This window comes from Zingiber officinale, chromosome 6A (genome assembly GCF_018446385.1).
Source record: "Zingiber officinale cultivar Zhangliang chromosome 6A, Zo_v1.1, whole genome shotgun sequence".
NCBI classification, from domain to species: Eukaryota; Viridiplantae; Streptophyta; class Magnoliopsida; order Zingiberales; family Zingiberaceae; genus Zingiber; species Zingiber officinale.
In genome coordinates this window covers 68,514,022-68,586,110 of record NC_055997.1, presented here as the reverse complement: position 1 = coordinate 68,586,110, position 72,089 = coordinate 68,514,022, and the positions used below count along the sequence as shown (strand labels likewise).

At 38.8% G+C, this 72,089-nt stretch overlaps 2 protein-coding genes, 1 long non-coding RNA gene and 1 pseudogene across 3 annotated transcripts; 2 read left to right on the top strand and 2 right to left on the bottom strand.

Moving 5' to 3' along the window:
• Nucleotides 1-13,537: 13,537 nt before the first annotated feature.
• LOC121996493 lies at nt 13,538-17,093 on the bottom strand (annotated as a pseudogene).
• Nucleotides 17,094-28,472: 11,379 nt separating this feature from the next.
• LOC121994890 (transcription termination factor MTERF15, mitochondrial-like) lies at nt 28,473-29,633 on the top strand. Its single transcript, XM_042548777.1, has one exon. The coding sequence runs from the start codon at nt 28,473-28,475 to the stop codon at nt 29,631-29,633; it is 1,161 nt and encodes a 386-aa protein (XP_042404711.1).
• Nucleotides 29,634-42,426: 12,793 nt separating this feature from the next.
• LOC121994889 (transcription termination factor MTERF15, mitochondrial-like) lies at nt 42,427-43,602 on the top strand. The gene has a single exon (XM_042548776.1). The coding sequence runs from the start codon at nt 42,427-42,429 to the stop codon at nt 43,600-43,602; it is 1,176 nt and encodes a 391-aa protein (XP_042404710.1).
• An 11,324-nt stretch (nt 43,603-54,926) lies between these two features.
• On the bottom strand, nt 54,927-57,105 carry LOC121994034. The gene is made up of 3 exons (XR_006115551.1): nt 57,053-57,105; nt 56,418-56,918; nt 54,927-56,238 (listed from the first exon to the last, which is right to left on the bottom strand). It is a non-coding gene; the product is annotated as an uncharacterized LOC121994034 (long non-coding RNA).
• Nucleotides 57,106-72,089: the final 14,984 nt, after the last annotated feature.

Here is a 72,089-nt window from a genome sequence, read left to right as displayed (position 1 = left end):
CTAAAATAGTTTTAGATACATTATCAACGTTACGAGAACCTATTGGGTCACATACAAAGAACAAGTTGATTTGGAGATGAGTTTATATGATGGATCATTGGATTAAATCTCATCCGAATTAGACTCATTGAGTTAGACTCAATTGGATCCAATTATTGGAGTGAGTCTAATTCAAACTAGACTCATTGATTCAATTCAAATTAATGAGATGGTGAGTGATTGAATTTGAATTGTATGAAGGAAGAGGAAAAATTGACCATTCACTTAAGAAGAAAGGTGTTGATTAACTTGGCTAATCATGAATTTAAGGAGGAAGACCAACGGGTAAAAGCCCTTGGTATTCATTGGATGAATATAAAAGAATTTTTTCATTTCATTTTCTGGTATGAGACCTTTAGTCTTCTTCTTCTTCCCTCCTCTTACTTTGATCAAACCATCCTTGTGGTTGCTAGCACAACGTTAGTTGGTTTTCTTATCCACTTCTTGAGTTCGTGAGATGGACGGAAGACTTGTTCATGTGGATACCGAAAGAGGCACGAACACGTGATCGTGCTGGGATCCTAACTGTTGGGAGTTCGTGTTCACGCAACAAAGGTATAACTCTTTTTAACAAATTTAGTATATGATTTTTCCCTCGCATGGATATTCTGGAAAGGATCTAGTTAGTTTTTCCACTGCGCTTTTACGTTCACCTGAGACATTTTGTGTTCCTTTTGCCCTACAAAATATATTAGTCTAACACAAAATATCTAACCTGCAAAACAGAATTAGCACAATAAAAATAAGTTATTTAGTATTAATTAGATCCTATCCTCCAGACGCAGATCTAGTCATGGTCTTAGTTTAAGTTTTCCAAAATGGACCTAAATTGGACTTACGGCTACTGTCTCCTCAACCGGGACACGTCCTCACTGAGTCACTCTTCTCCATTGACTTACCTTCACTTACCAAATATCAAGTTACATCCTTGACATCCAATCTGCCCCATCAGGTCTTTTTGCCGGAATCACACATCTGAACTTCACTAATAGAGAATCGAACATTTCGACCTCCTACCTAAATCGCACATCCGGACTTCAACCCATCGGGAATTGAACATCCCGACCTCCTGCCAGAATCCCACATCTGGACTTTCTACCTAACATCTGGTCCTCTTAACCCGTCAAGTTAGTCAACTCTGCGCACTCAGTAACAAGGTTAGATCAACGAGACATCTAACTTTAATCCACTTATCATTCATCAAAACTCAGATTTAATTATTGGTGTCAACTACACCAACAGTAACAACTAGTCATCCTTGATCCAACGTCCATAATTTTTCTCTTAGGCAAAATTAGCAGTCATCACAAGAACAGTCTACCTTTTCCAATTTAGTCTCTTCTAGTAACTCTTAAAAGTGTCTGCTACGCCCGTTTCTTGGAAAGTGTTAGGGGTGTCGTACTTAGGGTCACACAGTTTCTTAATATCCACTTTTTCAAATTGTATATGTTTCTTGTGCATCATATATTGTTGTTTCTTATCATTTAATTCTAATTGGGTAGCCTTGGCCGCCACAATGACAGTGACAACCAAAGGCCAATGAGGCCACTGCTTCAGCCTCCACCTCTCCTACTTGGCTTTTGACAGTAGTGCATTTCATCATGTTACCTTTGCACTCAACAACCGATTGTTGCATTCTCCTTATGATGGTCTTGATGACATTGTGATTGATGATGATACTGCGTTACATATCACTCACACTAGTTTTACTATCTTAGATACTCTCTCATAATTTTAATTTAAAAATATTTTGTGATTCCCCACTATAAAGAGAAATCTTAGATTTCTCTTTCTAGATTTTCCACATCCAATAAAACTTCTATTGTATTTTTTCCCTTCTTTTTGTGTAAAGGATCTGTAGACGAGGTACCACTACTACACAAGCGAACTAGAGATGGTGCTTATAAGTGGTAGGCCTCACCAACTTCCTCTTCTTCCCTCATTACATTTTCTATTGTCAAAGATTCTCCTTCTGAGTGACATCATCATTTAGGACATCCGTTTGAATCTTTTTTTTAAGACACTTATCACATTCAATTTATATTTATTGTCCATCTTATCACATTCATTTCATTGTAACAATTGTCATTACAATAAAAATCACAAATTATCATTTTCTCAATCTTCTATTGTCTCTATTACTCCTCTGCATATTAATTTTTTCTGATTTTTGAACCTTCCCTATCTATTCTGTTGACAAAAATAGTATTTTTGTTGATCACTTCATCCACTATATCTGGCTCTATCCCCTTCACAAATGCTTCTTTCGTTTCTCCACACTTCAAAGCTCTCGTTGAAAATTATTTTAAATAGAAAATTGTGACATTTTATTCTAACAATGGGAGGAATACATAGGCTTATCCCTCTTCAAAACTCTTATTGAAAATTATTTTAAATAGAAAATTGTGACATTTTATTCTAACAATGGGAGGAATACATAGGTTTATCCCTCTTCAAAACTCTTATTGAAAATTATTTTAAATAGAAAATTGTGACATTTTATTCTAACAATGGGGGGAATGTATAGGTTTATTTTTTTTATAGATCAACATGGCATTTCACATCTCACATCACCACCTCACACTCCGGAGACTCCGGAGACTCCGGAGCATAATGATTTCTATGAGCTTCATCATCATCAAATTATTTAAACTTTTATATATATATATATATATATATATATATATATATATATATATATATATATATATATATATATAAAGAGAATCATATTATTATGAAAGGTCAAACCTCAAACCTGACCTCATACTATAATTTACAAGGATTCTAAAGATTTACTTGGATATCCAAACCAAAACAACTCATCTCCATACTTACATACTAAGATCACAAAGCAAAAAGACTTTACTTACAAACTCTTTAACAAAATAAATCCATCATACCAAAACGAATTCAGCCACTCCCTTAAATACTTGTATCTCCTCATAAAGAAAGAGCTCTCAATATGCATCCAAACTCTACATTCAAAGCACTGCCAAAACCCAGCCACCAGAAAATCCATCAGCCTCATAAAACATCATCAGGGAAAATCCTCGTGAACAAATTGGAAACCCACAAGAAAAACCCTTAATACACTTTAAACAATCACCAGCCTCAAACTCTCAAGAATATGCATCCAGACTCTACATCCAAAGCACATCATAATCTCCAAACATCGAGCAGCCAATCGGCATAAAACACCACATATCTGCATTTCTGAACACATCGCATGTCAAGAAAATAAAATCTGTCTTCATGACCAGCACCTCTACCTTGAGATTTCCTAGAAATTCCGCAATCCCCTACACGTCATAGATTTATCATCTTGGTACACTAATGCAAACAATGGATCTTAGTGAGTATAAAGATACAAATTCCACAAAAGCTCCATAATGAAAGAAAATATCAAAAAACAATATAACTCCAACATAAACTCAAAACAAACCACAACATACACATCCCCGGAAACATATAGAGCCACCACTATAATCCAACAAAAACCCTCCCCAAGCGCATACACTGTTCCATCAAATAAAAGTCCAGCTTATTTTGAATTAGACTTTGAATTCTTCATCGAGCAAGAAGAAATAAACTCTAAAAAAAGAAACAATCCTGAAGAGCCTCCAAAAACACCACTGATTTCTGGAAGAAAACCAAATCGGCTTCTTCAAAATAAAGCCACAAATCCAAACATAAATCCATGGATCATATAGCAAATGTTGTTAGGACTCCATAGTGTAACACCCATCAATCATAAAGAGTAAATAGTTATCAAGAAATAAACTCCAATTATCCCAACCTACCAAAATTCCACAGAAAACCATATAACAAACCTCCATCGGAACCCTCACATTCATCACCAAATAATGATAGGATCAAACAGAAGTAAAATCATGCAAAATCTCCTTAGCCGAAGGCTCAAACCCCTTAGAACATCCATATTTAACAATATACTACAGAAAATAACCATAACTAAAATATTTTGCGCAAAAGTCTCAAATATTGCAGACCAATTCTATCCAACTTATAGATTCCAAAAAGATGTTTGTCAATAGAATGTTTTGATATTTCTTATAAAACCTAAGCCGCATGAATTCTAAAACATAAAGAACTCACATATAGGAAATATAATAACAAGAAGATCTACTTTTATCAATTAAATATGACATAAGAAAATAAATACATAAACATAATAGACATGGAAGAAGATGCAACGGAAAGAAAGGTCTTCCAAGAGACTTAGGGGTGGCGGTGCCGAAAAACTTTAGGTCAATGAGGAACCAAAAGCACGGTCAAAAATTTCTCCTTAAACCCTTGGGGACCAATCCTATATATAGTGGACATCTATTATAAGCTCATGATAATAATAGATACGAGACTTTAAGTCCATATATATACTGAACATCTATTATCAACATATAGATAATAATAGATGCGTGACTATAGGTTCTACATATATAAGGTGTACATCCAACAACCGAAACCCAATAAGCCTAAGTTAGATCACGTTAATGCGTTCGATTTGTACTCATATGTATAACTAACAATTAAGCCCACCAATTAGAGATAATAACCAACAATCTCCCACTTGGGCTATTTGTGAGTTGTATATAAAATATAAGTAAAACTTTAGTTGATATCAAATTTTATGGGTATAGAATACTCCTGTAAATAATTTGGTCCATTAACTTCATTGGTATATGACAAAAAAGGTCATAACTACTGTATATGATCCAAACAAGCCCCAACAGTAATCACAATACCAATGTCATTAATGACATAGATCAAAATGTAAATGTGTAGAGTGAAAATTACATAAAATGTGATCAGTACATATCAATTTTCAACTGGTCTTAAGATGACTTCAAAAGAGGTCAGATCATATTTGCGAAATATTTTATGCTAAACTGCAATAGCAAATCATGATCAACTTTATGATTCCAAAAGAAATCTATATCATATTTACAAACACCAAATGTTAAACAGCAGTAGTAAATGATGATATCACAGTCAGAGTGTCAAATAAACATATAAATTCTCATTAATATTTTAAACTTTAAGTACGTACAATAATCAAAATAAAATGTTTATCTTTATTATCAAATATAGAGCAATAAAATATAAATACAGACTCTCACTAGATGAGTTCTTCTTCCATAAGAAGGACTCTCATATCCACAACATGCGCATAAAAGACCTTACGCACTAAGCCTTTGGTGAGTGGATCGTCCAATATGGAATCTGTGCTGATGTGCTCTACCATGATCTAACAACTCTGAACTCTTTGTTTAACTGCTAGAAACTTGATGTCGATTTTGTAGGATCGAAAAGAATTTAGATATCTCCATAATTGCATGATATTGTCCACTGTAGGCCTAAGCAGTCATGGTTTTTGCTCTTGGGCTCTACCCAAAAGGCTTCATGCCAATGGAAATATCTTTTCTCTTATAAACCCATGATTTTTCCCATGTGTTTTCAATGTGGGATTATGTTTGGAACCCCAACAATCCCCCCCCCCCCCCAAAAACAAAGGATCACACGCTTCCCATGTCCGATCCTTGACCCACCAGGTCTTCTTGTCCCTCGGTCCACCCGATCTACTAGTACTTCCTTATCTAGTCGCAACTAGGACTTCCTACCCGGTGTCTGGTCCTCTTGATCCAAACATAGGAGCCCCCACTTTCTTTGTTCGAGGTCAATATTGTACTCACATGGCTCAATCAGACCATAGCTCTTGTGCACAATCGGCGGTTAAACCTTCTGCCAGTCCAAGCTCTGATACCAATTGTAGGGCGATCGGAAAGAATTTAGATATCCCCACAATTACATGATATTGTCCACTTTGGGCCTAAGCCCTCATGGCTTTTGCTCTTGGACTCTACCCAAAAGGCCTCATGCCAATGGAGATATCTTTTCTCTTATAAACCCATAATTTTTCCCATGTGTTTTCAATGTGGGACTATGTTTGCAACCTTGCAACCCCAACAGATGTGTTTAGACTTCGATGAACTGCGGTTGTTCTTGGCATAAAGTTCTACGACTTTATTATCACAATAAATCCTCAATGGCCTGTCAATGTCATCAACGATCTGCAATGCTGTGATGAAGTTCCGCAGCCAAATCCCGTGATTGGATGCTTCATAGCATGCTACCAACTCTACCGCCATAGTAGAAGTGGCTATTAGCATTTGCTTGACGCTCTTCCAAGATATAGCCCCTCTAGCAAGCATGAAGATATAGCCTGAAGTTAACCTCCTACTATCCAAGCATCCAGCAAAATCAGAGTCTGAATATCCAATCACCTCTAGATGATCTAATCTTCAATACGTGAGCATTTGTCTTTTAGTTCTTTGCAAATACCACATCACTCTCTTTATCTCTTTCTAGTGTGATGGTTCTGGGTTATTTATATATTTTCCTAACATCGTCACTATAAATGCTATATCTGGTCAAGTATAAACTTGTGCATACATGAGACTTCTCGCTGCTGATGCATATGGGAATTGTTCCATCTCTTTTATCTCAAGTTCAAGCCGTGGACACTGCTGCAAGTTGAACTTGTCACATCTTAACACAAGTGTGTTATCAGGTGTACAGTTCTACATACCATACTTTATAAGCACCTTTTCAATATAGGCCTGTTGTGAAAGTCAAAGAATGTCTCTTGAATGATCACGATATATCTGTATGCCTAAAACAAAGGATACTTCACCAAGATATTTCATTTCAAAACTACTAGATAGAAATGACTTGGTTTGATGCAGCATACTCTTATTATTGCTCGCAAGTAATATATCTTCCACATACAAAACAAGTATAACAAACTTGTTCCCACTGAACTTGACATATATACATTGATCAAAGGGGTTCTCTTTAAATCCAAATGAGATAACCACTTGATCAAATTTCTGGTACCACTAACGGGATGCCTGTTTTAAACTATAAATAAACTTCTTTAATCTACATACTAGGTGCTTTGAGTCTTTAGACTCAAAGTTCTCTAGTTGCACCATATATATAGACTCATCTATGTCTCAGGAATGTAGTCTTTACGTCCATTTGATGTAGCTCCAAATCATAATGAGTCACAAGTGCCATGATTACCCTAAGGGAGTCTTTTGTCGACACAGATGAGAAAGTCTCCTTGTAATCAATGTCTTCTTTCTGAGTGAATCCCTTGGCAACAAGACGAGTCTTATACTTTTCAACATTGCCCCTTGCATCCAGCTTGGTTTTAAATATTCATTTACAACCAACAGGATTCTTTCCTTCAAGTAATTCGATAAGTTCTTAAATGTCATTGTTTTCCATAGATTTCAACTCTTCTTGCATAGCGTTAATCCACCTTTCAAGGTTAGAGCATTGTTTGACTTCTTGGAAAGATGTAGGATCACTTTCCAACCCTATGTCAAAGTCATACTCTTGGAGATAAACATAATCACGAGAATTCATGGTTCTCCGTTCCCTTGTGGATTGCCTTAAAGGCACTTATGTTCAAGGTGATTGAGGTACTTGCTCATTAATATGAGGCAATACTTCAATTTCAGTGGTAGGTTTCTCCAATTGCATTGAAGTTGTCATGGGAATATCTTGGTTCACTATGCTCACTGGATGTGTGATACCCATAATGTGTTCTATGGTAACTACACCGTTACTGATCATACTATTAGTGACCACAAGAGGATTACTAACACATTCCTCAAAAGATACTTCTTTGACCTTATCACTCCCACTATTCTTAATAAACTTGGCATTTCCCGTTTCGAATAAGGATCTATTAGAAAGATCAATAAATTTATACTCTCTTGGCTTCTCAAAGTATCCTGCAAAATTACAGCTAACTGTTCTTGAGTCCAGTTTCCTTTCATTAGGCTTATAAGGCCTAACTTCAGCTAGACAACTCCAGATGTGTAAGTGTCTAATGCTAGGCTTCTTACCCGTCCACATCTCGAATGATGTTTTAGTTACTGTCTTACTAGTACTTTATTGAGTAGGTAAACTGCAGTCTTGAGTATTTCACCCCACAAGGACTCTGGTAGAGAAGTTAAAGTCATCATACTTCTTACCATGTCTTTTAGGGTTCGATTACGATGCTCAGCTACACAATTCTGCCTGGGTGTACCAGGAATGGTATATTGAGACACAATCTCACACTCAACAAGGTAGTTTGCAAAAGGTCCAGGACGTTGTTCACCTGATCCATCATATCAACCGTAATATTTACCTCCACGGTCGGATCGGACGACTTTAATTTCTTACCTAATTGAAGTTCAACTTCGGCTTTGAAAATTTTGAACATGTCTAAATATTGTGATTTCTCATGAATAAGGTACAAATAGCCAAATATGGAATAGTCGTCTATAAAGCTAATAAAATGTGTGTGTCCATTCCAAGATGTCTTAGGGAATGATCCACAAATGTCCGTATGTATTAGCTCTAAAACGCTACTACAACGGCTAGCTCCTTGTTCCTTTTGTTAGTGGTCTTCCCCTTAACACACTCTATGCAGATATCAAAGTCTGACATGTCAAGGGAATCGAGAATTCCATGTGACATTAACCTTTCTAGGCGTTGTTTAGATATATGTCCTAAACGTCTATGCCACAATATGGAAGAACGTCGATCAATTTGTGTTTCATACCTATGCTATGCATTATTATGTTGTCAACTGTAGGAGTAAAGGTATTCAATTTATAAAGCTTATCAACTAAGGAATCATTGCCAATCAACACTGAATTAAAGAAAATATTAAAAATTCTATTTCTAAATGAACAAAAATAACCTAATTTGTCCTAATAAGAAATTGAAAATAAATTCCGTCGAAAAGACATTACAATAAATGTATTTTCTAAATTCAGAGAAACATTATTTCCTAAACAAAGCCTAAAAATACCAATCGACTTGACTTTAGCTTTCTTTTCATTTCCTGTATAGATGTATCTTTCACCATCAAGCAGAAGTCAGCTCCTGAGACAACCCTGCATAGTGACACTTATGTGAGTAGTAGTATCGGGATCTATCCACCAAGTGACATTGGGTACAATAGCTAGATTGACTTCCGAGCTAACAAAGTTGAGAAGTTTACCTTTTCTTTCCATTTTACCTCATGATTACTAATTTCGTGAGAAGTATGGTTGTCTCGACCATTTCATTTGTGGTGATTTGATTTGCCAATTGGTCTAAGAAACTCCTAGCATCTCCTCTCTCCGTTATTGAGCTATTTATTGGTGTCGATATGGAAAGCTTCATGATACTCAGATACATGCGATTTGATTTCTCCCACAGCTGAAATTCAACCCTCTGCTATATAATGCTAGCACTGGTCAGAGGTGTGGGACGATCATTCCTTAATGTATGTCTAAGTCCATGCAGCCTAAAACCACGGTAATGTATTCTTTTTATTCAGCAAAATTCAAACAAGTTAGTATTGGGATATTATTAATGCTAGCAGTTATAGATTGCACTGAAATTAAGAGAGAAATTTATTTAAGCTCATGATTGAATTAAAGCCAAGGACATATAAGTAATATAAAATTATGCAAATAAAATTTTAAATGCATATAAATGGGCTCTTTATGAGATATCAAGTACAATATAATTTGTCCTTCTTTGGACCGACATATTATTTGTTAGCGATACTTTCTAATATAACTCAAACTTTAGATGACCTCATAATGTACATTCCTTTAGGCCGACCCATTGTGCGCATAATATGATAATTTATATGAGTTATATTTTTGGTTCGTAGCTCACAACAACCTTAATCGACCACATAATATGCTTTCCTTTTGGCTGACATATCTTGTGCATGATCTGAACAAAATAATATTTTATTTTATAGTTATAAACTATCTTATGCATATATCTGACATAAAAGTAATATTCCTTTGGGTCGATTACTTTTAGTATAGATATACGTTTACTAACATAAACTGTTCTAAACCTACTTAAGATATCTTCCTTTGGACTGACACATCAATTCAACTTAGTAGCACGTTGTATAGATAGACTCAAAAAAATCCTAGGAACTTTATTCGAATGGAAATTACTTAATCAGCTTTAACAACATAAATTAGGCTTATTAATTGATTGATATCTTATGGTAATCGATTGTTATGATCCAATTGATTATCTCAATCTATCCAAAATCTTACTGTATGTACCTATGTTATTATATATATAGAACCATCCTTTAAGAAATTAAAACTTATTTTAAGATCTATAATTAAATAATATTATTTAATCCCTTAATCATTAAATAAAATTTATTTAATGCTTTTTTTAATTATTGAAATTTACTGAAACAGTGCTTTCTTTCCTGTGCATGGTCACGTAGAACAATGTATTTTTTTTACATATTGGTTCGCATCGAAACAGTATGTATATATTTAATAAAACACTGTTGATATTAACAGTGTAATCAATCATCCATTAAAAAAAACATTAATCGATTAATTACTGTTCATAATATTAATCATTAAAAATTAACATAGGTTCAAGGCCATTAATTTTTTTCAAAATTTTAGACTCAGTAATTAATTGTTCGATCAAAATAATCGATTGAACCATCATAATATTACCTAAAATTAAGTTAAATAGTGATGATTTTTATCGTTCTTCGTATTATTCATAAAAACATGAAAAAAATTGAAAAACAAGTCTATCCTAATTTTCTCTTATATGATTTTCGATTATAACAAATGTGTACTAACTAGAAAAACTTGATCTAGCATACAAACAATAAATCAACGAAAAATTTAAACTTTATTGCTAATGAAAACAATGAAATAAAACCTTGGTTCTGATACCCATTGATAGTTCTTGTAAAACCTAAGCGGCATGAATTCTAAAACATAAAGAACTCACATATAGGAAATACAATAATAAGAAGATCTAGTTTCATAAATTAAACATGATATAAGAAAATAAATACATAAACATAATAGACAAGGAAACAATATCCTTATCTTTAGTATCGTTGGTTTGATCTATGTGGAGGAAAATGTAGCGGAAAGAAAGGAAGGTCTTCCAAGGGACTTAGGGGTGATGACGCCAAAAAACTTGAGGTCAATGGGGAATCAAAAGCTCTATCAAAAAATTCTCCCTAAACACTTGGGGAACCCTATATATAATAGACATCTATTATCAGCTCATAGATAATAACAGATACGGGACTATAAGTCCATATATATAATGAACATTTATTATTAACATATAGATAATAATAGATGTACGACTATAGGTTCTACACATATACGATCTACATCGAACAACTGAAACTCAATAAACCTAAGTTAGATCACTTTAATGAGTTCAGTTTGTAATCATATGTACAACTTATAATTAAGTCCACCAATTAAAGATAATAATCAACATATTTATCTAGAATTTTATCATCATCAAAATCAAATGCTCTGTTTGCAAGATAATCCACTGTCATGTTGGCTTCTCTATAGGTAGGTGTGCATTTAACATGAAATGTCCCTAAGTCATCATCTCATAATATAGTTGGTTTAAAATTAGGGGTGTCAAAAATGAACCCCATCCGTCAACCAGACTTGAGTTGACCAAAAAATATTGGATTTGGATTAGGAGTTTTCGAGTACAGAGATTTTCTAGTCGGATTTGGATTGACTCGAATTTAGGATTTAGTGGTATTTTTTTTAGGTTAAATTAAATTTTATTTTAAAAATTAAAATGTCTTTATAAATATTAATATCAATATCAGTATGATAATGATGGAGTATTGAGATAAAAGTAAAGAATTTTAGGGAAAATAGACAAAAAAGGGTTGTTTTTAATTGAGTTATTTAGGTTGGTTGGGTTGGTTGGGTTCGGGTTTAGGGGTTTCACATTATATTCGGCTTCGGGTTGGGATTTTTTATTATTTTTTTCAACCCGACCTGAACTCAACCTAACCCACCCGAATTGACACCCCTATTGAACATGAATTTATTGCATAAACATTTAACTGATGGTTCTATTGACAGGTACAAAACTTGGTTAGTAGCCAAAGGTTTTCATCAACGACTTGGTGTTCACTATCATGATATGTTCAACCCTATTGTCAAATCAACTATAGTTCATGTTCTCTCTCTTGTTGTCTTCCATGGCTAGTCCATCCGCCGACTTGATGTTAATAACGTCTTTCTTCAAGGCACCCTGACAAAGGACGTTTATATGATACAACCACTAGGTTTTATTAATACAGATTATCCTAAGCTTGTTTGCAAATTGAGGAAGGCTATCTATTTTCTAAATAAGCTTGTCGTGCTTGGTACAATGAATTATGCAAGTTTCTCATCACTTCTGGCTTCTATAATTCCATTGCAGATATTTCTCTCCTTATCCTCAATTGTACAGGTTTCACACTATATCTTCTTGAATATGTTGAATATCTTATCATCATTGAAAATGATACAATAGTTGTTCGACACTTTATTGATCTGCTAGCCAAGTGGCTCTCTCTCGTAAGGAGCTTGGCCACTTAACTTATTTTCTTGGCGTTGAAGTAATCCCTCATCCACTGGGGTTGCTACTTTCTCAGCACCGTTACATTGCTAACCTTCTTGCTTGGACTAAAATGACAAATGCTCATCCAGTTTCCACACCACTACCTACCATGACTACCTTACACTTCACGACGACACAACCCTCTATGATCTGCCTGAGTATTGTACTATAGTAGGTAGCCTTCAGTACTTATCTTACTTGTCCTACATTGCTTATGTGGTTAACAAGATATCTCAGTTCATGCATTGTCCTATTGATGAGCATTGGAATGCTGTCAAATGCATTTTAAGATATCTATGTAGCACCATTGATCAAGGTATTCTACTTCATTGTCAATCATCTTTTGCTCTACATGCCTTCTCAGATGCAGACTGAGCTAGAAACAAAGATGACTTTACTTCCACTAGCACTTATCACTACAACAAAAACATTAAAAGACAACGGTTAAAAACCGTTGTCGTAGGCCCTTTAAAACCGTTGTAATTGGCAGTGTTGTTAAAAGTGGGGGCAACGACAACAGTTTTAAACCGTTGTCTTTGAATGAAAAGACAACAGTTTTACAACGGTTTTAAACCGTTGTCTTTGAATGAAAAGACAACGGTTTAAAACTGTTGTTGTTTAGAGCATTTTTATTAACACTGCCAGTTTACAACCGTTTTTGGGTCTACGACAACGATTTTTAACCGTTGTCTTTGAAGGTGATAGACAACAACAACAGTTTTAAATCGTTATCTTTTAAATTATTATCTTTAATACCAATATATCATATTTCAATATAAATATATAATAAAGAATCATAATCACAAAAGAAAGAATATTTTCCATATCAATGTCATTCAAAATGTTACTTATACAAGAATTACAATCACAAAAGAAGAAACATGTCTAATATTCAAATAAAATTTATCTCAATACAAATAAACGAATAAACTTCATTTACAACTAATGAACAATAGTCAAAAGATTAGAAACTTGTGATGGTGGTTCATGCCATGTAGGATTGCAAGTAATTATTGTCAACCCAAGCCTCATTACAATCTTCAACTTGTAGAATTTCATTGGACTCCTCTTTCTCACTTGTTGATTCTTCCATGTCAACCTTTTCCAACATTGTTGATCATCAATTCCATAATAAATCCAGTCTTCCCACACCAGCTCCATCAAAAAGTCCAATCTTTCCACCCCTTTGATAAGGCACCAGGAGAACTCGACTTATAAAAAATGCACATGAATACTCATTTTCGTTGGATTAGGTGTCTCCAATACGGAAGCTGAAAAATGCACATATGAAAATACTCACCCTTGTTTTATCTCGTATAACAAACAGTAGAGTAGTCTTACGAGGACTAAACCGTCTCAGTTTCACCTGTCATGAGGTAAACGAAAACAACTAAGCAAAACTCAAATTAAAAGTATATGTAAAAAAGTTATTGTAAGACTCAATTTGTTCAGGGGAACATGGTTTGGTTGAAGCAGCAATTCGCCAGCTCCTGCTCTGCAAGCAAGTACGTGCTGAATTCAAGAGTAAAGCCAACAAGTAGGAAATTAATGGGTAATTATGAAGAATATTTTACCATTTTTTACTAACTATTAGCTAGGCCACAGTCACTGCAGCTGTTCTGGTTATGGAACTCGTTGGCTGATGCCTTCATGTATTCGTCAGTTAAATTTACATGAGAATTCATAAATTTGAACCATAATGATAAAAAGATGCACTTAAGAAGGAGACTTAATTTTTTTGAGACTTACTCAAGTGGGGATTTGAAAACAAAGAAGCATGCACCAATTGCCAAGTAGCACAGCAAGGGAACAAGCCCCTTTAAGTAATGTGAAGTTTCATCCTTTAAAAGTACCATTAGTTGAGTCTTGCAAGAAGAATTTTGGTTGAATCCTAGCATTTCAAAATAACTGAAAAACAACAACAGAAGTTAGTGTAACTAACAAGCATACCCCAACGAGTTACCTGTAACGTGAATGCTATTACTAGTATTGCCATGATCAATGAGCCAGTTTCTAACAGATTAAGATTAAGATCCATCTTGATTCCCATTATCCAAGCCACCATAACACATAATGGAACCTTAAAAGGGCAAATTATCACATTGTAAGCTATTCTTTAACATATACACAACATTTCATTTCAAAGCTACATCAAACTAAATCCTTACAACAAACATGGAGATCTGGGTTGTTGAACCAAGGGAAACACCAAGAGTAATATCCTGTGCGAGTTCAACAATTAAACTTCAGTTACTCATACAATTACATAGTTAAACTATACAATGTGAGTAAAGACTCTACCAGCTTGTTCTTGAAAGCGAAGATAATGGCACCAGCATGTTCTGCTGCATTTCCAACTATTGGAAGCAAGTTGATGCTAATAAAGTTCACAGATAGTCCCCATGAATGTAAAACCGCCTAAATGGATAGTTGCAAGCCAAAATGCATCATCGATGGAGGTTTGAATGATTAAAGCTAAATGTAAACATATTACTCAATGATGTTTGAATTGAAGCTTTCAACAAAGAAAACACACTATGATTAAGGCTATTGGTTGGTCAAGTTAGGTAGGATAGGATTTATATATTTTTGAAATTAAGCAATACAGATCATGAGAGATCAAAAATATACCTCAATGGTTTCTACAACATACTCAGATAACAAGGAAATCATAATGGCCATGGCTGCCAACCAAACCATCGCGCTTGCAAATCCAATCACTGGCTTATCTTCAGTTACCACATCATCATTGACGTCGTCTTCTTTCTCCTGCATTTATTCATCGAAATTAAGAGAATAAAGTTCATCACTTTTATTTTGGACGAAATTCTACACTTGTAAAGATTGTGTTTCTAATTTAATTGTTGCATTTCCATTCACTAATTCTACTAATTCACTCTTTATTCTTTCACCTCTTGTGATTTAAAAAGTCGGCGATGGGTCTTTAGCTGGAAGAAGAGGTAAGCAAGATAGCCAAGGAGCATGATGATGATGCAAGCTCTCGATAAGGCCAAGATCATGGATATATGAAGCTGTGCTGTCCACCGTTTTGTCACCTGAGTTGATAGGATATCTGAGCAACAACATCAGGATGTGGCAAAGTGCACCGAAGAGTAGAAGACCAGTGTTCACGTCAACTTGCTTCTGCAGAATTAATGGAAAAGATTAATTCGTTATAATCATGTCCAACTAAATAGCAGCTAATTAATCTGTGATAGCTTACTCGTTCGAAGAGTTGTTCCATGCGTAGGTTGGCCAGGCCACCAAAGAAAAGAGAGGTCCCGAGGACAAATAAAAGATTGGACAAGATGGATCCAACCAAGGAACACTTGACCACCTCAATCTTCCTTTTTTGCAAGGCAAAAAGAGCTATAATAAGCTCTGTGGCATTCCCACATGTAGCATTGAATAGTCCACCGACTGTAGCATAAGAACCGCAGCTTATACAAATTCAGTGACAAACATAAAAAAAAAAAAAGGAGTAAGAAATAATTAAACAAGAAGAACTACGTGTGTGTGCTCACCAGTTGGACCAGTATAAAAGGCAATCTGTCTACCAACGCCAATCAAGAAAGAAAAGGTTATTACGGATCGAGTAAACATTATAGAACAGTTTATAATACTACAGGAAAAGATAAAGATCAGAAACGAAGCGAGAGTATACTCCGTGAGAAAGCTGACTCGCTCAGCAAGTGGAGTGAGGCCAAGCAAACTCAAAGCAAACAGCCATTCCTGTTTCTCAAACAGTCAAAATAATAATTTATCAGTGCTAAACAATAACTCCTTGACGTCTTAACAGCCACCGACCATGTCTTATTCAAACTCCAGCAGCAAAACAATTAAAAATTCCAGAGGGGAATTTCAACAAACACATGCCAAGCACATCAGCTAAAAAGGATTTATCGATCAATTAAAGAAACATACACGTCCGAAATGGAAGTAGTTGGCGGCGACGGCGAGAGGGATGGCAGGGAAGAGGATGAAGAGCTTGGTGCCGAGGAATATCTCCTGCAGGTTGGCGAGCAGGTCCCTGACCAATCCCCAGCGCACCTTCGACACCAGAGACAAGTCTGACTTTTTCCGCAGCGACGACGATGACATGTTGTGCGCCGTGCGGCACCCATGCTGCACCTCCTCCTTCTCCTTCTCCTTCTCCTTCCCCCGGCCGCCACCACCTAATTTAAAAGTATATGTAAAAAAGTTATTGTAACCCAAGATCACACCGAACCTTGGTTATTCTTTCGTTGCATACTAGTATGCTAGAAACAACTGCCGAGAAACAAAGCCACCATTTTATCCCAGTAAACGTCAAAGTTTATGCCAAAAGATGCAGATTTTAATTTATTTTTCATCGATTAGGTACCTCACATTTTAAGTACACCCTGGCCAGAAAGCACCCAAACTCCTCCACAATGATGACGAGTTCGTGTTCGGAGATCTCGACTACAACATCCTCATCAAGAAGCAGGTAAGATGAAACCCTAACGAGTAAGCAGAGGAAAGAGGCGAAGGGAGACATGAACCTGATAACACTTCCACCGGACAAAAGAGAGAGCATCGACCATGCCTTAGACACAGTCAAGCTAGCAAACAAGGTTCGGCGAGTTCCCGTCATTGGCGTGTGTTCCGGTGAACAAACTCATCACCTTCCTCCACCTCCTCTCTCCACTTAAAAATTTGTGGAGAGGGGTTCGCCGGAGAGGGGTTGAATGAAGATGCTTAGGTTTTTGGCAGCAGGAGCGTAAAGAGATCGTTTGGAGAGAGGAAAATAAAAACGGATAAGAAGGGTTCAGGAAGGCTAAGGCGGAAAACACGGCGTCAAAAATTTTTCAGAGAGAGGGAAAAACACCGAAAGAATAAAGTCAAAGACAACGGTTTATAAAACTGTTGTCGAAACCCCTAAAAAAGCGCTTAAAGACAACGGTTTTGGATAACCGTTGTAAAATGCGTTGTTGATTTAAAAAAAAAATTGCTCAACGACAACGGTTTCCACAAAACTGTTAACTTTTGTATTTTATGAAAGCTCAAAGACAATGGTTTTATCTAAAACCGCTGTCTTTTACCAAATTTACAACAGTTTCTTTTAAAATCGTTGTCTTTGTGGTGTTGTCGTTTAACATTTTTGTTGTAGTGTATATTGCCTATCTTGGATGAAACCATCTTTCCTAGAGCTCGAATAAACAATGTACTTTGCTTGATCCTCTATTGAAGTAGAATATCGCTCTATTGTGGCCACAGCTGTCGAACTAAGTTGGTTGTCTTCTCTTCTCGGTGAGCTTGGCTTCTCTCCATCCCAAAAGCCAATCATCTACTATGACAATCTAGGTGCCACTAATCTCTGCTCTAATTCAATGTTCTACTCTTGTATGAAGCATGCGGCTCTCGACTATCACATCATTCATGAATAAGTTTAGAATGGTGATTTCCAAGTTCTCATGTGTCTTTTGAGGATAAACTAGTAGATGCTTTCACCAAGCCATTACTTTGCATACACTTCCAACAGTTAATGAGCAAGATTGGTCTCTCTTCCCAAAGCTACATCTTGCGGGGGCATATTAGAGAATCATATACAAAGATCTGATTATGATTTAAATTTGAAATTGTAAATATTATAATTATGGTAATTTATATTTTATTGTAATTTAGTTTGTAAATTTCCTATTTGTGCTCTATGTATGTTTTTGTATTTCAATAAAATATATGATAGTTCTTATAAAACCTATGCCTCATGAATTCTAGATAATCAAAATAAGAATTCAAATAGAAAAAATAAGAATATGTGAGCATGAATCTTTATTTTATCAAAAACATGACATAAGAAAAAAATATATACATAAACAAATATGACAAGGAACCTAATTGAAGAGTTATCCTTATCTTTAGCATCGTCCAAAAATAATCCCCGTGGAAGAAGATGTGGCAGAAAGAAATGGAAGGTCTTTCAAGGGGCTTAGGAGTGATGGCGTCAAAAAGCTTTAGGTCAATGGACAATCAAAAGTTCTGTAAAAAATTTTCCTCTAAATCCTTGGGGACAAATCCTATATATAGTGGACATCTATTATCAGCCCATAGATAATAATAGATGCGGAACTATAAGTCCATATACATACTGAACATCTATTATCAACATATAGATAATAATAGATGTGAGACTATAGGTTCTTCATATACAAGGTCTACATCCAACAACTGAAACCCAATAAGCCTAAGTTAGATCACTTTAATGGGTTCGGTTTGTACACATATGCACAACTTACAATTAAATCCACCAACTAGATATTATAACCAACAATCTCCCACTTAGGCTATTTGTGAGTTGTATATGAAATGCAAGTAAAACTTTAGTTGATATCAAACTTTATGGGTATAGAATGCCCTTATAAACAATCTGGTCCATTAACTTCATTGGTATAGGACTAAAGAGGTCATAGTTACTGTATATGATCGTAACAAGCCCCAACAGTAATCACAATACCAATGTCATTAATGATATAGATCAAGATGTAGATGTGTCGAGTGAAAATTACATAAAATGTGATTAGTACATGTCAATCTTCTATTGGTCCTAAGATGACCTCAAAAGAGGTCAGATTATATTTGCGAAATACTTTATGCTAAACTGCAATAGCAAATCATGATCAATTTTATAATTCAAAAAGAAATTTATATCATATTTACAAACACCAAATGCTAAACAGCAGTAGTAAATGATGATATCACAGTCAAAGTGTCAAACAAACATATAAATTTCCATTAATATTTTGAATTTTAAGTACATACAATAATCAAAATAAAATATTTGTCATTATTATCGAATATAGAGCAATAAGATAATTACAAACTCCCACTAGATGAGTTCTTCTTCCATAAGGACTCCCATATCCACAACATGCACATGAAATACCTTAGGTACCAAGCCTTTAGCGAGTGGATCGGGCAACATGGAATCTGTGCTGATGTGCTCTACCATAATCTGACTACTCTGAACTTTTTTTTTAACCGCTAGAAACTTGATGTCGATGTGTTTGGGATTTGACAAACTGTCATTGTGCATGGCATAAAGTTTTACAACTTTATTATCACAGTAGATCTTTAGTGACCTGTCAATGCCATCAACGATCTGTAATGTTGTGATGAAGTTTCGCAGTTAAATCCTGTGATTAGATGCTTCGTAGCATGCTACCAATTCTGCCTCAAGTAGAAGTGGCTATTAGTGTCTGCATGATGCTCTTCCAAGATATAGCCCCTCCAGCAAGAATGAAAATATAGCCGAAAGTAGATCTCTTGCTATCCAAGTATGCAGTAAAATCGGAGTCTGAATATCCAATCACCTCAGATGATCTGATCTCCGATACGTGAGCATATGCCTTTTAGTTCTTTGCAAATATCGCAATACTCTCTTTACCACTTTCCAGTATGATGGTCCTAGGTTACTTATATATCTGCCTAGCATCCCCACTATAAATGTTATATCTGATCGAGTACATAGTTGTGCATACATGAGACTTCCCACTGCTGACGCATATGAGAATTGTTTCATCTCCTTTATTTCAAGTTCAAGCCGTGGACACTGCTGCAGGTTAAACTTGTCACCTCTTGACACAAGTGTGTCACTAGGTGTACAGTTCTGCATACCATACCTTATAAGCACCTTTTTAATATAGGTCTGTTGTGAAAGTTCAAGAATACCTGTTGAACGATCATGATAAATCTGTATGTCTAAAACAAAAGATGCTTCACCAAGATCTTTCATTTCAAAATTATCAGATCGAAATAACTTGATTTGATGCAGCAGACCCTTATTATTGCTCGCAAGCAATATATCGTTCATGTACAAGACAAGTATAATATACTTGCTTCCATTGAACTTGATATATATGCACTGATCGACGAGATTCTCTTTAAATCCAAATAAGATAACTACTTGATCAAATTTCTAGTACCACTGACAAGATGCCTGCTTTAAACCATAAATGAACTTCTTTAATTTACATACTAGGTGCTTTGAGTCCTTAGACTCAAAGTTATCTGGTTGCAGCACATATATAGACTCCTCTATGTCTCCATTGAGGAATGTAGTCTTTACGTCTATTTGGTGTAGCTCTAAATTATAATGAGCTACAAGTGTCATGACTAACCTAAGGGATTCTTTCGTCGACACAAGTGAGAAAGTCTCCTTGTAATCAATGTCTTCTTTCTGAGTGAATCCCTTGGCAACAAGATGAGTCTTATACTTTTCGACATTGGCCCTTCAATCCCGCTTGGTTTTAAATATCCATTTACAACCAATGGGCTTCAATATGAGATAATACTTGAATTTCAATGGTAGGCTCCTCCAATTGCATTGGAGATATCATGGAAATATCTTGGTTCACTATGCTCACTCGATGTATAATGCTATAATGTGAGGTATGATAACCACGCCGCTATTGATCGCACTAGTAGTGACCACAGGAGGATTGTCAATGCATTCCTCAAAAGATATTTTCCTTACCTTATCATTCCCACTGTCCTCAGTGAACTTGGCATTTCCCATTTCGAAGAATGATCTATTAGAGGGATCATAAAATTCATACTCTCTTGACTTCTCAGAATAACTAATAAAATTACAGCTAATTGTTCTTGAATCTAGTTTTCTTTCATTAGGACTGTAAGGCCTAGCTTCAGCTGGACAATCCCAAACGTATAAATGCCTAATCCTAGGCATTTTACCTGTCCACATATCGAATGGGGTTTTAGTTACTGCCTTATTAGGTACTCTATTGAGTAGGTAAACTGCAATCTTGAGTGTTTCACCCCACAAAGACTCTGGTAGAGAAGTGAAAGTTATCATACTTCTTACCATGTCTTTTTGGGTTCAATTGCGATGCTCAGCTATACCATTCTGCCTGGGTGTACTAGGCATAGTATATTGAGACACAATCTCACACTCAGCAAGGTAGTTCGCAACAGGTCCTGGACGTTGTTCACCTGATCCATCATATCGACCATAATATTTACCTCCACGGTCGGATCGGACGACTTTAATTTCTTACCTAGTTGAAGTTCAACTTCAGCTTTGAAAATTTTGAACATGTCTAAAGATTATGATTTCTCATGAATAAGGTACAAATAGCCAAATTTGGAATAGTCGTCTATGAAGCTAATAAAATATATATGTGCATTCCAAGATGCCTTAGGGAATGATCCACAAATGTCCATATGTATTAGCTCTAAAATGTTACTACAACGGCTAGCCCCTTGTTCCTTTTGTTAGTGGTCTTCCCCTTAACACACTCTATGCAGATATCAAAGTCTGACATGTCAAGGGAATCAAGAATTTCATATGACATTAACCTTTCTAGGCGTTGTTTGGATATATGTCCTAAACGTCTATGCCACAATATGGAAGAATTCTCATCGATCAATTTGTGTTTCATACCTATGCTATGCATTATTATGTTGTCAACTGTAGGAGTAAAGGTATTCAATTTATAAAACTTATCAACTAAGGAATCATTGCCAATTAACACTGAATTAAAGAAAATATTAAAAATTCTATTTCTAAATGAACAAAAATAACCTAATTTGTCCTAATAAGAAATTGAAAATAAATTTCGTCAAAAAGACAGTACAATAAATGTATTTTCTAAATTTAGAAAAACATTGGTTACTAAACAAAGCCTAAAAATACCAATCGACTTGACTTTAGCCTTCTTTTCATTTTCTATATAGATGTATCTTTCACAATCAAGTGAAAGTCAGCTCCTGAGACAACCCTGCATAGTGACACTTATGTGAGCAGTGACACGGATTCTATCCACCAAGTGTCAATGGGTTCAATAGCTAGATTGACTTCTGAACTAACAAAATTGAGAAAACTCCCAGAATCTACTGTTTGTTTTCCTTTTCCTTTGTTATTGATCATCTTTCGTTTCTTACTTGCACTTTGAGAACCAGATACTAAGTGATCAGTCTCAGATATCTCAATCTTTAGTCTCCCTTCCTCTTGCACGCATTGAGCTATGAGCTCATTTAATGTCCACTTTTCCTTTTGAGTATTATACGATATCTTAAAAGAAGTGAACCGTGTAGGCAGAGGCATCAAGACGAAATGCACTAACATAACCTCAGACATATTGAGTTTTAGCGTTATCAGACTTGTCGCTATATTGGACATATCCATAATGTACTCCCTTATTTGCCTTTACCATTATACCGCAAGGTTACCAACTTTGTAAGTAGTGTGGTAGTCTTGACCTTTTTATTCGAGGTGAATCGGTCTGCTAATTGGTCCAGGAAACTCCTAGCATCTCCTCCCTCTGTTATTGCACCCTTTATTGATGCCAGTATGGAAAGTTTTACGATACTCAGCCACATGTGATTTGATTTCTCCCACAGCTGAAATTCAGCCCTCTGCTTTATAGTGTTAGCACTGGTCAGAGGTGCAGGACGATCATTCCTTAATGCATAGTCTAAGTCTATGTAGCCTAAGACTGCGGTCACATACTCTTTCAATTCAGCAAAATTCGAATCAATTAATGTTGGGATGTTATTAATGTTGGCAGTTATAGATGGCATTGAAATTTAAAAAAGAGAAATTTATTTAAGCTCACAATTTAACTAAAGCCAAGAACATATAAGTAATATAAAATCATGTAAATAAAATAAAATTTTAAATGCATATAAATGAGCTCTTTATGAGATACCAAGTACAATATAATATGTCTTTCTTTGGGATGATACATTATTTGTTAGCGATACTCTCTAATATAACTCACACTATAAGCCTTCCTTTGGGCCGACTCATTGTGCACATAATATGATATTTTATATGAGTTATATTTTGGTTCATAGATCACAACCATCTTAATCGGTAACATAATATGTCTTCCTTTGGTCCGACATATTTTGTGCATGATCTGAATAAAATAATATTTTATTTTATAGTTGTAAGCTACCTTATGTATATATCTGGCATAAAAATAACATTCCTATGAGCCTTACTTTTAGCATAAATATACATCTACCATCATAAAATGCACTAAACCTACCAAAGGTGTCTTCCTTTGGGCCGACACATTAGTTCAACTTAGTAACACGTTGTATGGATAAACTCAAGAAAATCGTAAGAACTTTATTCGAACAAAAATTACTTAATCGACTTTAACAATATAAAATTAGACTTATTAATTGATTGATAATTTATGGTAATCGATTGGTATAATTTAATTGATTATCTCAATCGATTTAAAAGTCTACTATATGCAATTATATATAAAATCTTTAATTAAGAAGCTAAATCTTCCTTTAAATTCTTTAATTAAATAGTATTAATTAATACCATTTAACCTCTTAATTATTCCTCCCTGAACACTTTTAAATAAAAAAAAAATTAATAATCTTTCAACATGAACATTTAAAAAAACTTATGTTTTTTTAAACAGTAATATCATTTTTTTTAAAAAAAAAACGTAAACACTGTTTAGTTTTTCATTACAGTGAAACAGTTTTGTATTTATTTATTTTTTTATGTAACAGTAATATTATTTTACGAAATCATCCCATCGATTAAAATTAAAACTCTATTAAAAATAACATTCAATCATTAAGGAAAAATTATAATCGATTAAAAATAAACTTAATCAATTATCAATTGATTCCGTTGCGAGTTTAGACTGAAAATTAATTAAGAAAAAAATTCTTAATCGATTCTTATTAATTCTATTCTATATTTCAGGCTTGATAAATAATTGATAATCAATTGGCCGACAAAATCAACAAATACTATTTATACTAGTAAAACTTAATCCAGCATAAAAGCCAAAAGATCGATAAAAAATTAAACTTTAAACCATTAAATCAATGAAATAAAGTTGTGACTCTGATATCAATTGTTAGTTCTAATAAAACATAGGCCGTATGAATTCTACATAATCAAAATAAGAATTCAAAATAAGAATATGTGAGTATGGATCTTCGTTTCATCGAAAATGGCATAAGAAAAAAATATATACATAAACAAATACGATAAGGAACTAGATTTAATAATCATCCTTGTCTTTGGCGTCATCCAAAAATAATCCTGTGGAAGAAGATGTAGCAAAAAGAAAAGGTAGGTCTTCCAATAGGCTTAGGGGTGATTAGGGATATAAGTGAACCAAACAGTTCGCAAGCTATTCGGAGCTCGATTCGGTAAAAAGCTCGTTCAAGTTCGTTCGTTTATCTTATCGAGCCGAGCTCGAGCTTGATTTCGAGCTCGACAGTTTTATCGAGCCGAGCTCAAGCTTAAGGATATTCAGCTCGTGAACTCGCGAACATGTTCGTTTATAGGCTCGCGAGCCAAAAAAACGAGCCTTAAACCGAGCCAAAAAACAAGCTCTAAAACGAGCAAAAAAAAAAGGCTCTAAAACGAGCCTTAAAATGAGCTTTAAAATGAGCCAAAAAACGAAGTCTAAAACGAGCCAAAAACGAGCTCTAAACGAGCCCGAAAACGAGTCCGAGCTTGCTTAACGAGTTAGGCACGTTAATTTTGATAATCGAGCTAATAACGAGCTGAGCTCGAACTATTCGCAAGCTTGATAATTCTAAAACTAGCCGAGCTCGAGCCTTTTGATAGAAGCTCGATTCGAGCTCGAGCCGAGCTCGAGCCTAATATTGTTCAGCTCGGTTCGGCTCGTTTACATCCCTAGGGGTGATGACGCCGAAAAGTTTTAGGTCAATGCAGAACCAAAAGTTCTGTCAAAAATTTTCCCCTAAATCCTCAGGGACCAATCCTATATATAGTGGACATCTATTATCAACCCATAAATAATAATTGATGCGAGACTATAAGTCCACATATATACTGAACATCTATTATCAACATATAGATAATAATAGATGCAAGACTATAAGTTCTACACATACAAGATCTTTATCCAACAACCGAAACCCAATAAACCTAAATTAGATCACTTTAATGGGTTCAATTTGTACTCATATGCACAACTTACAATTAAGTCTATTAATTAAAGATAATAATCAACAATATATACTAGAAAATTTTCTATCAACTTATTTTGTCCTTTATATCTATCCTAAAAATAATTTGCAAATGAATTCTAAATCCATTTGAGGACTACTTTGGGGCAATTTTTGTTCGCCTAAAAATAGGAGGAACAATGTTTCCATCTCTCGGGAAAAAAAAAACAAAATTGTTGAATGAATGTGAACTTTGATTGCAGATTGAGAATTTCGTGACAGTTAACAATTGCAAACTCTAGAACAATTACAACCCAACTGGCTCAAGGCCTGACTATGAATCTTGATAGTCAAGAGCTTATGGCTTGCGAATTGTGACCACATGACTGTGAGCTTTGCCAGATCAAGAGGTTGTAGATAGCCGACGATGCTCATGGCAGCCGTGAGCTGGCATCTTGGCTAGAAATCGTGCCCCCCATAGGTGTTGTTAAGTTGGTATTCGGAAGACAGAATTATTTCATTGGACAAGGGTCAATTTTTATAAGGTTCATTTCGCTGGAGATTAAATTAAATGTCTTCCCATCTAAGAGGTCATTTAATACCATGATTTTTCTTCGTTCATCTCATTATAGGACTCGTGATGAAGGACAGCCGAGCTAAATGAAATTACCTTTTTGCTTCATTTACTAGAAATAATGGACGTGAGCTTATGATTTGGTTGACAATTGTGACAATCGGATCTTTCTTTCTCTTTTTTTCCACTAAATATTTTTTCACCATTAATTCTTTCCCTTCTATCAACACTTCGAAGTAAACTAAGTTTTACAATAATGAAGCGAATGAACCATACTTATAACTAGGACAGATGCAAGTATTCACATATGAGTTATCCTGGGCTATACCACCTTTTTTCTTATTACCTATATAAATTTTGTTAAGTATAAATTAGATACGAAGTGAAGGTGCTGAATTAAAATTGGATTGAGATCAAATAAAATCAATCAGGTAGGCACAGAGATAAGGAGTATGTTGGTTTGAATCGAGATTAATTTGGATTTGATTTAATCAAATTATAGCCAAACCAAAATTAGTTGGGTTAAACTGATTTAGTCAATTTAAAATGAGTTAGGGAATTCTTGAGAAAACCTATTCTCCAATTTGTTTTCTTTTTATTCTCTTCCAGGTATAGTTTCGCTCCCACGGTCTCACGTGTAAGCCTCCACCCGTGGCTACGACCACTCCTTTTGTGGCCAGGCCCTCGCCCCTTGAGGCATATTGGTTGACATTCGCGCCATCATCTGTGGCTACCATGACAGGATTGACGTGTCCTCCATGCTGACCAGTGGCGGAGCCACATTCATGTCTACCCGGTTGTCACCCGGGTAGCAAACGACGATGAAAAAGAAAATTACTGTGGAAGAAAGGGAAAAAATGAGGAAAATGGGTGGCCAATCCGAGGCGATGATATTGGTGTAAGTGGCTAACCAACGGGACGACGTTGACATCATCGCTAGCCCGGAGCAACAACGTTGACGAGTTGGCGTCAACGCTTGTGGCCCACATCCTGAGATCAGCTCGGGTAGATTACCCAGGTTGGCTCTGCCATTGACGCCGACGTACCCATATGAGTTACCAGTGGCGTAGTTAGGATTTTCACTTAGGAGGGGCAAAGCGATGGAGTTGGCGAACGATGACGGTGATGCTGGCAGCAAACAACGGTGTCGACTAAGCGAAAGAAATCAAGTAAATTTCACTTCAATTAAAAGGTGTTTTTTTTATGGAGCATCGGCGAAGCGACGACGTTAGTCAAGTGAAGATAATGACCATGCAACAAATGATAGTGATGATGGTAGCAATCAGTGTCCGACGATAGCGACTTGGGCTATAAAGATAGCGACATGTCGCGAAAGATTTTGTCGGTAAATTAGAGTTAGAAAAAAAGAATATGAAAGAAATTATAGGAAGAAAAAAAAATGAAAAGAGGAAAATAAAAGTTCGGGATTAGAGGAGGAAAAAGAAAAATGGATAAAGAAAAAAATTGACTTGGGAAAAGAGCAAATGGGTTAGGTTGAAAAGATTTTAATTGGAATTTTTTTGCTAAACAGATGAGAAAGCTTTAAAATTTATGACTATACATTTTTTTTTATTTTTTTCTCACCGTATTAATATTTTCCTTGAATTCCAGGGGGTGCGATCGCACCCCCTGAGCCTTATATAGCTACGCCCCTGTGAGTTACGTTGACGATGAATGCAGATAGCTGTGGATTGAGGTCCTACACGAGACGCTCGAGCATAGCTTCGTGCCGCATTTGTGGACCGATTGTCTGTACCTCGTTATTAGCGACACTCTCTCTAACACCACATTAGCGGCCATACTTTCCGCCATGATCCTCAAATTTCCAAAGTCTACGAATTTGATATTATTACTGATAAATAATTTAACAATTTCATAAATAATAAAAATAGATTCATTCAATAAAAATATAAAATTCCGTAAAATATAAGAAATGGTCAGTTGATAATGTACTAGCACAAAGTGAAATTGGAACTCTTGTATGACGGGCTCGACCAACTTTAGATCACCTAGCCCACTTCAAATACCATCTTAAATTTTTAAAAGAGAGATTAGTCATCACGGCTAGACGTTATTAAGTCTGATTATTTTTTTTAAAAAAACTTAAAAAAAAAAGCTATTGAGGCGGAAGTATTTTCAAACAATTATAGGCATTTTGACAGTCTAAAATATCTATAGGTATTTTTGCAAATATATGTAAATTCTGAGAGCTGAAATGTAATTTTTCATTAATTTTCTTTATCGGGCGAATTCAAGTAGAGTGTCAAATATAAATTTGTCAACTTCTGAGGATACACATGACAAAATCAGAAAATTTTCCCCAAAGCAGTCAAATGTGATCTCCAGCCTCTAGGGTTTCGGAAGAAGTTCAAATCGAATTTCCAAAATAGAGGAGGAGAGATCGATGAAGAGGCTACTTTGTTTCTCCCTCTTCTGCAAAACCGTTCCTTCCACTCGTTCTCCTCGCCCCCACGATGCTGCCCTCCTCTTTTCCGTCTTACCTTACTCGGCCTCCGCCGCCGCATTCAGCACTGGGAAGCACATGTTCATAGCCCAGTACCTCGTCGACTCATGTGGTTTCGACCAGAAGAAGGCCACCGAGGCCTCGAAACATCTCAAGGGCATCCAATCTCGGCAGCAGCCCGACTCAGTCCTTGCTTTCCTCAAAAGTTACGGTTTCGATGACGCATCAGTAAAAAGGCTCGTACATTGCTCCCCCAAATGTCTTCTTTTGGACGTAGAGAAGACACTTGCCCCAAAGTTCCGAGCTTTTGAAGATCTGGGTTTCTCCCCATCCGACATCGTCCACCTCGCCCGATCAAATCCCTTCACCACCCGAATCAAACACGAACGCAGTGTGCCTAGGATCAAATTTTGGCAAGACCTTCTCGGGTCCAAGGATGCGCTGATGAAGTTGTTCAAGAGTAACAATTGGGTTCTTGGGTACAGCATCAAGAAGAGAATCCAGCCCAACCTTGAGTTGCTTCGGGAATGCGGTGTGGACGGACAAAAGCTCAACTTTATCTTGCGCTTTCACCCAATGTTCATATCGCAGAAAATTGATACCTTGAAGTCGTTGATCAGTCGCGTGGAGGACTTGGGAGTGCCACGGACATCAGGGATGTTCCATTGCACTCTGTGTGCTCTTTTCATGGTCCACCCAAATAAATTCAAGATGCTAATGGAGTTGTTCCAGAGCTTCGGGTGGTCTCAGGGTGATGTTGTTGCAGCATTCCAAAAGTATCCTGCTATGGCAGGAAGGTCTTTGAAGAATTTGCAGAGAAAAATGGAGTTCTTGATAAATGAAGCTGGATGTGCTTCTTCTTACATCGCTACACATCCAGTACTATTGACCCTGAGCTTGGAGAGAAGGTTGATTCCTAGACATCAGATCTTAGCAACCTTGAAGTCTAGAGGGCACTGTGAAAGGGATTACAAAGTGACAACATACATGATGAGTTCCGAGGACAAATTCATAGAGAAGTACGTCATCGTCTATAAGGACAGGTATCCGGATCTAAGTGGACTCTATGCAAGCTTAAAGCACACAATGGCTTCTGATTAGGGACTTCCATGACGTAAATTAGTTTTTCCCCTGCAAGTTATGGTTCATGTTACCATTTTTCACTGTATGGCTGCTCCTTTGTCAAACTCTAAAGCTAACATTTATGCCAACAAGCATGAATATAAGAATTTGAACAATCATGATCTTGTTTTGCATGTCAATATGCATGAAGATAACAACAATATCTTCAACAATTCGCAGGATCATGATCTTGATTTTGCATATCAATTGGGCTAAAAGCTCACAAATTTGTCGCTTATTATGTTAGATAATTGTTATTCTTGCATCATGTGACTCTACTACAAGAGAGACATTCTTCCTTTATGAACATGCAGTAATTTTTCCTTGTTTGAGTAGTAGTTACTCATTGATATATGTTGTGGAATATTGCACGATTGTCAAATGAAGTCTCCTAATATATCTTTTTATAAAAGGTAGAGGAACCACTGTGACATGCATGAAATGATCGAATACTTTTTGAATTTTGTCAGTTGACATGGTATTACATGTTTGGTACTGAATGGCTGTAATCTTTTAAAACAGTATAGCACTTTTGAGTTTGTGAGTAGAAACATAAAAGGCCACTTTGAACTTTTGGAGGCAATACAAACTTTGGATGGTTGGGAATAAAGTAGTAATGAACAAGTTTAAGAAAAAACAAGTGAGACTAAATCTATTTTGTTAGTCTGGAATCAGAAGGCTTGGTCCCTACAACAAATCATAATAATGTAAGATATGCCTTCAAAGAGTATGAAATGTAGCAGTTGAATCTCTTAGAAATTAAGTGAAAGAACTACAATGGTAAATAGATGCACTCTTTAACAGACTCAAGAGGTGCTTCTGTGTTAACATGTTTTGTGTTCATATCATCAAATTGCTCTGTGGTCTCTTTTTTCAGTGTTTGGGTTCATTTGGTTCCGAAGCCAAACAAGGAGTTAGGATGGCAAATTGCATTGGTGTACCAAGAAGATTAGTGTCTGATGCGACATGCACTCTTTCATTAAGCAATGTTGAAGTGTTTGGGAGAGTAGGAGGTGATAGAATTTCATCATGGTTTCCTATTTCTCCATGTTTTGTGCCTTATATTTGTAGACCTTTGTCATGGAACATGGGAGGATTGTTAGGGTTATAGAAAAAGAAAGGGTCATGTAATGCTTGGAAAGTTGATGAGTTTTTAAGTCATTAAAAAGAAATAACTGGGTTGGTGCTCTACTTTGTTTCTGCCATTGCATTCGAGTAATTACTTGGCTTCTTTCTCTCTCTAAGAAAATATACCTCTCAAAAAAATATTCAGTTCTGGGTCTGTGAATATCCATAAGCTATGTTTCAAATTTATTAAGCAGATAAACCAGAAAAAAAACGTCTACTTCTAAGATTAGTCAAGTAAGTTCGTGTGTATGTAAGTAGGAGTTTTAAAGTGTTTTTACCAAAATCAATCTTTGTTTTTGGTTAAATGTTGAGTCAGGATAAGTCTAGGTGTTTTAGAAGTTGGTTTGAGTTGATTTGGAGGTGTTTTGGGGTGTTTTTTGGGAGTTGATTTTGAGAGACTAGGTCAAGAGAGAGGACCCCTTGTTCTTCGAACCTAAGACTTAATCAGTTTACAACCTGTAAGCCTCATCTGTAAAGGATCTCACTCGTTGCCCCGGCTATCCAGGATTTTTAGGTTGATTGCCTTATTCTACACAGGAGTTATCCAGTCAATATTTTTCTTAATCCCTATATGCTTATTGTTCACCTTAAGGTTACTTAGACAAGGACTAAAAAAGTTTTACGAGATAAAATATTTCGAAAAGAAAGACAAGGCAGAGCCTTTTATGATCTAGTAGAAAGATTTAGTTCTTCATAAGGAAAACGATTATTAATATATATAGAAAATGTAGATCATTATAAATCTTATTTAGACAGGAAATTAGACAATACGGTATATTAATATATAAGTACAAAAAAATGTGGAGATGTCACATTAACGGCCTCTTACAATGACCCCATATCAGATGGAGGGAAGTTCATCAGGAGCACATGTAGCAAGCGCATGGGAGAGTGTCTATGTGTGATGAAATTCCTCATATTCGACCCCTGCCCAATCCAGATATAATATCATGCTCATACCATTTGTGTCAAGCCCGGGGGCATGGTAGATACATATAAGCTTACATTGGAAATTACAGAAAAGAAATTACATAAGCATATTTACAAAAAAAGCACACTTACATGCTCATCACTAATGCTCGCTCTGGTTCTTCTCACGATCTTGTATGATTTCTAAGCTAGGAGAGGAATGCTATTTAAAGAGGAGGAGAGCTTAGCTTCGAAATGAAGGAAAGATAGATATTCACTCAGGATGAGTGGAGGACAAAGGAAGTGAAAAGAGGAGCTGTCTACTAAGAACGAAAAAAGGGAGTTAGTAGGGGAAACGGAGAGGTGGAGACATAAGTGGAGAATGAAGTTTCTCCCAATGAGTAAAGTTGGAAAATAAGTATTGTTAGACAGGGATGATAATTACCTCCTAACCCGGCAGTACTGTTAGGGATGTAAATGAACCAAGCGTTCGTGAACAAGCTTGGTGTTCAGCTTGGTAAGAGCTTGTTTATGTTCGTTCAATATACATTAGATTAATTAAACAAACAAGCTTGAACAACTCGTTAAGCTAAACAAACAAGCTTGAACACATATGTGTTCAACTCGTTAATGTTCGTGAACAACGTTCGTGAACAATGTTCATGAACCATATTTATTAATAAAATCTTTTCAATATGCTAAATAAACGATAAAATAAAATAAAATAAATAAATAAATTTAAATTATCAATCTTAATAACCAATCAAACAATTAAAAGTTTCAGACAATCAAACAAGCTTGAATTGAGAGCTTGATAACATCTAAACGAACCAAGCTCAATCCAAGCTCGAACCAAGCTCAAGCCAAGCTTGAATTGAGCAGTAACGATACAGTATTACTGCAGTAACACTACAGTACTGCTACAGTAACGCTACAATACTGCTACAGTAAAACCCTAGAATTCAAGTTTTACTCCGAGTACAATTCCTCATGCACTCGTACCTCACCCTTACGACTCATTTGACACTTCCTTTGCAGCTTTAACTTCTTGCCTTCAAGCTTACTTCCTTTGGCTCTCGTCCCTCGGATGCATTCAAGCCCGCGGCTCGTCCCCAATGCCATCCTTCGCGTATGCCTCGAAGTCGCTTCCCTCGGCCCTTGTCCTCGCTACCTTGTCCACGGTCCCTCGGATGCTCCATCTTTCACGGGACCCGAAGCCATCAACTTAAGTTGCATGTGTATCCTGCAAACCTGCACAATTCAAATACACATATCAAATACAAGGGTGAACCTAACTTAAACTCTTTGACACACACATCAAAACCATGATCGTACCGATCAAACTTAGGTCGATTGCACCAACAATCTCCCCCTTTTGATGTGTGGCAATATGTTTAAGTTAGGCATAAATATCAACATGAAAATTAGAAGCACTATGTAAACATGAAGCATAATACCCAAGCTCCCCCTTAACATATGCTCTCAACCATAATTTTCAAGTTTTGCACATAGTTAGGTTTTTGCACATAGTTAGGTTTCTAACGTAAACCTTCACATTTCTCCCCCTTTGACACCATCAAAAATTGTACCAAACATGTACACATACTATGGTATCAATGTGGACTTAAAAATACCCAAAATCAGCTCTTGAAGGTGCTGGAAAACAGCTACCAGTCGACTGCTATCTATCGCAGTCGACTGGCACAAACCAACCTGAATTTCAGCATTTTAAAGCCAACTTTAGAAATGCATAGAAAATTCTAGAAAATTCGAAAAATCATGAAATTTTGAACACATATTTCTTATAATGCTCTTTAGACAATATGTTTCCATGAAAATTCATCATATTTTTGAAGTTTTAATAAAAACTCAAACACCTTGAAAAATACTCAAGTTTGTATCAACTTAAACCCTAGTTTTGAATTCATATGTTTCAAAATAACTATCCACTGTAAATAAAACATAGAATTATTTTCAAAATATTTGAAATGTCCAACTATGATCTATGGGCAAGATGTCCATTAATTAAATATTTGTTTTCCCCATAGTTGGCCTATGATCACTAAAAATTGATACATCACATAACTCATCAAAATGTCATAAGCATAAGTGAATTATTAGTATCACCCTATTATCTCACATTTATGGTTGGAAAATCATACAAGTCATTGTGAGATAAGGTATAATGGTAACCTCTACTTAGCCTCCCTTGATCATGACTTTCTATCAAGGCTAAGTGCTCCCCCTTAAGGTCCAAAGTCAACCATCTTTCAAATATTTGAATAATTATTTCTTATGGTTGACTTGACCTAAAATCCTCTAACCCTTGAGGATTGATTTTGGCACCCAATAGAAATTCTTTCTAATTGGGTTAACCAAATATTCCTTGGGGATCCATTTTCTATCTATGGTCTTGGTTTTTGATTGCCCCCTAGCAAGTAGACAATGGTAGGTCTTTTCATTGTTGGGTTCATTGTATCCTAACCCATTTTTCTTAAAACTTGCCCTTTGGCTCCCAATGATCATGTTTAGGGTTTTGGAGCCAATTTCAAATTTTCTAAAGGCATTGGTAACGTATTCTACCTTTTCCCTTAATTTCCTATTTTCTTCTTCTAAACATGAATCATTTGAAGAATTAGAAGAATCATGCATATTGTTGTCCTTAAAGCACATGGATTCTAATCTTTCTTCAAGCATGCAAATATCATTTTTCAAGGATTTATTTTTCCTTTTAGCTTTAAACAAATCATCATTTGTACTTGAAATAATTTTGATTAAAATATAGGGAGGAAGATTATGTACCTCACTTACCGAGAAGTCCGAATCCGAAGTTTGACCTCTCCCTTCACTTGAGCTCACCTCTTCATCTTCACTTGAGCTCCCCTCTTCATCTTCACTTGAGTTCTTTCCCTCTTCATTTTCGGATGAGGTGGAGGCTATATCATCAATTCCCATTAGCGCAAAATTGACTACATGGTGCTCTTCTTCCTCCGATGATGATGCAGGATCATCCGATGTTGCTTTTAGATTTTGAGCCTTCTTCCCCTTTTCTTTTGTCTTCTTCTCCTCCCTCTTCTTCCCTTCCTTCTTCTTCAAGAGAGGACAATCATCTCTTATGTGTCCCTCTCCTTGGCAATTGTAGCAAATTACCCTCCTTGTTCTACTTTTGCTTCTTGAGCTTTTTCTAGCATGAGATTTGTTAGTAGAAAACTTTTTAAATGCCCTTCTCATTTTTCTTACCATATACGCCTCTTGATCACTATCCATTGAGACGCTTGATTCTTCGGAGTCGGAGGATGGTGGAGATGAAGATTTCTTCTTCTTTCCCTTTCCCTTGTTTGCCACAAGGACTACTCCTCTTGATCTATGAGCTTCTCCATCTAACCCTTCAACTCTTGTTTCGTGAAGCTCCATTGTTGAGAAGAGTTCATCTAGAGAGGATTTCTCTAGGTCCTTTGATATGTATATGAATCTACAATGGAGCTCCAAGGTGTGGTTCTTGGGAAGGCATTTAGGGCTTTCATCATCATGTCTCGATTTGAAAGTATCTCACCTACACTTGTTAGTCCATTAATAATTTCCTTAATTCTAGAATGTAAAATTGATACCTTTTCTCCTTTCTCAAGCTTGGTATTGTTGAGTTTGTTGGGATCTTAGATGGCTAGAGGGGGGTGAATAGCCTCTTTGAAAACTTAAACACAATCTTTCTTAAAGAAAAACTTGTTAGCACAGCGGAAGTAGAAAACTAAAACGAAGGAAGAAAAACACACACAGCAGACACAAGGATATACGAGGTTCGGGGATAATTTGCCCCTACTCCTCGGCGTGTCCGTAAGGAGGACGACTCCTTGATCTTTCGGTAGATCACACCCCGGACAAAATCCGGCTAAAGATGTCTCCTTCTCGGTGGAGCAATCTCTCAACAGAGTCTCAGTTGATTATAGAATTAAGCACAAGACTTACAGTGGCTGAGAAGAATAATCAGATGAGCTTACAGCCACGCGGAGAAAAAAAAACAGAGCAGAGAGCGCACAACGACCTTCTTAGCAAGGATCTCACAGCTTCACCAACTTGCTTTCTCAAAGGATTGATCGAAAAGAAACAGAGAATACTGTCACTTTTCTGAACCTCTCTTCTTCCTTCTTATGTCTCTCTGCTTTACTGGCTCGAATCACCGCCGCCTGTAGAATCGCTGCTGCCAACAAGGCGTAGCCAATCACCTCTCCTCCTCATCTGGTTCTCTGAACCCATGCCAATGGGAATCACTGGCGTCTCTGGATACGAACCAATAAGTAGAGGTCAAACTGAGCGCAGCCCAATCGCAATCAGATTCGCCAGTGAACGTTGATGCCTCAAATGCATTTGTTGCAGCAAATCACAGTGAAAAGAGCACTTGTCTTCTTCTCTTAATGAAGCTCAATTTGAATTCAACCATGAGAGTGTGACCTGCAACCTGCAAGCTAAAAAGACTCACAGCAGATGGTTAAAAACAGATGGGTGAAAACAAATACGGCATCGAAAAAGTGCATGCAAAACAAACAATACCGTGGGTCTGCGGACCGATCCACGCTTCTGAATCATTGCGATCGATGCGGCGGACCGATCGGGAACTAATCGATCGATCCCGGGCCGATCGATGTCGCTCTTTCAAATCGCCGCGACGGTCGATGCGGACCGATCGGATGTCGCTCTTCCCAGCGCTTACGGCCTCGATCGGTCTCGGGCCGATCGGTAAAATCCTGATGAACTCGATCGATTTCGATCGATGCGTAGGCCGATCGATGTCGCTCGGTAGCCACGATCGATTCCGATCGATCGCCTGACCGATTAGGTGTCGAGTTTCCTGGATCGGTGCCGACCGATCCGACTTCTGACTTCGATCCGGGTCGAGCCCTCTCGACCTAGTCCGGAGAAACGAGCTCCCTAGCCCTCTCCGACTTCATCCGGTCCTAGAGAACGACCGAGCCCTCTCTGACTTCGCATGCCAAGCTTCCTTCTTGGACTTTTCAACACCAGATGTCCGATCACCCTTGATCCATCTGGATTTTCCCTTGCCTGGCTTCACTCACCAGGACTTGCACCTAGCTTCTCTCACTAGGGTTTTCACCTGGCTTCACTCACCAGGATTTCCAATCTGCCTGGCTTCACTCACCAGGACTTTCAATCTGCCTGGCTTCACTCACCAGGACTTTCAATCTGCCTGGCTTCACTCACCAGGACTTTCCAACTGCCTAACATCCCAGTTAGGACTTCCTCAATCAGGTCAACCAAGTCAACCTAGATTAGTAATTAATCTGAGTTAAATATCTGATACAAACTTAAATCAGTGTCAACAGCAAAACAACATCCAGGTCAGACTGTATCAACAGAGTTGAGTTCGAAGGAGGTCTCTTCTTGCCAATTTTGCTTTCGATGTCCCTTTATGAAGCTCCACTAGCTTTTCCCATAACTCCTTGGCGCTTGAGTAGGTTCCAACCCTTGTTATTTCTTGTTGGGGAAGAACATTGTGTAGATGATGTATGGCCGTAGAATTCGCTAAATGTTCTTCCCTTTGTTTCTTGCTCCACCTTGTTTTCTCAAGTATCTTATTGTCTTGATCCTTAGGCACTTCAAAACCATTTTCCATGATTAGCATTATGTCAAAATCGGTTTCGAAAAATACCTCCATTCTCTTTTTCCACAAAGAGAAGTCCCCTTCGAATTTGGGTGGATAAATGTTTGAGCCGGCCATTTTGATGAAGTGCTCTTCTCGACGATTAGTCTGTTGAAGGGCGTCCTTGCTCTGATACCACTTGTGAGGGATCGGTGGCCGGCTAGAAGGGGGGTTGGATAGCTAGGTCACCCCCAACTTCTTTTCTTCTCTACAAAAGATTAGTGCACACGTGGAAATACAACTAACTAATGAAAACAATAAAGAAAGAATACCAAATCGCTAACAAGCTCGATGTAACGTGGTTCGGAGATTGATTGCTCCTACTCCACAGCGTGTCCTTGAGGTGGACGAGCCCTTGATCCTTCGATGGATCAATCCCCGGCTAGAGCTTTCTCCTTCTCGGTGGAGCAAACCTCTCACAGGATCTCCTCCTCTTTACAATGATGAACTTAGGTTTAGGAGGAAGAGAGTAGGCTTGGAAGCTTTGGGCAATGACAAGGAGTTATTCAACAAGCATGAGTAACCTCCTTCAAGCCCCAAAGCTTCCCTTAAATAAGAGGAGAGAGTTGATCATCATATCAACTCATCTCGGCACTAGTCGACTGGCAAAACCATCAGTCGACTGGTGCTAGCGTTGGAGGTAGCCAATGGCTACTTTGCAGCACCAACGGTCGACCAACGGTCAATTACCAGTCGACTGCTAAAACATGCAGTCGACTGATCCATACTGATCGAACGAACAGAACCATTCTGTTTGCGCCCAGTCGACTGCGCGGTCGACTGCACCAGTCGACTGCGCGGTCGACTGCACCAGTCGACTGCTAAAATATGCAGTCAACTGCTACAGTAAAATCATGATCGTACCAATCAAACCTAGGTCGATTGCACCAACACTGATTACCAGACTCACAACTCTCGAAGAAATGGTAACGAACAAAAACTCCCTAATGTATGCTCTTAATGCTTTTCTGAGGACCCTAGATTAGAAATCGATAATCGACTTCTACTACATCTCTAAAGATCTAGAGGTAATACGTTAGAAACCTTATTTTCTACATTAGAGCTTCACGAATCTAGATGTGCAGGACTAAGAAAGGAGCTGAGTCAGAACATTGCCCTAAAAGCAAAAATGAGTGAATTAGACTCCGAAGCTTCTCTCGACAAAGATGAAGAAGCTTTTTTGGTAAGAAAGTTTTTAAAAATTTTAAAATCTAACAATTTTGACAAAAGACAAGCAACAAAGACTTTTCGGAGTAAAATGAAGGTTTGGTTCTACAACTGCTAAGAAAAAGGGCATTTCAAAGATAATTGCCCGAAGTTGAAAAGCAAAGGAAATGATAAAGGGCCAAGCAGATCCAAGCACAAGAACCTAAAAGCAACGTGAGACAAGTACTCATCTGAGTCCGAGCTAGAAGAATACGCTGGACTAGCACTGATGGCAGATCACCAAGAAAATAATGAAAGCTCGTCTGAAATGGATATCGATGAAGGGGGGATAGGTCAGAAGAAAGCAGTGATGAAGGGGAAACACCAGACTACGAGAACAACACAGTAAGTGAGATATGTCCCTTATCTCTCAAAAAATTGTACGAGTTCATAAAAATACTTTCTAGAAGTTCGTATAAATTAAAAACAAAGCATACACTATTAAAAAGAGAAAATACCAAATTAAAGGTCAGTTTAGCAAAAACATGTTTATGAGAAGATTCTGATAAATTGAAAATTAAAAATGACAAATTATAGGATCAAATAAAAACATTAGAAAAGAATTATGCAGGTTCAAATGTTCAAAACTTTAGAAATTTTTAAGAGCTAAATTGATATTTTAGATTTCACAAGGACTAAATTAGAAAATTGATATGAAAATATATTCTAAAAAATTATCTTGTTAATCCAGTAGGCAGAAATTTATTTTGAGTTCTAAAATACATTTTGACCTATTAGATAATTTTTAATTTTAAATACTACAAATTAAATTGTATTAAATTGTTCAAAATAGTAGCATTAGTATCAAAATCACTTTTCATATATTTTCGGTTTGAATTTTTTTATATTTTTCTAAGATTAAATTTTATGTTCAGCCTGCTTTCTTCTTATGTTTTGTGTTAAAATTTTTTTCTGTAAAAAATAAAGATGTTATATACTTACAGAAAAAAATTTAAACTTTTCTAACCGTTATATTATTTTTAATTTATTTTTTATAATAATAAATTTTAACGAATAAAGATGTTTCGAAAATTAATTTTTTAAAAATTTAATTTTTCTATGATAATGAAATTTGTTTTCGGTTAGATTAAATTTTTTGAGATTTTTTGACTATTATATAATTTTTTAAGAATTTTTCATCAAAATATATAATTTAAAATTTAAAATTTTCAGAATTTAGTTTTAAAAAACTTGATTTTTCAAAAGACCATTATTTGTATGTATAGAAAAATCAACAAGATTTTTAGATGATAATATCTATTTTTAATGATCATATCTATTCAAAATTATATATTACGGTGAAAATAAAAATTATCTATTTGTGAACATTTTTCTCTTGGTTCATATCCCTTATGCTTAATATTGACAAAAAATTTCAAAAATTTTCGACATCTAAAAATTGTTTTCAAATTATCTTTGTCAAATTTGATTTTAAATCCCACAAATTCAAATATTTGAAGAATAATTCTCTAAAAAATATTCAGACTTGTTCACTGGTTTAATCACCCTTAAAAAAAATTAGATTTTTTTAATAATTACCCCTATTTTTTATGTAATCAAATAGGGAGAGTAGTTATTCAATTATTCAATCTAGGTGTGGAGTAATCAAAAGTGAATATTACTTGCATTTCTTTTATGCTTAAAATATTCATGTTATAATTGTTTTTTAAATTTTCTTTAAAACTATTTGTCTATTTAACTCTGACTCTAATTTGAGTTGATACACATCAAAAAGGGGGAGATTGTAAAGATCTCGGGTTGATTTTGATATGATCAATTACGTTAAGTTAGGTTCTATTTATTTTTAATGTCTTATGTCTAAATATGCAAGAGCTTTGGAACACAAGAAGTCGAGCGGAAGATGCAGCGGACTAGAAGGATTACACGGAAAGTGAGTCGATGAGCTCGGTGCATCCGAAGGACAAGAAGCTACGGAAGAGTACACTGGTGGAGCTAGAAGGACGTGCGTGGTGGTCTGTGAGACGAGAAATTAGGGAGAAAGTCTGTTTGAGGAGAAAGTCCAGAACCTTGGAATGAAGGGTTCTGCCTTGAAGACCTGAGGCGCCTCGGGTAGTCTAGATTGCCTCTGCCGTAGAGAGGTGTGGAGGCATCTCCGCGGACTGGAGGCGCCTAAGCTGAAAAGGCGGGGAGGCGCCTTGGTTGAACTAAGGCACCCCCACTCAAAACTCAGACATAGTAATGGCTACTCATAGTGCGTGCCTCAAATAGAACTAAGGCACCTCCATACACCCAGAGTCATTGGATAGATCAACAATGATCGGATCAGTTTTGCTGAGTTAGAGGTGCCTCGAGCTTAATTAAGACACCTCCAGTGTCACGTCAACCAACAATAAAAAGTGTTCTGAGCTCTATAAAAAGGGATGTCCTCTAGTTAAAAAACAACACTTGTATTCGATTTCCAAGTCCGTTTCGCTATTTTCTGAGCTGTAAATCGCTGTATGATGCCTCTCTGTCTCTAACTTTGTTGAAGAAGGAGATTTTTGCTAGTGCTTACTTTTGTCTTGGATTAGCAACCTCCTTGATTACGAACCAAGTAAATCGATAGTCATGTATTTCTTTTTCTGCATTTGTTTTATTTTAATTTACAAGTGCATGTTAACTAAAACCTAAAGATCGAGAAAGGTCCAACTTTATATTTCAGGCAATTCATCCCCTTTTACAGCCAATGAAGATCTAACAGAATTAACTGATTGAACTAATTGAAATTACAAATTTAGTTCGGTTAATTAAGAAATTTATTTTTTTTAAAAAAATACAAGTTATTTCAGTTTAATTGTTTCAGTTTTGATTTATAAAAAATTTAAAATCATGTTAAATCAATTAAACCAAACCGAACTAGGAGTTTAAAAAATAAAATCCCTAATTCCTTCGCAATCTCACTTGTTGGCCTTCTCTTTTCTAACTCTCCAATCCTCACTCTCACCGAAGCCCCACACTCTCCCATCGTCGCTCTCGCCAAAGCCAAGGCCCTCCCCTTCTTGTCACTCTCGTCGTTGGTGAGACTGCCGCCAGCAGCCCCTCCCTCACTCAGCCAAGGCCAGAGAGCAACCAGCACTTCGGTAGGAAGATGAGCTTGTACTAGTTTGTTTCTAGGGTTCTAAAGAGTTGGAATTCGTCAGAAGGAATCACGAGGGAACGCCGACTGAGAAGGAGACTTAGAAGTTGCTGAGGACATGGTGGATTGTAGGAGCACAATGTGAATGCCAAATCCGAAGCGATGTCTTCATCTGATACTTTGTCCACTTTCTCTTCCGGTCAGAGTCTGGAATGTCCTCGTGCTCAAACTTCCTAAAGACTTCTGAATTTCCTTTTCAAAGAGCAAATTTCCTCATGAGCAAAAAGCAAACAGTTCAAACTTCCTCTTTTAAGGAGTTCGAAATTAATGGGATTCGACCGGTCAGTTAATTTGAAAAAAAAATCAATTTGCTCAATTTCCATTTGTTCGATTCAATCGGTTTAGATTTCAGCTGAATGCTCAACCCTGACACTCTTTGATTACCCATGATCACTTGATTTCACCCTTAACAAACCAAATTAATTTTGGTCGATCCGAAGTCAATTGCATTACTAATCTCTCTGATAGATAACTTTCAAATTATTATAGTCATTTAAGGATATCAAATTTTATAATTATTTTTTGAAAATATATGGAAACTTTGAGAGGTGAAATCTAATTTTCACTAACTTTTTTTACCGACGAATTTAATTAGAGGGTAAAATATAAATTATCAAATTTTGATTATAAATGACAAAATCGGAAAATATTCTCAAAAGCAGTAAATACGTGATCTCAAGCCATTGCCACTAGGGTTTCGGGAGAAGATCAAATCGGAAACTTCAAAGGAGGAGAGATCGATGAAGAGGCTACTTTACTTCTCCCTCTTCTCCAAAGCCGTGTCTTCCACTCGTTTTCCTCTCTCCCAGGACGCTGCCCTCCTCTTTGCCATCTTACCTTACTCGGCCTCCGCCACTGCCGCCGCCGCCGCCGCATCCACCACTGGGAAGCACATGTTCATGACCCAATACCTCGTCGACTCATGTGGTTTCGACCAGGATAAGGCCACCGAGGCCTCGAAGCTTCTCAAGGGCATTCAATCCCGGCAGCAGCCCGACTCCGTCCTTGCTTTCCTCAAAAGTTACGGCTTCGATGACGCATCAGTAAAAAAGATCCTACATCACTCCCCCAAATGTCTTCTTTTGGACGTAGAGAAGACACTTGCCCCAAAGTTCCGAGCTTTTGAAGATCTGGGTTTCTCCCCATCCGACATCGTCCACCTCGTCCGATCGAATCCCGACACCACCAAAATCAAACACGAACGCACTGTGCCTAGGATCGAATTTTGGCAAGGCCTTCTCAGATCCAAGGATGCGCTGGTGAAGTTGTTCAAGAGTAACAATTGGGTTCTTGGGTACAGCATCAAGAAGAGGATCCAGCCCAACCTTGAGATGCTTCGGGAATGCGGCGTGGATGGCCAAAAGCTTGACTTTATCTTGCGCTTTCACCCAATGTTCATATCGCAGAAAGCTGATACCTTGAAGTCGTTGATCAGTCGCGTGGAGGACTTGGGAGTGCCACAGACATCCGGGATGTTCCATTGCACTCTGTGTGCACTGTTCGTGGTCCACCCAAAGAAATTCAAGATGCTAATGGATATGTTCCGGAACTTTGGGTGGTCGCAGGGTGATTTTGTTGCAGCTATCCAAAAGTGTCCTAGTCTGCCGCGAAGGTCTTTGAAGCATTTGCAGAGAAAAATGGAGTTCTTGATAAATGAAGCTGGATATGCTTCTTCTTACATCGCTACACGTCCAGTACTATTGACGCTGAGCTTGGAGAGAAGGTTGATTCCCAGACATCGGATCTTAGCAACCTTGAACTCTAGGGGGCACTGTGAAAGGGATTACAAAGTTGCAGCATACATGGTGGTTTCCGACGCCAAATTCATAGAGAAGTACATCATCGTCTATAAGGACAGGTATCCAGATCTGAGTGAACTCTATGCAAGCTTAAAGCACACAATGGCTTCTGATTAGGGACTTTAATGAGGTAAATCAGTTTTCCCCCTGCAAGTTATGGTTCATGCACCGTATGACTTCTCCTTTGTCAAACTCTAAAGCTAACATTTATGCCAACAAGCATGAATATAAGAATTTGAACAATCATGATCTTGTTTTGCATGTCAATATGCATGAAGATAAGAACAATTTGCAGGATTATGATCTTGATTTTGCATATCAATTGAGCTAAAAGATCACAGATTTGTCGCATATTATGTTAGATAATTGTTATTCTTGTATTCATGCAGCCCTTTATGAACATACAGAAATTTTTCCTTGTTTGAGTATTAGTTACCTAATATATTTTTTATAAAAGGGAGAGGAACCATTGCCACATGGATGAAATGATTGAATACTTTTTGAATTTTGTGTAAGATCAATTCAATGAACAAGTTTGACCAACTTATTAAATTAAACGAACAAGTTTGAACACATATGTGTTCAGCTCGTTAATATTTATAAACCATGTTCACCAATAAAACTTTTATCAATATGCTAAATAAACAATGAAAATTTCAAAATGAACAAATAAAATTGTATTATCAAACTCAATAACCAACCAAATAAGCTTAAAATATAAAAGTTTTAAATAAATCAAACAAACTTGATTTGAGGGTTTGGTAACATCTAATTGAATCAAGTTCAAGCCAAGGTTGAACCAAGCTCAAGTTTATAAAAAAGAAATCAAGCCAAGATTAAACAATTATTTCAATTATTTGATTTATTTTATGATCGACTTTGTTCATTTTAGGCTCGGTTTGGCTTGATTATTTTATCAAACAAACTTGAACACTACAAAACTTTGCTTGGCTTGGTTCATTTATAGGGATTGACATGGTATTACATGTTTGATACTGAATGTCTGTAATATTCTGAAACACTATAACACTGTGAGTTTGTGAGTAGAAACGTGAAACGCCACTTTTAACTTTTGGAGGCAATGCAAACTTTGGATGGTTGGGAATAAAGTAGGAATGAACAAGTTTAAGAAAAAACAAGTGAGACTAAAGCGTTTGTCGGTCTGGAATCAGAAGGCTTGGTCCCTATAATAAGTCATAATAATGTAAGATATGCTTTCTAGGACAGTAAACGAACCAAGACAAGCTAATATTGTGGTGTTGGATCTTGTTTGATAATGTCACCGAGCTAAGCCAAGTTAAGTCTAAAATGAATCAAACCGTTGAAATGATTATTCAAACTTGGTTTGGTTTCTTTTTATTGGCTTGAGTTTGGTTCAAGCTTGGCTTGAGCTTGGTTTAAGCTTGGCTTGAACTTGATTTATTTATAAGTTATTAAGTTTTAAATTCAAGTTTGTTTGATTGCTTGAATTTTTTACATTTGAAGCTTGTTTAGTTGGTTCTTGAACTTGATAGTACAAATTTATTTGTTCATTTTAAAAGTTTTATTTATTTATTTATTTAGCATGTTGATGAGAGTTTTATTGATGAACATGGTTCAATAACATTGTTCATAAATATTTTTCATAAATGTTATTCACGAATATTAACGAGTTGAACATATGTGTGTTAAGCTTGCCCGTTTAGTTTAATGAGTTGTTCAAAAAAATATGATACTGCTACATTACCGACCCCCTTATGACTATCGCACGCTATTGAGAGGGAGTTCAACAAAACCCAAATTAGCAAGTGCATAGGCAGGGGCCCGCAGAGGTGATGAAATCCTCTGTTGAGTTAAAACTATTAATTAGTTTAATGAATTGGTTAAATTTATTTAATTGATCTTGTGTGTATTGAACAAGCATAAACAAATTATTATCAAATTGAATATCAAATTTGTTCATAAATATTCAATTCACGGATGAATCCCTTAGGAATTAAGTGAAGGAATTAAAAGGGTAATTAGATGGACACGACAAGCACTCATTCATTAAGCAATGTGGAAGTGTTTGGGAGAATAGGAAGTGATAGAACTTTGTCATGGTTCCTATTTCTCCATGTTTTGCACCTTATATTTGTAGACCTTTGTCATGGAATACGGGAGGATTGTTTGGGTTATAGAAAAAGAATGGGTCATGTTTTGCTGGGAATGATGATGAAGTTGATGAATTTTCAAGTGATAAAATACAAATCTAAGGAAATATAAATCTTAAAAAAATATTTAGATAATTTAACAAAAAAATGAATTTTAGTGCAATAATTTTACAATGTTCAATATAGTTTCATTAAGTATCATCTATGCAAAATTTATAGGAGTTGAAATATAATTTAGCATTGGCGTGTCAATTCTTTAAAATAAAAAAAATGATGAAATAATTGAAAGATAATTTGCGAACACCTGAAATAAGAAGACAACAAATACAATTAAGCTAAAGCTACCTTTTTTTCCTCCTCCTCCTCGCCTCCTTAATTAATTTTGTTTCTAAAGATTAAGAAAGGAAGATATTGCCCCCTGATCCAAAGATCCCAGCATCTTTCACAATAATCCTCACGCTTGTATTATTGTTACATGTGTGTTACGTATCAAAGACAATTTTTTTTTTAATTAAAGGGGTACGATTGTTTTCATCAAAATGGCTATCGAATCAAATCTTAACGGATGTTTTTCTCCGTAATAACCTCATACGAATATGCAAGGAATGATAATGTCGATGGAGTGGAAGCGTTTGATCAGGGGTTTCTTGCAATTGACTAAACCTATAACCAAGCAATAGATCAGGATTTATAATTAAAGACTCAGCTGCGATGTATTTAATGGACCTGAGAATGTTGATTGTCAGGATGGAGCACGGATCCTCTGGACCACAAAGTGCGATTTAGAGGATGGACCAGCTCATTCATAGGTGGAGTTCTATGGACCCCACCTGCTATACAGGTGGGATCCATAAAATCCTACTTATAAATCACCTCTGGTGCAGGAGCGGACCAAGGATTGCGGTCCAGAGGATCTGGACGGGTCAGGATGAGTTTCCATGTGTATTTTCCCGATTTATCTTGGTATTGGTGGAAAATTTTCATGAAACTAAATCGATTATCTTAGATTCAACGTTACCTGATTTGATTAATTATTTTTTATAACCAACCAAGATTAATAGTATATGGGAGGTGGCTTCAAGAACAATTAAGAATGGAGAGCTCAATTGAGTAGAGGCTCTAGAACCAGAGGTTCTTAGGTGAAGAATCCAAGGTAAAATGAATTAAACTAGAGAAATTATTTTTATCATTTGGTTCAATGAGGATTTTATTGAGAAAAAGGAAATGAATATAAGATTTAATTTGGGTGCCCTTTTCATGAAAAAATATATATATATAATTGTCTTTTGCGATGATTTTAACAATAAAGGGTATCCTTTTGCCTAATCTTGTTTCACCACTTACTAAGAATTGACTTTGGCCTTCATATGTTACCTACATTGTAAGCAAAAGAAGGCCCTTTATACCTAGGCAAGCCGCAACTACTATTTCGACTCTTTTTATGTAATTATGAATGGAACAGAATGCAATGAGACAGAACAGAATTGATTTCATTGCAATATAATGAATGGAATAGAACATAATGAGCGAATCTACTGAACCAAATAATAGGGATAGGATCTTCTGGTCCAAAAAGTAGATTAGGGGATGGATCATAATGTAATTATGGTCGAGTCGTGATCTCGATTCAACCGTAATTGGTTGCGATCACTTTCTGAATTCATCTTCTCATCCAGGTTGTAGTTTGGGTTGGGATGGACGACCGGAGACCGCTAGCAGTAGGCGGGTGGCCGGACTATCGGGCGCTGAGCGGGGGAGGCTTCCGGCCGCCTATCCTGACTTAAACTATAACCTGGATAAAAAAATGATTTTAAAGAGAGATCAACAATCAATTGCGATCGAATTACGGTCACGATTCAGCTATAATTATATTATGGTTCATTCTCTTTGATCTACTTTTTGTGAATCAAAGATCCTGGCTCCAAACAATCCAACTTATTCTTAAGATGTTTATATTTTTTTCCTCAGTTTCGCAACCTAAATTGAGAAGCAGTCAGAGCCACAGGGGCTAAGAGTGATAAAGCAAACACCAAATCTAGACTATTAGAAAACTAAATGCTTATGGGGAAAATAAACAAAATAACAAAAAGCACACGCAAGACTCTAATAGTGCCATACATATATCTTCCAGGATTAGTGGATTATCCTATCTGAAAATCGATGGGATGAAAAGTTAGGGATGTGGTGCTCCCATTGATCGCTTGTGGACTTCGTTCAGACCTGCAACACAAATTACGTCAGTGCCGAACTAGGGAAGGGGTTTTGGCGTCGGCTCTCCGATGCTCAAGTCAGTCATCGACGATGAAGTAGAAGGTAGAGCAACAATAATAGTATATATCGTATATCTCCGTCGATGCTTGGACCCCCTTTATGTAGAGCTCCTATAGAGCGCATGCACGTTTCCTCAGGCAAGCACGTTTTTCGAAGTTTCCCCTTAAAAGACTTGTTAGTAAAGTGTCTCTGATATAATACCTTAACAAGCTGAGGATATCTCTGACGTGACAGTGGAAGCTTCCGCTGTACGATCTTCCTGTTGCCCATGTCGGATGTCAGCGATACTAACTTCCAAAAGGATGTCGATGGATATCATAGGAAAGTAGTTGCTAGGTTGAGCGGGATAGCCGCTCGGCCGGAGCTTCGTTGTTCTTATGCACCGTCCGTTTGGTCGGATCTCCCCTATACTTGTACCACGCCCGCTCGGCCGAAGTTCCCCTGTGTTTGTATTGAGTCCGCTCGGCCGGAACTCCCCTGTGCTTGTGCTACGTCCGTTCGGCCGAAATTCCCCTGTGCTTGTATTAAGTCCGCTCGGTCGAAGTTCCCTTCTGCCAACGTCGAGTCCTGCCGCCTGGCCGAGTGGGATAGCTGCTTGGCCCGATTTATGCATATAGTCATCTCCCCGTCTGGCGTCCCATACGCCATTGAGCGTCGGTCGTCTGACCTCCCTGTGTCTAAGACAGGGGCCTCCTCCCCGGTCGAGGCATGATCTCCTGATCGACCGATGATATTTGAGCGTCGACCTGCCAGCCCGATCAGCCTACGATATCTGAGCATTGACCTGCTCGCCCGATTGGCCTATGATATCTGAGCGTTGACCGCCTTGACTTTGACCTCCACCGTGATAGTTATCCTTCGCAGGGTGGGGTCCCTCCTTACTACCGCATCACATGTCTCCCCCTCAAGTCTAGTCAAAGGAGGCTGCAAGTCTGACTAATTGGACAAAATTTTCTGTGAAGCTTTGCACCCGATCGGCTTCGACACTCCTTGGCCTATGATCGGACTAACGCGGCTCAGCGGTTGGCTATGTGACCACTCTTTGCCGGTCAGCCTATTGAAGATTGTTGATTGGCCATAGGTCTGCTCCCTCAAGTCGATCGGCACAACGAGTGTTCATACTTTAGACACCTTTTCTTGGGCTTCTTTGGATGAGCGTGATCCGGGCTTACGTCACCCATATTTTTAGGAAATCGTGCAAATCCCTGCACATTATGGCTGAGCGCACCCCCTGCCTTGCCCTCATTAAATGTCGGCCTGTGGCGAGGCGCCGCGTGTCCTGCTTGTTGCCGCCACATGCCTGAGGTGACAGGCGGATATCTGCTGGCGATGTGACATTTGACGGTTCAAATTCAACGGCCCGATCTCTGCCTGGGTTTTCGCAACCTAGATCGGACGGCTTTGGTCAGCCATTCCCAAGGCTTATAAGCCCGTGCGCGTCACCTTCTCCTTCGCACCCCCGTCTTCGAGCTCTTTAGTGATACTCCGTTGGGCCGGCACTAGGGGTTCGTTAAGGTATCGGATCTACCTTTCAGCGATACTCCGTCTCTGTGCTCTGATGATATTCTTCCTTCCCTGCTCCTCTAGCGACCTTCTAGTAAGCTTTCTTCCAATCGCATATCACCTTCTTCCTCTACACTTCCCCGTCTTCGGGTTTTTCGGCGTCTCCCCGTCTGTGTTCCTCCAGTAGACTTCCCTCCCCTCGCATCTTTTCGTAGCCTTTGTTTTTTGTGATGACGAGTTCCTCACAACCATCTATCGGCGTCCCTGGGCTTTGGTACACCTCTACTGAGTTCAGGTTTGACGCCGACGACGTTGAGAGTCTGGCAGCCGCCTTTGAGTTTCCTTTTGGATACAAAGTTGTTCTCCCTTCTCCTTCCGATCGACCAAACTTTCCGGCTCCCGGCTGTCTTTGCTTCTTTAGGGATCAGTTTACCCCTGGTCTGCGGTTTCCTATTCACCTCTTCTTTCTCGTCGTTTGTAAATATTTCCGCATCTCCCTTCATCAACTAATGTCGAACTCCTTTCGGCTGCTTTGCGAGGTAGTGGTTTTGTTCCGCCTGCACGACATTCCTCTCACTCCCTGGATTTTTCATTACTTTTATTATCCCAAACTGTCCGAGCCGGGGACTTTTCTTTTCCAAGCCCGCGTGGGCTTAGTTTTCTTTGACAAAATGTTGACCTCCAACAAGCATTGGAGGGAATATTTTTTTTTTTACACCTTCCCGAGCGATCAGACTTGTCGACCCATTGGCAGCTCGAAGTGGCGAGTCAGCCTCCCTTGAAACAATAGAAGAGCCGATCAGACTACCTCAATGCAGCTTCAATATTGGTCTGTCAGAAGTATGACATCCACAAGTTGCTGCTGGAGGGTACCCTCTATATCTTCGGCCTGAGTCCGATCCGCACCCGGCTTCCGTCCAGCTTATGTATGCGACCTCTTCACTACTTCCTTTGATTCTAATTGATTTTTCTTCCTCTTTTGTAGTCGAAGTCATGGTACGTGCGCGTCTGGCCGGCAAGGCTAAACTTGCGGATGCCGCAATCAATGCGGTAGCTGTGGAGGAGTTGGAGAGCCGTGGCATGCAGCCAGTCGGCTCTCAAGAAGACCCGCAAGATGAGAGCGAAGCGGCTCCGGTCTTGATGAGTGGTGGAGTGGCTAGTCGGACGCCTAGTGACGGAGCGACTGGGGGATCACACCCTGCCTCCGAACGGCTTCCGGTCGTTCAGGTTGAGGGGGTGTCTGGCTCGACCTCTTCAAGAGAGCCACTGATCAGGCGCAAGAGGCGCTGGGCGGAGCCTTCCTCGCGCTCTGCTTACTCGGCGGGACGCCGAGCGGGTCGAAACTTCGATCCCAACTCCAGTTCAAGGAACTGCGACCCCCACATCATCTGATTGGACGCCCTCGCTATTCGGTCTCCCTCAAGGGACTGTTTGCGCGCCACCAGTGGCCTTCATGCCACCGCTGTCGAAGGCCAAGAAATCTGGCATCCGTCCGGCATCCTAGTCTCGATCGTCCGGCTGAGCGACCTCGGCCCAATCAGCTCTGAGCGGCCAGCGTCACATAACAGCGGTGCTCCACCTCCCGTTTGAGGAATGGCGCGAGTCGACCAGCGCCGAATCTTGAGCCCCCGAGTACCAAATAATTATCCAAGGGCCGCTCGCACAGATATGGGTTGACACACGAGCCCGTGCAGCGATGATGCCTTATGTCTCCAGGGCCGCTCGTGGACAACCACACCCAGATGTCCACTGGGGTAAGTGTAATGTTTTACTATATTTTCTCAAATTATCCCCGATCGACGCTCATATTTTGCTGACCATTCGCAGTATTGGGTAGAGTCTGGCCATGTGTCAAAGGCTCGCATTTTTGGAGGACGAAGTTAAGAAGTTGAAGGCGTCGAGCGGCTAGTCATCCGCCTCCTAGGAGCAGATGAATGTTGAGGTGGTGAAGCTGAAGGCCGATCTAGCTAAGAGCACCGAGCTGCTCAAGGCTGAGCAGGGGAAGAGCACAGAGCATGCCTCTCTGCTGGCTCAGCTCAATAAGCAAGTCAGCACCTTCGACGCCAAGCTTGAATAAGCTAATACGAGGAAGCTTCGGGCCATTGAAGAACTCGACCTGAAGAATAAAAAGGCTCGGGCTCTCGCCAAGAAGCTGAAGATTTTTTGGTCACCAAACGGAAAAGCCAGTCGGCCGAAGAAGCTGCCCTTCGAGGCCAACTCTCCGCCAAAGATAACAAGTTGTCGATCACGAAGGACGAGCTGGAGGCCTCCCGATCAGCTTTGAAGACTTATCAAGATGTCGAGGTTGGCCGGTTCGAGACTATGAAGAAGAACTACATTTGTTCAGATGCTTTCAATGACAAGGTCGCCGACTGAGCACTTCACCTATTCGACCTGGCCATCGAAGGAACATTTGGCCAGCTCTAGGCAGGCGGCTACATCTCTGCAAGTTTATCGAGTAAGGTCATCAGTCGGGACAAACTGACCGAATCGCTGTCCGATGATGCCTTAGATTTCCTTAAGTGAGGCTGAGAGTCCTGTGTTTTAGAAGTTGGTTTGAGTTGATTTGGAGGTGTTTTTTGGGTGTTGATTTTGAGAGACTAGATCAAGAGAGGATACCTTGTTCTTCTAACCTAAGACTTAATCAGTTTACAACCTGTAAGCCTCATTTGTAAAGGATCTCACTGACACTGTTAATCGTTGCCTCGGCTATCCAGGATTTTTAGGTTGATTGCCTCACGTATTCTACACAGGACTTATCCAGTCAATATTCTTCTTATTCCTTATATAGTTATTGTTCACATCAGGATTACTTAGACAAAGACTAAAAAAGTTTTACGAGATAAAATATTTCGAAAAGAAAAACAAGGCAGAGCCTTCTATGATCTAGTAGAAGAATTTTGTTCTTCATAAGGAAAGGGATTATTAATATATATAGAAAATGTAAATCATTATAAATCTTATTTAGAAAGGAAATTTGATAATACGGTATAGAAGTACAAAAAAAAATGTGGAGATGTCACATTAACGACCCTTACAATGACCCCATATCATATGGAGGGAAGTTCATCAGGATCACATGTGGCAAGCGCATGGGAGGGTGCCTACGTGTGATGAAATTCCTCATATTCGACCCTTGCCCAATTCAGATATAATATCATGCTCTTACCCTTTGTGTCAAGCCCTGGGGCATGGTAGATACATATAAGTTTACATTGGAAATTACAGAAAAGAAATTGCATAAGCATATTTACAAAAAAAGCACACTTACATGCTCACTAATGCTCGCTCTGGTTCTTCTCACGATCTTATATGATTTCTAAGCTAGGAGAGGAGTGCTAAATAGAGGAGGAGAGCTTAGCTTCGAAATGAAGGAAAGATAGATATTCACTCAGGATGAGTGGAGGCCAAAGGAAGTGAAAAGAGGAGCTGTCTACGAAGAACGAAAAAAAGGAGTTAGTAGGGGAAAAGGAGAGGTGGAGACATCAGTGGAGAATAAAGTTTCTTCCAATGAGTAAAGTTGGAAATTAAGTATTGTTAGACAGGGATGATAATAACCTCCTAACCCGATCGAGGATATGATATCCGACCTGAATGGAGGAGAGTATATATAGAGAGACTATTAATATCCGATATCTGACCTGAATACTCGATTATATATATATTCCAAAATCCACTAATTATTTTTGTTGATGTTAGGAGTATATTATATAAATGTTTAATCTATTTTTTTATATGATGTTAATTTTAATATGCTTTTGTTGAATGATGATAGTTGGATAGAAAAAAAAAGAAAAATTATTAGTATAGAAGATATCCGATTGTTTCATGGGTATAATTATGAGGATGGGTATCCACCCGCTGGCTATGTAGATGGAGGATATGGAATCTGACCCTACCCATTGTTCTTCTTTTGCTAATTCTTTGCCTTTATCTAATCCTTGAAATTCTTCAGTAAGTTCCTTTTCTAGCAGAAGTGCTTCGTATTGGGCTTTGTAGTAGTCTACCTCCTTTTGTAATCGCTCCATTTCTCCCTTGCACCATGTATTGTAGTACAGTTGCTCATAAATCAAGTTTTGTGGGGAGAATGGTGCTGGTGCAGCAAGTGCTGTGGGTACCTTAATGTGGAAGTAGTATGGCCTGCATAAGTTACATGCTGTGATGAAACATTTGGGACAATGAATTCGTGCCCTTTTGACGGTTTCCCTTCTACAGCATGTAAGCTAGTAGGCGGAGGATATATATCTTCGTTGTGGTACCATTGGTGGATACAGTTCAACTGTTCTTCCTTGAGTCTGATCTGGGGTCGGTAGCCACCATCTACCTGTCCAATCATTAAAATTAGTTCATTAGGAAAGCACAAAGTCTGGATAGACCTTTGTAGTATTTCGCAATCATCTTCTTCCTCTGTGATGCTGAAGATAACATCGCTTTGTGCTTCTCCTTCTTGGACATACATAATGTCATAGTCTTCTAGTATGTCAAGTTTTTCGAACATAGCTACCCACTTGATAATTCGTCTATCGTTGGGGCACTCCCTTGCGAAGTGTCATTCTGGTCCGCAGAATAACATTTTCATTTTTTTTTTTTTACCAAATGCTCTCTTTTCAATTCTGGCATGAGAATCGTGCAGTTTACTTTTATGTCTTCAATCTTTTGATTCCAAACTTCTTACTTTGTTCTCCATAATACCCTGGTATTGACATTTGTTTGCAGAATGATAGATCTTTTAATGACCTTTTGAATGCATCATCTTTGCATTCTTGCTCCAAGAATTTGTAGGCAAACATTATTCTTGGGAAAACACCTACTGTTAAGCCAGGGTACTTTGCATCAAAAGCTTCCTTTATTTTTTCTCCTAATTTACCAGGTATTTTGAGTCAAAATTTCTCGAAAAGTTCTGGCATACCATTCCTGTTTCAGACGACAGCTTCATGTAGTCGTTCATGTATTTTACTGTCTTTCACGTTGTCATAAGACAGCTTCTCCAGATCTCTGTCAACTGTGTCCTGGATAACCATTGATCCTTGCGTAGGGTCTTCGGAGGAAAATACCCTGCGCATTTGGGAGAGTATATTTTGAGTACCTTCCCGTCCATCTGCAATGTCAATTAGCGAAGTGTATTTTGCTGGGTATCTCATTCGCCATTGTACCTATGCCAACTTCTCAATCTGTCCTAGTAGGTTTTCCATATATGAAATTTTATCCTTTGGATCAGTGAAACCATGGCTGGCTATATGGTTCTTGGTAATTGACTCCGAGTGTGAAAAGACATTATGGAAAAGACCAATTTGTTCAGGTATTACGAATATAGCTCCATCCCGGTGTTGGGTTGAGGGCCGGTTCCATATTTCATTATTTCTATCTCTAATAAATCTGGCATTTGTAGGTCTCTGCTCAAAGATAGGTCATGATGGTCCTGGATCCGTCCTTGTGGTTGTAGGCGGATATCCTAGGGGTCTCATCATAGTATCTTATGGTGGATTGTAGGGAGAAATTATCGTACTTGTAGAGTAGATCTTTTGAGGTTCTTGTTGTTGCTCCATAAGGCGGTGTAGACTTGGGTACTCGAGTTCGTACCCTTGGCAAGTAATTGGGAGGAAGATTGGGTGTTCACCCCACCACCTTCTATTGCGAAAGGGTTAAGCCATTCTTCCTCATCGTTAGAATATGTATCCCAAACTGGTTGGTCAGCAGAGATTGTTTCTGTAATTAAAGCCATATATTGAAGCTGCCAAATATAGTCATTGGCTTCTTTGGGATTTTCAAGGCAGGGTCTATTGACCGGAGTACAGAGGCCCCTGGGCTTGTATCTTCTGCATAGTCTAACCCAAAATCTTCCTGTAGATGCCAGATGAGTGTTTCTTTCTCAGCAAAGGCAGAGTGGATATGCTTCTCTTTTGGGAGTAATTTTGAGAATATTGTTGGTGATGTTGGAGAGGTAGAGCCAGATCCACCATCTCCTCAAACGGTTGTACTTAAACGTTGGGAAATTTCATAAACATTTGGTGTTAAGATTTTTTAAAAAAATTATCTGAGCAACACAATCACCTGGTTGGATTTGTATGGGTTCATCAGAATGATTGAAGGAGAGGACAATAATTTCTCTTCGATAGTCGCTGTCAATAACTCCAGTCCTAACATCAAGGCCTAGGTTCCAGGCGACGCTTGATCTGGTGGCAATTCGGCCATAGCTGCCATATGGGATTTCCAGGGAAATGCTAGTGGAAAAATTTCCTCTACCTTTAGCCTTGATAATGCATGGCTCATTTGTGACTAAGTCAAAACCTGCAGTATTAGCAGATTTTTGTTGAGGAATTACTGCACAAGGAGAAATTTTGTGTACCAGAACAAAAGGTTGAGTTTCAGTGTCTTGAACAGGTTCATAATAATTGTCTCCCTCTCCATAAGTAGGATCATCAAGAGTTTGTCCTACCAAGACGGCTAATGTATGGAATGTTTCCTCATCACTTTGAATTTCTTCATCTTTGCTATTATAGCTAGCTGTTCATGCTGATGAAGAGGCAAGATAATTATTGAAGCTCAAGGATATGCGCCCATCCATGAGATTGCTAGTGTTAACTTCGGATGACTGCATAGGTATAAAAACTTGGGTGGGTTTAATCACCCAGTTTAATCCTTGTAGACTTGAAGTTGAATATCATTTGCCGGGCAAAGTTCGGACACCGTGGCTTGTTAGGTATTCCACTACTGCCTGTATTTCCTAGGCAAAGCCTATATTGGGGGTATTGGAGAGTCGCTCTACCATTCCCCTTGTGATGAGAGGATGGCTTCGACGTGTTGCCACTGGTCATATCCCCTTGTTTGAATGGATATCTGTATATTCCTATAGAAATCACCAATTGTTAGCATCAAATCAAGGATAATATATACGAGTTGGCTTCCATGGGTAAGATCTACTTCCATGGTTGCAATAATCGCTTGGTCACCTATCTAGCAATTGTCACGAAATACTATAAGAGCCATAGTTCCTTCTTCCTGCCTGTGGAGAGTTTGTATTCGTACCTGAAGAACTCCAAGGTGAATATATTGCATATGGCTTCGTTGAAGTTGTCTAAAGCTATCTTCCTGGATGAAGGATCGATCAAGTTGGTTTCCTTCTATAACTAGGATGGGTTCTTCAGATCTATGTGCATATACACGATGATGAGCGTCATCCCGTCTGGAGTGGTATAATACTTCCGCAGGTACTAAGGCTTCCCTTTCTTGCATGAACAATCTTAGTTGGGCTTGTGTATCAATTTGTTGTTTCAGCGTGTGCGCAGAGGTTGATCCTCCAGAGAGTCTTCGTCCAAGTTTTCTTGTAGCTTGCCCGGCATTATATAGTCTTTGTTGGTTCCTTCTGTACTCTCTGATCTGGTCATCAAAGAGAGGAGTAATGGTTGAAGTTGATGGCTGGTCCAAAGTAGTCCTAGTCGTCATTTCAACTTCTCTTGTTCTTTGAGAATTTTATATGGATCTCAGAATACCCGCAGCTTTCGTTTTCCTTTGGTCACTCTGCAAGACCTAAAGACAAATTTTGTAATTTAGTTATTAAATCATCGGGCAAAGAGGTTGCTTTGATCCTTGGGTGCGATGTGGTGGGCATGTAAGATGGCAAAGCAAATAATAGAAATAAGGAGAAAAGATGAGAAACTCACGGATTCTATTACTCGCAATTGGATTTTGCAATGCTTTCCTGAGTAGAAGTTAAGGATCGCTTATGCTTCTGCAAAGGATTTGTGGCTTCTTATGTAGAAGAAGAAGAGGCAATGCGAGATGCTTTTAGGGCCCCATCGTCACATGGCCTAGATTCTTCGGATAAGAAGCGTAGTGTCCTTCTGATAAGAAGGTATCTACTTTTATATTTGTGATCGTCTTTTAGATCACGTTACAGATAATAAGGCATCTACCTTTATACTCGTGATCGTCCTTTAGATCACATAACACCACTTTAGAGCTCATCTCCTTAATTTGAATGTACTCTTCCTCTTCCAAGTCTAGCTCTGCTATAGTTGCAGCTGCAGTAATAGTTGGTAACGTATTAATGGTAGTAAGATTCTTATAGAATGTTACCGTATTCCCCTTAATTCGGACTCCTCCTTGCATAGCTCGAATAAATTGCACCCAATTATCATCTGGATGCTATCTCCAAGCGTCATAGGGAAACTGTAGGTATAGGGTATTCTGAATGTATTTGACCCTATTAGTATTCTTCCTTGCTTCAATTTCAACCTAGCGGTCTATTGTGAGTTAATACCGCTAAAGGTATTGTCTTCAAAAGCCTCTTTAGGTACTGACTTTTGATCTACGCAACACATTGTTACGCTCATGTCCAGAATAGCTCTAAGTGAGAACTTGGGAATGCCAGGAATCTCTATTTTTGCTGTTAAATTATAGAGCATATTTTTGAGAAGCCTAGGTCCCGTGAATTTTTGTGTTGTCAATATTTTTGTTGTTGTTTCTTCATATAAAACATTTCCAGCATCATCTTCTTATGCTAATTCTTTACCTTTATTTAATCCTTGAAATTCTTTGATAAGTTCCTTTTCTAGCATAAGTTCTTCATATTGGGCTTTGTAGTAGTCTACCTCCTTTTGTAATCGCTCCATTTCTCCCTTGCACCATGAAATGTAGTACTGTTGCTCATAAATCAGGTTTTGTGGGAAAGAATGGTGCTGGTGCAGCAGGTGCTATGGGTACTTTAATGTGGAAGTAGTATGACTCGCATAAGTTACATGCTGTGATGAAACATTTGGGGCAATGAATTCGTGCCCTTTTGACAGTTTCCCTTCTACCGCATGTACAGCTAGTAGGCTGAGGAGGATATATATATCTTCGTTGTGCTACCATTGGTGGATACAATTCACCTGTTCTTGCTTGAGTCTGATCTGGGGTCGGTAGCCACCATCTACCCGTCCAATCATTAAAATTAGTTTATTAGGAATGCACAAAGTCTGGATAGACCTTTGTAGTATTTCACAATCATCTTCTTCCTCTGTGATCCTGAAGATAGCATCGCTTTGTGTTTCTCCTTCTTGGATAGACATAATATCATAATCTTCTGATATGTCAAGTTCTTCAAACATAGCTACCCGCTTTATATTTCGTCTGTCGTTGGGGCACTCCCTTATGAAGTGTCCTTGTCCACAGAGATAACATTTGCATTTTGTATTTTTATCAAATGCTTTCTCTTTTTAATTCTGGCATGAGAATTGTGCGGTTTACCTTTATATGTCTTCAATCTTCTGATTCCAAACTTCTTCTTACTTTGTTCTCCATAATACTCTGGTATTGGCATTTGTTTGCAGAATGATAGATCTTTTAATGACCTTTTGAATGCAGCATCTTTGCATTCTTGCTCCAGGAATTTGTAGGCGAACATTATTCTTGGGAAAACGCCTACTGTTAGACCAGGGTACTTTGCATCAAAGGCTTCCTTTATTTTTCCTCCTAATTTACAAGGCAGTTTAAGTCAGAATTTCTTGGAAAGTTCTGGTCCAGTGTATAACCTCCCTATTTTAGATGACAACTCCATATAGTCGTTCATGTATTTTACTATGTCTTTCACGTTGTCACAAGACTACTTCTCCAAATCTCTGTAAGCTGCTTCCTCGATAATTGTTGATCATTGCGTAGGGTCTTCGGAGGAAATACCCTGCGCATTTGGGAGAGTATATTTTGAGTACCTTCGCGTCCATATGCAATGTCAATTAGCAAAGTGTATTGTGCTGGGTATGTCATTGACCATTGTACCCATGTTAGCTTCTCAATCTCTCATAGTAGGTTTTCCATATATTCAATTTTATCCTTTGGATCAGTGAAGCCCTGGCTGGCTATATGGTTCTTAGTAATTGACTCCCAGCGTGGAAAAATGTCATGGAAAAGCCCAATGTGTTCAGGTATTACGAATATAGCTCCATCCGGGTTGAAGGCAAGTTCCATATTTCATTATTTCTATCTCTAATAAATCTGGCATTTGTTGGTCTCTGCTCAAAGGTAGGTCGTGATGGTCCCGGATCCGTCCTTGTGGTTGCAGGCGGATATCATGGGGGTCCCATCATAGTATCTTGTGGTGGATTGTAGAGAGAAATTACCGTACTTGTAGAGTAGGTCTACTGAGGCTCTTCTTGTTACTCCATAAGGAGGTGTAGACTTGGGTTGTCACGCCCCAGAGGAGTCTCTGTCCGAAGAAATTTCGGCAGCATCTCCCCTGTACGGCGGACAATCTGAAACTTTTCTACAAGCACTATATACCTCAGCCACATGCGGCTGGAATAATAACAATAAAAGAAAACAAACACCACGCAGTTAATATCAAATTCAGCCCACTCGGCTGTAACAAAACCAAAACACAAAACTGCTAGCCGGCTAGGCTTACACAACCAATAACAAATACAAAACACCACATAACAACATCAACACTCCAAAAACAAAATCGGAGTATAGAGCTAAAACAAACTGATACATAAACAAATAAAACATACGTGAAACCGATATGTCTTCTGATGTGACGTGGGGACCAGCAGACAGGATGCTCCAAGCGACACCATAAATAACCTGGTACCTGAAAAATATAGAGTCCACGGTGAGTTTAACAACTCAGTGAATACCAATAGACATGCCTAGTAAGATATATCTAATAAGAATAAACATGGAATACAACTTCCTAATCATATATCTAGGAAAGATGCAAACCGAAGGTAACTAAGGCTGTCAGACTCACCAGAACTCTATCCGCATAAAAGGGTCGTCGAAAAGTGCCTAAATCACGTATGCATGTCAAACATATGCATCCAACCAAACGCAGAAAAATGCAGGAAACACAATCACAAGAAATAAATGCATCAATGCGTATGATGTCAATGATGCGTCTCGGTCACCCCAGTCAATCATCTCACACACAAATGGCGAGACCGGTGGGTAGGCTGTGACAACCAGCACTCTGTCGTCCTTGCTCACGATGGTGACCGAGTGGACGGGATCTTGTCGGAGTACTCTGTCGTGACCCCAAATCATAAATGGGGAGCTCAATGCTCTCAACCCGGTACACGATGACGGGGAGGAATCCCTGCGGCTAACACGTTGTGTCACACTACCCATGAGCGGACCAACGTGCCAAACAAAGTCCCCTGTGCAACACACCGCTGCACAATCGACCACTAACCCATGAGTGGTGGTGTGTGCGAATCCATGAATGGCGATGTGCTCAACAACAATGGAGTCGACTATCGCACAACATGTAATCATGATGCATGTCACTATGCATAACAAAAACGATCAACATAACCATATCCATATATACAAAATGGGTTCTAAAAGCGGTGGTCAATCCACGGATCTAGGGCATACAGGTCCTCTATGGTATAGCAACCTAGATCCTAAACATATCTCCTTCCATAACATATGTACCAACAATATACACATATCAAGAATCAAGGTCTAGGTACACGAACCATATATGATATACAAATAGAGGTACACAAGTCAGGTATGGTATAAAAACCTAGGTATCAAATAATCTAGATACACATGCCAGAAAATAAAATCCAGAACCTAGTCCGAACTTCAGTAGGTTTGGTATGCCACTTACTCTAGGAACCAAGGTACTCATGGCAATAATCCTGAAACGTAAACATGGATACATAACAAACGGCCAACAGATCATGCTATGGGTATCAAACCGTGACATACCAAGGCAAACACGATCATTGCTTGCAGCTATAAAATACTATGCATATCCAATAGACAATATCATAAAGATAAGTCAAGAGGTACCCGCCTCCGATATAGATCGAACCGAACCAATCCGATGTCGAGACGCCCGTCTCGAATCACAGTCCTGTAGCAACACGATATACAGATTTAGCTAATTACATATTTCTTAATTAGATAAATCAAATTCCCGAGAAGCTAACCTAAATCCAAATCAAATTTTAAACCTTAATTGGATCATCAACTCCTCAATCATTTCATAACTAGTTCATACAAATTAGAACTTGCAACAATTATAATCCCTCACAACAACGTAATCACATAATCTAGATTACATCATGATCTATAACAAAAATCAAAACTCTATTCCTTACCTCAACACCAAAGTCTCTTCTGTTGGTCCACAACAGGTGGTTCCTGTCGGAATAAGGGCAGCCGCTGAAACAAAATACACCACCAAACATAACACCATTATCAATTAACAAACCAACTCCAATGTACAATCGAAATCACTTCTAAAACTTACCTAATTTGTCATCCTCTGTTGAATCACAACTGGAGAAGTTATTGCCAGAATAATGCTCGGAGCTAGGTGGAACCGCTAACCTCCAAATCCAACACTACAATTCCCAAATCCTGCTGTATAGGTCAAATAGGTCAAATATCCATCATATAGTTTACAATTCCAGTACAAATCATGAAGTCAAATCCTATAAATCCAATACCTTGCAAGCTTCACCCCCAATCCAGATTCACATCTGCCGAAGGAGACCCCAAGTGCAGCCGAAGCAACCGAACACCCTTGGAAACCACAGACCAGAAGCTAGGGCTCGGCTGGAGTGCTGCCAAATCGCAACAGAGGGGCTAGGGCATGACTTCCGCGATAGAGGGACTCTGCAACTCCGGCAATAGCAGACGGCGTTGTTGATCGGAGAAGAATCGGAGATCAGCAGATGGGAGAAGTGCGGGATCGGGCGGTGTCGGTGCTGTGAACCCAAACTAGCGCACAGGGAATCGGCCGGAGACGAGAGCTCGGGTGGCAAGCGATCGGCCGCGACGGCTGTGGCGTCGGGAGTGGGTCGTCGACGCTAGGGCAGAGGCAACGGTGCTGGCTTCCCTGTGGCCGGTGATTGGCGCACGACTCGGCATGGATGAGGAGAGGAAGAAGATGAAGAGGAGAAGGTGGAACCGTCGCGTGAGAGGAGAAGAAGGAAGGCGTCGGCGCGAGGTGGTTAGGGCTCGGCGTCGCAGGGGGAAATCGGGAGGAAAGGCACAGTTCGGTGAGGATAGGGAAAAGAAACGAGAAAAAGCAATAAAAGAAAAAGTAAAGAAATAAATAAGGAAAATAAAACATTTCCTCAATTAAATGGGTAGCCTAAACTGGCTTTTTCCGGGCCCTATTTTATCCCCGTAAATCCCCGTAAACTCGTCCATATGAGCTCCGAAAAATTCCCGAAAAATTTCTAAAAATTCCGGAAAAATCCCTTATCACTATTCGCTAATTTTCAGTATTTTACATTCTCCCCCACTAATAAAAATTTGGTCCCCAAATTTCGTTATCTACCATCAGCAAATACTAACAACAGGTAAAGAGTATAAATGCTGAACGGTAAATAATATCACACACCTCAAGTGAAAAGATGGGGTATCGTGCTCGCATAATATCCTCGAGCTCCCAAGTTACCTCCTCGTCTATACGCTCTTTCCGGTCCAGTATCCGTACCGGAATCTCCTCATAAATGATGTCGAGCTGAACAGAACTGAGATATCTGTCAGTGCATGTGTCGGGTCGAGTATGTATCTGCTTAACATAGACACGTAGAACACATCGTACACGCCTACCAATGATGGTGGTAGTGCTAACCAGTAAGCTACCGCTCCAATCCTCTCCAAGATCTGAAAAGGACCAATGTATCGCGGAGCTGGCTTACCTCTGAGGTCAAATCTCTTCACCCCTTTCGTGGGTGGAACTCGCAGAAATACATGGTCGCCAATAGAGAACGCTAGGGGTCTGCGTCTCTGATCAGCATAACACTTCTGGCGATCCTGCGCCTCTAACATCCTCCGTCTGATAATACGGACCAACTCTGCCTCATACTGAGCTCTATGAGGTCCCAACAACTGGGCCTCCCCAACCTCATCCCAGAGGGTGGGTGTCCCACAAAACCTACCACCGGCTGCAGACTCTGACAGAAACGAGTCGTGAACCGGGGGTCTCTATCCAAAATAATACTCAAAGGAACACCACGTAATCCGATGATCTCTCGGCAATGCAGATCTGCCAATCGATCCAGAGAATTAATCTTCCGGATCGCTAAAGAGTGTGCAGATTTGGTTAATCGATTAACGACTACCCAAATCGCGTCATGCCCTCGTCGTGTCCTCGACAAACCCACCACAAAGTCCATGGTAATAAGCTCCCATTTCCACTCAGAAATAGGAATCTGCTGAATTAAACCGGCAGGTCTCTGGTGCTCATACTTCACCTGCTGACAAACAAGACATCTAGCTACAAATTTCGCGATGTCTTTCTTCGTATCGTTCCGCCAGTAGGAACGCCTCAAATCTCGATGCATGCGGGTCCCGCCTGGGTGGACCACAAATCGAAAGTGATGAGCCTCCTGAAGTAGCTCCTGTAAGACCGGATGAGACTGAGGTACGCATAATCTGCCTCGGAAGTATATAATACCCTCCTCGTCTCGTGTGAACTCGGTCTGCTGCCCAGAAGCTATCGGCTGCCTATAAATTGCAAATGTTGTTCACCAACCAGCCCTATCGGATCCTCACCCTGATCGACGACTGAGCAATCATGGTAACAAGAATACCCTGCTCTGTCGGTCCCTGCTCCTCAAGGCCCAATTCGGAGAAACCCTGAACCAAGTCTGTAACTGAAACTCGGTGGCAAGCCAAAGTCCCTCTGGACTTTCTGCTGAATGCATCGGCAACCACATTAGCTTTCCCCGGGTAATAGCTAATGGTACAAATCGTAATCTTTCAGAAATTTCATCCTTCTCCTCCGTCGGAGATTAAGTTTCTTTCTAAGTGAACAGATATTTGAGACTCTTATGGTCAGTGAGAATCTCAAATGTAATGTCGTACAGATAATGCCGCCAAATCTTCAAGGCAAAAATAATGGCGATCAACAACAAGTCATGTACTGGGTAGTTCTTCTCATGCTCCTCCAACCACCGAGAAACATAGAAGACTATCGTGTCGTGCTGCATCAGAACAGCGCCAAATCCTGTAGAGATGCGTCGGTATAAAGCACGAATCCGTCCTCTCCAAAAGGAAAAAAACCAAAATCGGAGCCGACACTGGTCTCCGCTTCAGCTCCTAGAAGCTGGTCTTGCAATCCTCAGTCCAAGTGAACTTCACGCCTTTCCTGATCAGGCGTATAAGTAGCATAACAATCCGTGAGAAACCCTCAACGTATCTCCGGAAATATCGAGTTAAACAAAGGAAGTTGCGAGCCTCTTATATCGACTCTGTCTACTCCCAACGGTAACAACCTCGATCTCCTGTGGAACCACGGTATACTCCTACTGGTGACCGTGTATTCTAATCATCATCACATAAGACAATCCAAATAAGCACTACTGATCATCACATATAGATGTTCTCGTCGAAACATCTCTAGATCTAAGCAAAGGTGGTGTACGTGACTCACCGCGGATCCGAAATAGATCACAACATCGTCAACAAAGACAATGAAAACCGATCCAAACATTCTAGGGATACCCAAATATCGAGTCCATGATAACATCTAGGGCTCCGTAAGCTCTAATGGTAAAACCAAGACACATCATGTCTGTATCACAGACATTCCTAACCATAAGATCCTCAACAATAAACAGATCTGATCACCCACTAATAACATAAATCACCAAGGAAAAGATCCTCTAGTGTGAGAGCAACGCTCCATCACACGAAATACCACAAATGTGGGAGCAACGCTCTACCACAAGAAATCCTCCATATGTGGGAGCAACGCTCCACCACAAATAATCCGAAAATGTATCTGCAATAGATATGGGAGCAATGCTCCGCTATAAGCAATCCGCAATAGGTGGGAGTAACGCTCCACCACAAACAATCCATAACATGTGTGTCCAAGGCACCTAACTATCTAGCTAGAGACTGCACGAGATCTCTCTACCACAGATCACTGTGGTTAGCCTAGGGTATCACAATCCAGTAAGCAAATCAAATCCATAGTCAACTCTATCATCCCTCCTAGTGGGTCGGTCACCCACAAATGGGAGAATTAGTTGACAGGGTAATAACCAATAACATAATGTAGACACTCAACATTCTACATTCAACATAGGTAGAATCATCATGAAGCTACCCACCATACACCACGCACACGTGCACACACAACATATGTATGATCGATATAATCCTCCAATTAGTACACACCAAACATACTCACAACAAAGGTGTAAACAATATGATACCTCCAACAATGCATACCGAACCCGTGTGCACAATATCATCGTAGGTAAAATCAACAATACCCCTCAAACAACACTCACATAACAAATATACACTTATGCCAAGAGTATAATCAACATCAACTTCCAATAAAGCATACTAAACCCAGGTGCACACACACCCATGTGCACATACCACTACACAGATTTAAATCGTTAAGAAACCTCCAATATGTCAATCAGACATGTACAGCTAACTAAATAGCTATAATCCATAAGGAACCTACAATAACCACATCAAGATGGGAATACCCACACTATCTGCAAATGAACTATCCATCATAGAATTCCTTCAACTCATAACAATCATATCTACACACCACATAAATATGCATAATCAACATATTTTAATCCAATCTATCACATAAACCCTATGCCATCTTTTAAGTTATCCAATTAGGTACATACAGTCTAAAATTACAGTACCCATGGAATAGGATACATCGATCCTCTATCGACTGACCAAATCATCAATAGTATATGGCTAATTCAATCCTTTCCCACGTCAGTATAAGCTAGATACTCGATGTGCTCAAGATATCCAACTAAGCACGAATAACTCAAGATTCAAACCTCTAAAATAAAGTATAACTGTCCTCTACTGATCAAACCAACAAAACTAAATAAGTTATCTACTAACTAATCAAGAATACCTTAATCCTCCACAAACCACTAAGGTATATTAATCTACGACTACCCAAGTCGACAAGCGTAAGTCAGTCTTTCACTGACCCATCTAACAAGAGTAAACCAGTTATCTACTGATGTAATTAATTAAGATAAAATGATATACTACTGGCTAGATCAACATGAAGATATAGATACTATCCACTACCCAGCTAATACTAGCAGAGGCTGGTATGTGCCTCAATATGCTAATCAACTAGTAGTAATAGAAGCTAATACTACTAATGGTGTGATATGAAAAATCAGCAGAGACCTGTAATCCTTGATCTCTATTCCGGTCTACCATGATCAGTGGTTTACCTAACACATAAAATATATGCTATCTCAACTAGACAGGTACTAGTAAAGAGTGTTAATACATGTCATAAACTGTAATAGTCAACGGTGCATATACTAACAAAAAGGTAGGATAACAGTATACCAACATACCTCCTATAGCTTGGAGATGTCCTGCTGCTGTCAGGTCCCAAAACTCGAAAAGTCACATCGAGAAAACCAAATCACGAAATCCGAAACACAGGGAAAATAAGACTCGTAAGCCGAGCTCTAATACCAAATAAATTGGTATCAGATAAATCTCGAAAATCCAAAACACATAGCAAGTATCGTATACCTGCTCTGATACCACTAAATTGTCACGCCCCGGGAAAGTCCCTGTCCGAAGAAATTTCGGCAGCACCTCCCCTGTACGGCGGACAATCTGAAACTTTCTACATCCACAATATACATCAGTCACATGCGGCTGGAATATATAACAATAAAAGAAAACAAACACCACGCAGTTAATATCAAATTCACCTCTGGCTGACACAACCACGCAGGATATAAACCAAATACAAACCAAAACACAAAACTGCTAGCCGGCTAGGCTTACACAACCAATAACAAATACAAAACACCACATAACAACATCAACACTCCAAAACAAAATCGGAGTATAGAGCTAAAACAAACCGATACATAAACAAATAAAACATACGTGAAACCGATATGTCTTCCGATGTGACGTGGGGACCAGCAGACAGGATGCTCCAAGCGACACCATAAATAACCTGGTACCGAAAAATATAGAGTCCACGGGGTGAGTTTAACAACTCGTGAATACCAATAGACATGTCTAGTAAGATATATCTAACAGAATAAACATGGAATACTGCTTCCTAATCATATATCTAGGAAAGATGCAAAACGAAAGGTAACTAAGGAAGCTGACTCACCAGGAACTCCTATCCGGACAAAAGGGTCGTCAAACCGAAAGTGCCTAAATCATATATGCATGTCAAACATATCATTCACAAATGCAGCAAATAAATGCAGGAAACACAATCACAAGAAATAAATGCATCAATGCGTATGATGTCAATGATGCGTCTCGGTCACCCCAGCCGGTCGATCATCTCACACACAAATGGCGAGGCCGAGTGGGTGGGTAGGGTTGTGACAACCGTGCACTCTGTCGTCCACTTGCTCTCGATGGTGACCGAGTGGACGGGATCTTGTCGGAGTACTCCTCATGACCCCAAATCATAAATGGGGAGCTCAATGCTCTCAACTCCCGATGACGGGAGGAATCCCTGCCGGCTAACACGTTGTGTCACACTACCCATGAGCGGACCAACGTAGCCAAACAAAGTCCTGCCACACACCTGCTCGAATACCACTAACCCATGAGTGGTGGTGTGCAGATCCATGTAACTGGCGATGTGCTCAACAACAATGGAGTCGACTATCGCACAGCATGTAATCATGATGCATGTCACTATGCATAACAAAAACTGATCAACATAACCATATCCATATATACAAAATGGGTTCTACAGTATCAGTAGGTCAATCCACGGATCTAGGGCATACAGGTCCTCTATGGTATAGCAACCTAGATCCTAAACATATCTCCTTCCATAACATATGTACCAACAATATGCACATATCAAGAATCAAGGTCTAGGTACACGAACCATATATGATATACAAATAGAGGTACACAAGTCAGGTATGGTATAAAAACCTAGGTATCAGATAATCTAGATACACATGCCAGAAAATAAAATCCAGAACCTAGTCCGAACCTCAGTAGGTATGGTATGCCACTTACTCTAGGAACCAAGGTACTCATGGCAATAATCCTGAAACGTAAACATGGATACATAACAAACGGCCAACAGATCATGCTATGGGTATCAAACCGTGACATACCAAGGCAAACATGATCATTGCTTGCAGCTATAAAATACTATGCATATCCAATAGACAATATCATAAAGATAAGTCAAGAGGTACCCGCCTCCGATATAGATCGAACCGAACCAATCCGATGTCGAGACGCCCGTCTCGAATCACAGTCCTGTAACAACACGATATACAGATTTAGCTAATTACATATTTCTTAATTAGATAAATCAAATTCCCGAGAAGCTAACCTAAATCCAAATCAAATTTTAAACCTTAATTGGATCATCAACTCCTCAATCATTTCATAACTAGTTCATACAAATTAGAACTTGCAACAATTATAATCCCTCACAACAACGTAATCACATAATCTAGATTACATCATGATCTATAACAAAAATCAAAACTCTATTCCTTACCTCAACACCAAAGTCTCTTCTGTTGGTCCACAACAGGTGGTTCCTGTCGGAATAAGGGCAGCCGCTGAAACAAAATACACCACCAAACATAACACCATTATCAATTAACAAACCAACTCCAATGTACAATCGAAATCACTTCTAAAACTTACCTAATTTGTCATCCTCTGTTGAATCACAACTGGAGAAGTTACTGCCAGAATAATGCTCGGAGCTAGGTGGAACCGCTAACCTCCAAATCCAACACTACAATTCCCAAATCCTGCTGTATAGGTCAAATAGGTCAAATATCCATCATATAGTTTACAATTCCAGTACAAATCATGAAGTCAAATCCTATAAATCCAATACCTTGCAAGCTTCACCCCCAATCCAGATTCACATCTGCCGAAGGAGACCCCAAGTGCAGCCGAAGCAACCGAACACCCTTGGAAACCACAGACCAGAAGCTAGGGCTCGGCTGGAGTGCTGCCAAATCGCAACAGAGGGGCTAGGGCATGACTTCCGCGATAGAGGGACTCTGCACCTCCGGCAACAGCAGACGGCGTTGTTGATCGGAGAAGAATCGGAGATCAGCAGATGGGAGAAGTGCGGGATCGGGCGGTGTCGGTGCTGTGAACCCAAACTAGCGCACAGGGAATCGGCCGGAGACGAGAGCTCGGGTGGCAAGCGATCGGCCGCGACGGCTGTGGCGTCGGGAGTGGGTCGTCGACGCTAGGGCAGAGGCAACGGTGCTGGCTTCCCTGTGGCCGGTGATTGGCGCACGACTCGGCATGGATGAGGAGAGGAAGAAGATGAAGAGGAGAAGGTGGAACCGTCGCGTGAGAGGAGAAGAAGGAAGGCGTCGGCGCGAGGTGGTTAGGGCTCGGCGTCGCAGGGGGAAATCGGGAGGAAAGGCACAGTTCGGTGAGGATAGGGAAAAGAAACGAGAAAAAGCAATAAAAGAAAAAGTAAAGAAATAAATAAGGAAAATAAAACATTTCCTCAATTAAATGGGTAGCCTAAACTGGCTTTTTCCGGGCCCTATTTTATCCCCGTAAATCCCCGTAAACTCGTCCATATGAGCTCCGAAAAATTCCCGAAAAATTTCTAAAAATTTCGGAAAAATCCCTTATCACTATTCGCTAATTTTCAGTATTTTACATGGGTACTCGAGTTCGCACCCTGTGGCAAGTAATTGGGAGGAAGATTGGGTGTTCTCCCCACCACCTTCTGTTGTGAAAGGGTTAAGCCATTCTTCCTCATTATCAGAATACGTATTCCAAATTTGTTGGTCAGCAGAGATTGTTGGAGTTGTAATTAAAGCCATATATTGAAGCTGGCTAACAAAGTCATCGGCATCTTTGGGTTTTTCAAGGGCAGGGTCTATGGACCGGAGTACAGAGGCCTCTAGGCTTGTATCTCCTGCATAGTCTAACCCAAGATCCTCTTGTAGATGCTAGTTGTGTTTTTCTTCCTCAGCAAAGGCAGAGAGGATATGCTTCTCTTTTGGGAGTAATTTTGAGAATATTGTCGATGATGCTGTAGAGGTAGAGCCAAATCCACCATCTCCTCGAATTGTTGTACTTAAACTTTGGGAAACTTCATAAACATCTAGTGTTAAGATTTTTTTCAAAAATTATTTGAGCAACACAATCACCTAGTTGGATTCGTATTGGTTCATCAGAATGATTGAAGGAGAGGATAATAATTTCTCTTCGATAGTCGATGTCAATAACTCCATCCCTAACATCAAGGCCCAAGTTCCAGGCGGTGCTTGATCTGGTGGCAATTCGGCCATAGCTGCCATATGGGATTTCCAGAGAAATGCCATTGGAAATTTTCCTCTACCTCTAGCCTTGATAATGCATGGCTCATTTGCGACTAAGTCAAAACTTGCAGCATTAGTAGATTTTTGTTGAGGAATTACTGCATAAAGAGAAATTTTGAGTACCAGAACAGAAGGTTGAGTTTCAGTGTCTTGAATAGGTTCATAATAATCATCCCCCTCTCCATAAGTAGGATCATCAAGAGTTTGTCCTACCAAGACGGCTAATGTATGGAATGTTTCCTCATCACTTTGAATTTCTTCATCTTTGCTATTATAGCTAGCTATTTGTGCTGATGAAGAGGCAAGATAATTATTGAAGCTTATGGATATGCGCCCATTCATGAGATTTCTGGTGTTAACTTCGGATGGCTACTTAGGTATAAAAACCTAGGTGGGTTTAATCACCCAGTTTAATCCTTGTAGACTTGAAGTTGAATATCGTTTGCCTGGCAAAGCTCGGATACCGTGGCTTGTTAGGTATTCCACTACTCCCTGTATTTCGTAGGCAAAGCCTACATTGGGAGTATTGGAGAGTCGCCGTACCATGCCCCTTGTGATGAGAAGGTTGGCTTTGTCGTGTTGCCATTGGTCATATCCCCTTGTTTGAATGGATATCTGTATATCACCAATTGTTAGCATCATATTAGGGATAATATATACGAGCTGGCTTCGATGGGTAAGATCTACTTCCATGGTTGCAATAATCGCTTGGCCACCTCTCCAGCGATTGTCACAAAATATTATAAGAGTCATAGTTCCTTCTTCTTGCCTGTGGAGAGTTTGTATTCATATCTGAAGAACTCCAATGTGAATATATTGCATATGACTTCGTTGAAGTTGGCTGAAGCTATCTTCCTGGATGAAGGATCGATCAAGTTGGTTTCTGTATTCGTTGAATTGGACTTGTGGATCAATTTGCTGTTCAGTGTGGGTAGAGGTCGATCGGTGCCTAGTACCCACGTCGGATTGAGAACCATTGTTTGATGTCAATCTTCAGGTAGACCTCCATTCTCTTCTTCCAATATGGAAAGTCTGTTGGATCGAGTAATTCGCTAGAGGGGGGTGAATAGCGATTTAAAAATTTGAAAAGAAGATCGAGTATGCAGCGAAAAAATTGAAAATTGAACAATGCTAACACAAGTAATTTTTTACTTGGTTCGGAGCCTTCGTTGACTCCTACTCCAAGGCCCGCACTCGTTGAGTGCTTTCGTGGGACAATCCACTAGCAATTCTTAAAAGTAATTTACAGAATGAAAGTACAAGAATGCTAAAAGAAATGAAGCACCGACAATAATTAAGAAAAGAAAAAGACAGTGCGTTTGTTGGAGAAGCTTAAACGTCGCAAGAGCACAGCACGGCAGAGCAAACGTTGGAAGGCGTTGTTGTTAGTTGATTCTTTGCT

Coding starts and splice junctions, on each gene's coding strand:
- LOC121994890 (XM_042548777.1), top strand. CDS start 28,473: ATGAAGAGGCTACTTTGTTTCTCCCTCTTCTGCAAAACCGTTCCTTCC.
- LOC121994889 (XM_042548776.1), top strand. CDS start 42,427: ATGAAGAGGCTACTTTACTTCTCCCTCTTCTCCAAAGCCGTGTCTTCC.